At 46.7% G+C, this 72089-nt stretch overlaps 1 protein-coding gene across 1 annotated transcript; it reads left to right on the top strand.

The window, feature by feature from the left end:
- Positions 1–38962: 38962 nt before the first annotated feature.
- SLC1A4 (solute carrier family 1 member 4) lies at positions 38963–65060 on the top strand (the record flags this gene model as incomplete). Its single annotated transcript, XM_080919325.1, has 8 exons — positions 38963–39539; positions 50499–50541; positions 51956–52018; positions 56367–56533; positions 60705–60938; positions 61271–61465; positions 62728–62862; positions 64826–65060. The coding sequence occupies exons 1-8, from the start codon at positions 39013–39015 to the stop codon at positions 65058–65060; spliced, it is 1599 nt and encodes a 532-aa protein (XP_080775451.1). The 5' UTR covers positions 38963–39012.
- Positions 65061–72089: the final 7029 nt, after the last annotated feature.

The following is a 72089-nucleotide window of genomic DNA, read 5'->3' as shown; positions in this document are numbered from 1 at the left end:
AGGCTTGGGTCACTTCTGCTCTGCCCTTTGTAGCACACACCTTATCTTCTAGGCTCTAGCTACCTGTTCTCCACTGCCGCTGCTGTTCTTGGTGATCATCTTGTGGTACTGGTATCTCCAAAACACTTCTGTCACTCCTGGGGCACTAATTGCCACTGAGGATGCACCTTCATCAGTGGCCTTCCATGGCCTCTCACAGTGCCAAGTCTCAGCTGCTCTCCATGACCCCTTCATTCCTTCAAAACCAGTACCACCTGGGTGACTCTTACACATTACCAAGTCCAGCCACAGCATGAGGTACAACCTTGGCTATCTCTGGAACACAGTCTCTTTGTGCTCTCAGAAAACAGTTATCAGAAGATTTCACCTCAATGATGCTGGTCTCTTCTTAATCACCACTAATTTCTTAGCTCCAGCTGACCAGCATCAGTCCCAGTAATGCAAAGGTTTTGCTTTAGTAGTTCTGGTTTCTTGTTAATCACAGCTGATTCTTTAGCCCCAGCTAACCAAAACCACAGAATAGTCACAATTAAAATAGCAACAGCCCTGACTAGAGCCTTTACTCTTCCCTCTGAAATTTCACAAGCCAGGCCTCCATCTTCTGTACTGTTCTTAACATTATCTTCCAAGCTCCTACAGAACATCCCACAGAGCTCTTAATATGCCAATGGCTCTTCTACCTCCAAGTTCCAAAGTTCTCCCACTGTCCTCCTCAAAACATGGTCAGGTTGTCACAGGAATATCCCACTTCTGGTACCAATTTGGCTTAGTCAGGGTTTCTATTCCTGCACAAACATCATGACTAAGAAGCAAGTTGGGGAGGAAAGGGTTTATTCAGCTTACACTTCCACACTGCTGTTCATCACCAAAGGAAGTCAGGACTGGAACTCAAGCAAGTCAGGAAGCAGGAGCTGATGCAGAGGCTATGGAGGGATATTACTTACTGGCTTGCTTCCCCTGGCTTGCTCAGCCTGCTTTCTTATAGAATCCAGGTCTACCAGCCTAGAGATGGCACCACCCACAATGGGCTGGGCTCTCCCTCCTTGATCACTAGTTGAGAAAATTCCTTACAGCTGGATCTCATGGAGGCATTTTCTCAGCTGAGGCTCCTTTCTCTGTGATAACTCCAGCTTGTGTCAAGTTGACACAAAACCAGCCAGTACAAACTGTCTCATTGATGCTACCTCCTAAGAGTCTGTCTCCCAAGCTCACCTCTGCCTGAGGTCTTTTAGCTCCCAGCTGTCCTGCTTTGCTTCACTCCCAGAATCCACTGCTACGGGTAGGGAAGTGATACAGGACAGCAAAACATAGCCGCCAACAGTGTTGTTCGAACTATTCCACCTCTTGTGTCTGATTACACAATAAGCCCTGGTCCCCTGGAGTCCAGCAGTATACTCATCAGCCTAAACATCTAAAGCAGGGTCCTTTCCCAACACCAGGGCCCAAGGGAATGTCAGGCTGTGGTGCTGGTTGTTCTGGCCTTGTCCAGAACAGCATTCTGGTGTCCCGCTGCCCCAGGAGAAAGTCTGACTCTGGAGCAGGCCTGCAAGGACCCTTCATGATCAGGTTTCCATGTCTCTGTAGCTTCAACTCTTCCCACTGCCTTCCCTGCCCTCAGGACTCTCTGGACAGCCATGGAATCGTCTTCTTGGGAGGTGGAGGCAAGAGGATTGTGATTTCAAAGTGGACTGTCTTAAAAAGTCAAGTAAATCACTGGATGACGTGCACACCTTTAATCCCAGCTCTTGGGAGGCAGAGACAGGTGGATCTCTCTGAGTTTGAAGCCAGCCTGGTCTACAGAGTGAGTTCTAGGACAGTTTTGCACAGTGAAACCTTGTCTCAAAAAAGAAAGAAAGAAAAATAAATAAGCGTATATAAAGAAAACATGAACAAACAGATAAATAGATCAAGTCCATGAGCACCGAATCCTGGGAGCATCATGCTGAGCATGGGGGCTTCTCAGCAGAGGATGCCTGAGCAGTAGGCTGGAGGCCAGCCTGAACACGACCTTCCAGGCAAAGGGAGAGATTTCTAGGAAGCAAGTGGAGGCTGCAGGGCCTGCACTCTGCAAGTCTGCATAGGCGCCTTTGAACAGAGGCCACAGGCGGCTTACACAAATCAGTTCACGCTTCTGCATCTGTGCCTGCCAGTGCCGGGCGCCCGGGACAGGTGAGATTAAATGATGACAAGACTGTGAGAAGCATTAGGTCTCTCTGTTCCCACCATCTTGGACCCTATAGCACAGGTCCATCCCTGAGCCCTGCGCTGACACCCAGCCCTGCGTTAAGTGCTGAAGGCTGAGTGTGATTGTGAGGAGACGTCAGTGCACGGGATACTAGTGACGTGCCCAACTCAGTGCTGAAACTGCAACACGAGCCTTCTCGTCTAATATTCCCAAGAGCAACGTCAGCAGCATCCCCTCTGAGGCTGGGGCTCTGTGGCTCGCAGAGGACTGAGGCCTGCAGCTGAAAGGTGTGTGGACCTGTAGCTAAGTTACTCAGGCCAAGCCACACTCAGCTTCCTACCCTCTCTACGGGCTCTTGTCATATGTGAGTGGGAAGGACCTTAGACAATTCCAGCTATTCCCTGAACATGAGAGGCCAGAAGGGGGGGGCGGGGGGGTGATTTCAAGGTTGCTGAGCACTCATTCCTGCTTCTAGCTCGAGTTCAAACTTGACAAAAACTGGTCATAAATGCCATGTGGTCAGGGGCCTGGTATCACTCCCCCAAGAGAAGATGTTGCTGTAACAAGCCTCACAGAAAGAAATGTGGTTCACACCCAGCAGAAGCCCAGCCACAGTGATTTTCACATCCTACCCACACTGATGAAGCTTGTCTTTGGCTGCACTGCTGCTGTTTGGCTGGCTGTGGTGCCAGTTGGCTCCCACGTGCTAACCACTACCTGTCACTTTGGCAATTAATTCTTCCAAAGCTACTGCCAGTGTAGCAGTGTGCTGTGACTTAGGCTCTCCCCGCCCTGCAGCAATATCCACACAACAACAGAGACCTCATCCAGCCCGTCATTTTACAGAATGGAAGCCACAGCCCAGATGACTTTCTTCAGCCAGGGTCTCAACACTGGTCAGTGGCAGAGTCTAAGCAGGGATCTCCTTGCTGTCTTTCTCTTCCTCCTTGAGCCGCTGCCCCCAGTTCACTTCCCACTCTGGTGAGCCTCTGCGCTGCTTTTCTCTTGAACCTGACACTTGGATCCTCTGGCCTTGCCAAGGTCCCAGGGCTGGTTTTTCTAATACCATTGTGTCCGGTCACAGCCGCCGCGGCCTCCTCCCTCAGTCTCTGCTCCTGCCCTTACAAGCTGTTTGCCACCTGGAATCCAGAGTGTTCCCTTCAGAAAACAAAGGTACTTACAACGCTCTCCTACAAAAGCCCAAGCCCCTCCCAGCACGGCAGACTAGAGCCCTGCACTGGGGCTGGGTCCTCTCAGCTACAGCTGCAGGTCTGAACTCACAACTGGGCAGGATGCTAGGAACATTCAGCAGGGCACCGGCAACCCTGGCAGGAGCTAACCTGTCCTAACCACTCATCCCACCTGGAGGTACTGGGACTTGAACTGGCTGATGTGAAGGAGTCTGACTTCGGGCTTTGGTTATGATATATCCAGAAGGGAGCATTGATCAGTCCCAGAACTTCAGGGGCAGTCTCCATGACCTTCCTAGAAAAGACAGGCACCTGCCTACCTGTGCCAAGAGCTGTCGACAGTCAGTTCATTCAAGTTATCTGTTCATCTGTCTACCTGTCAATCAATCGGTTCATCCATCCATCCACCCATCCGTCCATCTGTCTGTCCTTCCGTCCATTCATCCACCCATCCATCCATCCATCCATCCATCCTCCCATCTGCCCATCCATCCATCCATCTGTCCAGAAGACATTATTTCTGAACAAGTCCCTTTGGGAAAATAAAGAAAACCAGAGACAAAGAAACCAGCTGTTCAAGCTTCCTTTGGTACTTTCTCTCCCTCCCTCTCTCCTCCCTAAGTCCCTCTTTCTATGTCTGTATGTATAAAGGGTTACTAGACGACATCTTACAAATCAGGAAAGTGAAATTCTTCCTCCCTTATTGTAGTTACGTAGCTTTATGTAAATTATGTATATGTATATGGTATAGATGTATATGATGCATGTGCATGCATATGTGTATATGTACATATGTGTAACTTCTAGGGAAGACTTCCAAGACAAGGAGAGGTATGTAGAGGACTACAGTCACTCAAGCACAGGTCACCAGCTCCAGTGAACTTTCACCTTTCATTATGTTGACTTTTGGTCTTCAGTTCTACCTTTTCTCTTCCTCCTTCATGAAACAAAATGTCACCATTTTGGTTGAGACTACCACCCATGATCTTACCCCTTACAACCTCACTGTCTCTTCCCAGTTGCTGTGCAGTCTTCTGAGGAAGTTGGGAGTCACTAGCTACAGTGGGTAGGGATGGTACAGCACTGTAGTGAGTTGCTGCATGAACCCCGTGGGAGGCTACAGGATGCTAATAACATTTTTGATTCCATGCGCATGACATCATATGCTTCTTCTTGCAACTTGCTTTTAAATTTTATTGGACTTTTAGAACTGTGAGTAAGCTATGCTGATTGAGGCATGCCAAGCAGAGTAGGCATGCATCAGGACAGAAGTAACTATCTTCCTGTGCCCAGCTCCATCCCACATAGACACCGTCAGCAGAGGATAGGCAGCTTTATGCACCTTCCCTTCTGATCACATAAATGCATACAGGGACTCATGTATGAGGGACTCAGGGCTGAGCGAAAAGCCAGGGAAAGCTCAGGGCAGACTGGAGTGCCCAGGCTGGCCACGTGCCCAGTCTTGGTCTCTCTTAAAGTACAGAAGGTGAAAGAAACAGGAGTAAGATCCTGTACTAACTTATAGCCTGATTAGCTTCCTTACTCACACCACATACACACCCCACTCATCATATCCCATTCACACTCTGCTCACACCTTATTCATACTGCATTCACACACCACTCACTCATAACACACACACACACACACACCCTCACTCATAACACCCCATTCACACTCTGTTCACACCTAATTCACACCCCATTCACATTCCACTCATACCACATACACCCCATTCATGCTCTACTCACACCCACTCACACAAGATACACACCCCATTCACACTCCACTAATACCTCATTCACACCACATTCACACTTCACTCACACCACATACAAACAACATTCACACTCTGTTCACACCTCACTCACACCCCATTCACACTCCACTTGCACCACATACACACCCTATCTGTACTCCACTCATATCTGGCCTTTTAATCCAGTGTCCATGGTACGTTGATGAGCAATAAATGTCCTTGGGCTAGACAGAGGAAGGGAGTAGGCCACTGGCCAGTTGGGTGACCAGAGCTAGCCAAATAGCCTCAATAGTAAAAGGGCACAGGACCTTTGAAGCCTGAGGCCAACCATTCTCCATAGAAATATTTTAGAAGACAGATGGTCTGCTTACAGGCTCGAGTATCTGCGACACCTCTGGTGCTCAAGTTGATATGGCCTGTCTACCATGGCCACATCTGTGGCTGAGAAAAGGTCCTGCAAACCAGGAGTGAGAATGTAGAATGCCAAGAAAGCTTCCCAGCATTGGTGTTGGGTTTACTTTCAAAAAGAATAGGCCGAGACATGTTTCAGTCCAAGCCAGATGGATGGTTTTCTTTTCCTTGAAAAAAACAATCCAATAATTAGAGCTTACTTATTTCCCTCCAAATTGGTTTCATGTCTCTGCAAAGTGGTAAAAGAAGCTGTATGTAAGACTTGGGTCTGGCTCCGACTTTCAACCCCTGGCACTTGAGAGATAGAGAACTTGTTGGGACGTGCACATCCAGATTGGAAAGGATCTCCCAGGGCCCTCCAGCTGTTAAACTCTGAGTCTGTTATGTTCAGGGTTTTCCTACCTTCTGTCTCATAGCTGGCCAAAAGAAATTCTCTAACCTGCCTTGGCTGACAATAGATCACAAGATCGCGCTCTTTTAGGAAGATTATGCTCTTTTATGCATACCCAGGCATGCAGAGAGTGGGCCAGGAAGCATGCCGGCAGATAGGCTCTGCTGGATGTGGCTGCACTTATGCATATCATGTATCTAGTGTTCAACTGCACTTCTGCAAGCCTTCCCCAAGCCGAGCAGAAAAACAGATATTTCCTCCTGGCCCTTGTGTCTTCCTTCTGGAGGCCCTCAGTGATGTAAAATCGTGCCTTTCTCTTGTTGATCTGTGCTTTGTTACTGGGTTGTCTGCTATGACCCTTTCTGGCAGCAGGAGAGGGACAGCCTGCCTTTCCTTCAGGATAATGGCATCCTTACAGCTGAAAAGGGTTTTCCTTGTCCTGTTTGTCTTTCTCCCTTTTCACTGTCATCCTGACAGTCACAGCCTGAAGCTCTCATATATGCTGCATATTGAGGAAGCCTCTCTCAGGCCCCAGCTGAAGTCCTGGTGGCCATTCAATGTCATCCATCAGTGCTATCCCGAAACAGAGGCAAAGTTCCCTTAAAGTGCCCATTGGGGTCTTTTCAGGGCACTTAGTAGCTTACCACTGCTCTGACCACCATCAACCCCAGCCCCAGGCTCCTGTGTTAATTCCAAAGATGGGAGGAGAAAGATCATCAATCCAAATCATCATGGCCCGATTGATTAAAGCAAACTTTTTTATTCCTGTACATGGGCTGCCGTCTGCTAAGAGGAGGGAGGTGGGTTGAGAGTTCAACAGTGGATTAGAGGAAAAGGTTTTTATAGGCCGGGGTAGGGGTAAAGCAAAATAGGCAGGGTGGCAGGAGCAGAACATAGTCATAACAGCCTCCTGAAACAAAGGCAGGATTGCAAAGCTGAAACAGTAGGTAGCCCAGACAACCCTTTTGAAACAAAGGTGGGTTGCAAGATGGTTATCACACTTTTGAAACGATGATGCCATTGTCATTCCTGGACAGACAGTACAGAGCCAATTGTAGTTAAGGTTACACGTGGGGAATAGGACAGTCCTTGAGAAACAGATTTAATCACAACCAGGAATGAGCCTTGTTTGAGTTTTCTATAAGATGTCTTTCAAGCCCAAGGTGGAGGCAACCTGGTTCTTTACTTGGTCAACCTTTCCTAGATACTTTGGTTACAAGACAAGGGCTTACCAATATTGTTGCCCGGTGCCTGAAGATTTAACAGGGAAATCTCTTTTAAATTTCATGCTCCCCAGTGCTGTCCATCCATTAGAAATTGTTCAGATCTTGCAAATGACCTCTGGGCCAGAGGGTGGGTCCCACGCTGATTTAGGCATTAGACTGCTTCCAACAAATTCCCCAGGTTGCACCAAACCAGCAGTGTTAGAGAAAGAATGAAGGGGGAGGGGCATATGGCCCATGGAGGTGCAGAGAGGCCTGGGGGCAAGGAAGATGCCTCTGAGGGGCCCATGTTGGGAATCCCTTCCCCCTGAGGGACCAGCCACACGACAGTATAGTATGTAATATCAGGTCATGGGGGAGTTAAGAGGGTAGTAGAGGCAGAGAGAAAGAGAGAGAGAGAGAGAGAGAGAGAGAGAGAGAGGAGTAGAGGAGTAGAGGCCGGCCATGAGCTCGTGGAGGGAGAGAGGGGAAAGGAAGGGGAAGAGGAAGAGGAGGGGTAGGGTGGAGAGCAAGGCCTCAAGAGAGCAAGAGAAAGAGAGAGGAGGGGTCAAGCAGCCCCTTTTATAGTGTCGGGTTACTGGGGCGGAGCATACCTGGTTACTGCTGGGGTAATTGAGGGGTGGAGTATATATATACCTGGCTGTTGCTAGGTAACTGAGAAGCGGGGGTTTAGAGAACCACAACAAGCGGTATAAGCATAATAGATTCTGAACTGATCAGCAATATTAGGACAGCTGTTAATTACATCAATTAAAACAAAAAATGTTATCTAAAAAAAGGAAGAGGGGGGGCTCGAGAGATGGCTCAGTGGGTAAGAGTATTGGTGGCTCTTGCAGAGGACCAGGACTCAGTACTTAGAACCCCCATAAAGGCTTGCAACTCTTTGTAACTCCAGTTCCAGGGGATCCAACTCTTTCTTCAGACCTCTACAGGCACCTGGCATACACATGGTGCACATACACACATACATACATACATACATACATACATACATGTGTGATAGCGAAATACCCACTCGTGTAGAATCAATGATAAAGGAAGAGAAGGTAGATGGGAAGAGCAAGTATTGTGGGCAGGGAAGGTGGAAGAGGAGATTCAGACCCATGATAGACCTACTGATTCTGGGATAGGATCCAGCAGCCTGGGTGTCAGCTTGACTTCCAGAAGGTTCTGATGCTTGCTAATGTCTAGGAAATACTGATATAAAGTAGTCATCAGTATCTATTTTTTTAAAGTTAGATTAATTTATGTGTGTGAACGCCATGACTTGTATGTCTGATGTTCATGGAGGTTGGAAGAGGCATCAGAGTCCCGGGAACTGAAGTGGCAGATGGTTGTGAACCATCACTTGGAACTGGAAATTGAACTCAGGTCCTCTACAAGAACAGCATGCACTTTATCCACATCTCCAGCACCACGGATCTAATTGTTTAATGTGTAGCAGACACATTAGTGGGAATTTTTGTGTATAAGTCACAGTAATATCATATTGGATACGAGAAATAAACAACCCTTTACTTTCTCATCACAAGAATACTATATAAAAACAATGTATTTGTTGAAGATTGTAATTTAACGTATAAAATGCACATAAATATTCGCATTTATGAGGTATGTGCATGTCTGCTTCATCCCTTGCATTTTGCCTCTAGTGCTGTATATTAGCAATCTTCAACTTTCTTACTTAAAGAAAAAAAAATCCTGTTACAGGATGTTTCGTCACAGCCTCAGGAGAAGGACATGGTCAAATAAGGGAAGAGACCTTGACGGCTTGCTCCAGGAATGTAATCTACAGGGTTTTAGCAAGGGAGAGGGAATGGAGAGAATGGTAAAGCCTGTTGGAGCCATGATAACCACGCTCACGATGGCCAGAGTCCCCTCAAGAACACCCTGCCAAGGGAACACCCTGCAGGGGTAGAGACTATCCACACTCCCTTCAGAGGCCCGGGAGCTTTGAGATCTGAGAGCAGGTTTCCTGTAAGCCTGGAAGTAGGTGAGGAGCAACTTCACTGCTGGTCATTCCCCTGGACCAAGTATTACGCTTAATACTTGGCACTGTATAAACTCCAGGACTTCCAGGTCCATGGAGAAAGGGGCTGGTTATAGTCATGGCTACCTTGGGTTCCCATCAGTGGGCATGAAGGTGCTCACAGCTGGATTTTTTTCCCCTAAAGAAATAGGATGTTTCTCATGCCTAAATGTTGTGACGTAGATTAATACTTGTTGGACTTGGCTGTGCAACCTTCCAGCAAGCCATAGGCTTGAAAAAAGCCACACAGCGAAGAGGTTGGTGGATGGTGAGAAAACAAACCCTAGAAAGATGTTCGAAGACACTCTTTGGCCAAAAACTAACAAGGATGAATCCAGGGCAAAGGCAAGTGGTAAGAACTCCCGTTAGCAAAGAGAATCTGTGAGGCCTTGTGTGGTCGGTGGGGTTCAGGGGATGTAGACAAAGCAGCTGGGGCTGAGTGGCCTCATGGATACTTGATAGTCAAACACAACCTCTCAGACTTGCAGTCTGCTCAACGGGGCTGGAAATGTGAAGAATCACTCAGTGCACTCACAGGCTCTCACACAGTGGACAATTTGGTCAGACTAGAGGAGACCCCGGCTCATCCTCAGAGTTCATCAATATCCCTGAAACTGAGTGTAAACTGAATGTACTCTGTGCTATGATCGCAAAAGAGAGCAGTCAATCTAGTACAGTGAGTAGTCTCAAAATTGAAGGCAGTCGTAGACAGATGCACTCAGCGACTCCCCACCTCAGAAGCAGCCATGTTTGTACCTCTTGCCGGAAAAAGCTCATCAGATGGAGGGAATCACAGAACTCTGGATGTGCCACTTGGCTTTCTTTTTTGGGGAATACCCTATTGGGACTTTCTGAGCTTTTCTAAACTGAGTTATTAACATTGTGGTGTACTCTGTAAACATGAGAACCAAGGAGAAGAGGATGAATACAGCAAGTGTCCGAAATCCTGTGGACCAGAACACGGAGACCAGGCTGCAGGCACGGAGACCGGGCTGCAGGCACAATGAGAAGGAAGTAGAATTGCAGAGACAGGCAGAGTCTGGGAATCATAAATGTGGCCTTCAAGTCCCTGGGGCTGGTCCTTTCTGAGACCTCTCATCGTTCTTGCTCTGGGGTTGTGGGGGACACACCGAAGAATCTTTAAATTTGTCTATGTTTGTTACAAGGAGCCCCCACTGGTAATTTGCAACCAGCAAGTGTTAATTACACACAAGTAATTGTACACTAGTAATAGCACACTCAGGACCAACAAAGCAAGTGACTCATCATACCTTTCTTCATGTGGTAAAGTGAGCACAACACAGATCTTACCATTTTCACCATGTTAAAGTGTGCAGCGTTGCAGCATTCAACATTCACGCTGCTGTGATCAAAACATCCCTCCATCCACAGAGCGTCTTGCCTGCCTTCTCTGGTCCTCCATGATGAACAGCAACGCTTGGTAACTTCAGCCTCGTTCAGTTTAGTTATAGTGCTAATTTGAGTTTAGTCTCGACAACTTGCTTCTTTCTCACAGTATTTGATTTAGGAACATATCATGGTCACGTGAAGGTTCCTGTTAAACCAGTGTTCAGTATGAAATATTGGTTCCCATTTTGCATTTTAAATGACTTTTCAAATTTGTTTACTATGTAAGGGTGTTTTGGCTGCACAAATGTCTGTCCACTACTTGCATGCAAAGTACAAATGAGTGTCCCACCCATTGGCCTTGGAACTTGCACTGCAGATTTTGACCCGCTAGCTCCCACACCCCACACCTCAGCCTGCTAGCTCCCACACCCCACACCTCAGCCTGCTAGCTCCCACACCCCACACCTCTAGCTCCCACCCCCACACCCCAGCCCTCTAGCTCCCACACCCCACATCCCAGCCCTCTAGCTCCCACACCCCACACCCCAGCCCACTAGCTCCCACACCCCACAGCCCAGCCTGCTACCTCCCACACCCCACAGCCCAGCCTGCTAGCTCCCACACCCCAGCAAGGCAGTTTCTTAAGCTAAACCTCAGCTTACACTACTGTACACAGCCATTGGTCTGTTTCTCTGGAGAGTCCTGAGGAGTACACCACCATGTTTGTGCCTTGCCTGCGTGCTTTTCTTTTCTTCACAAACACAAAAATCAGCTGTCATTTGAGACATCCAAGACAGACGACAGATGCACACACACACACACACACACACACACACACACACACACACTGATCCAGCATGCATGAGGACTCCAGGTCTACCTCAACTGCAGCAACTTTCTGACAGCTTTGCTGTCTAGTTCTCATGAAAGAAAACTCACGGCAATGCTCCTGCCTCAGCTTACAAGGGCTAGGATTACAAGAGTGCACTATCATGACTACATGTGTTATGGGACCAAAATGAACATTTTTTTTCCAGTTTAAGTGTTGGCAAAATGGCTCAGTGGGTAAAGGCACCTTTCACCAAACCCAACAGACTGAGTTCAGTCCCCAGGATCCATGAAAAGGAAGAGACCAAGTTCCACAAAAGTTGCCCTTTGACTTTGCATGTGCGTACACAAACACACACACGCACAAACATGCACACACACATATATGACAAGATAATAAATTGAAGTTTAAAGGTTTTCCTACAAATGTCATAAAATATGCCCGTGGTAAAAGGGACAATGCTGTAGCGCAGAGGTGGCTGGCAAGGACATTTGGGCAGCTCATTCTGGAGATGTTCAATTTGGGAAGTGGCACACTGACTCTAACATGCCAGTTTAGAACTTGCAAAAGAATGTGAATTGTTATTATCTACTTACATTATTATGAAAGGGTTCATTTGCCTTACAGGTTCTACTCCATCATCACAAGGCAAGGTGGGAACCTGGAGACAGGAACTGAAGCAGGAACCATGGAGGAATGTTTGCTCCTCCTGGCTTGTTCGGCCTGCTTTCCTTTACAATTCAACACCATCTGCCCAAGGATGGCAGCACCCACAGTCACCTGGGCTATTCCAATTCCACAGCAATCATTAATCAGTAGACATCCCACAGACTTGTCTACAGGCCAAGTTAATAGAGGCATATTCTCAATTGATGTATATTCTCAATTGAAGTTCTTTCTACCCACGTGATCCTAGCTTGTGTCAAGCTGACATAAAGCTAGCACGTTATTATCATATTTTCAGTCATAGAGATAAAAGCTGATACAGGCAAGCACTCTGCCCACGAGCTGCCTTCCTAGTCCTTTCTAGTTATTGAGACAGTGTCTTGCTATGTAGCTCAGGTTGGGTTTGACCTTGAACTCAGATTTAGCTTGGGTTTTGTTTCTGTTTCCTAATAATATTTTATTTTTATTATTTTATGTATATGGGTGTTTTGCCTGCATGTATGTCTGTACACTACATGCTTTCAGAAACCAAACAGGGGGTGCTGAGTCCTCTAGAACTGAGGCTAAAGCCAATTATGAGACTCAATGTAGGTGCTAGAAATTAAACCCATGGCCTTTGGAGCCAGTGCTTTTAACCATTGAGCCATCTTTCCAGTCCTACCTGGGTTTTTTAGAAGCCCAGTCATCACAATTGAAGACCATCTATGGCAGGTGAAAAGGAAGGCAGTAAGTATACAGAGAACTTTGAAGCTAGACTCAACAACTGTCTGAGAAAGTGCAGAGGGGATCCTGGGTGCCCAAAGCCCATGTCTGCTTTCAGAGTGTCAGAGAGAAGCTGGTCTGGGTCTAATAGGTAGAAAAAATATTTGAAGCATAGACAAGACTTCTGGAGCATTCTGAAAGCCAAAGGCAGAACATGCTCTTCCCCTCCCGAGTTTTAGATCAGCAAAAAAATCTAGAAACTAAAAACTAAAATCTTGACAGTTATCTTTAAAGCTGTACTAAAACAAGCCCGAGGCCTACAGTCAGGTGGGCTTCTCGAGTTCATCTTCTGACTTGGATGTTCCCTGGTTCAAGCCCTGCTGGGCAGATGATTTGTTTTACACAGTAGTGATGTCAGAGGCTCTCTGACTGGAATACAGGGCATTTCCAAAGGTGAGCTGAGGCTGAGGCCGGTGGTACCTGCTTGGCGTCTCAGACTAGCCTGCCAGAAGCCAGAAGAAGGCTGGGGGGTGGGGTGGGCAGGTGAGGCTTTCACATGAAACCTGAGGACAAGAACAACTGTGCCCTGTAACAGATCCCATCCCTTTGTTCTCCCATTGAATTAGCTTTCTCTACAAACTATGGAAGAGATGGCAAGCAGCCTAGAAGATGTGGCTCCTCCTTCTGCAAACAGAGTGCCCCTCTGGAACCACTGCCAGCCCAAGAAGTGAGACAGGTGACCCCAAGAACTAATAAATCCCATGACAACACTAAATCATTTTGTTCCCTCCTGGCCTTCCTTCCCTTCTTCCCTCAGCCTTGTCGTGAGGAGGGAGGGGCATAGCCTCGGCCTCACTCTCTATTTGGAGAAGCCTGTGGTCTGGGGCCTGTGATGTTGCTGCTGTACAGCCAACATCCAACCCAGGGATGCCAGAAAATAACAATCTATTATTATTTTTGCTCTCAGTCTGGGCTTGCCTGGGCTCAGCCTGAAGCTTGTCCGTGGCATCTCTTTACCTTGCTCTGGCACTGGCTAGGTAGACTCACATTTGGCAACTAAAGCAAGGCTCCCGGGGAAGCCTCCTCCAGCTGCCAGAGCTCAGGGGTCCCCAGGTGCACGCTGCAGTGAGGGCAGAGCCAGCCAGTCTGCAGCTTCCTGAGAAGCCAAAATTCACACCATCGTTCATTCTGTCCTCTATGGGGACAGAAACTTCAGCTTTCATGAGACAGTAGCAAGGCTTGGGAAGGGTATGGGACTGGGGATAGTGATGGGGGGCCACCCCCTGCCACCTTCTTACTATAGTATAACATTTTTAACATGAGCTGGGAGTGGTGGCACACACCTGCAGTCCCAGCACTTGAAATGCAAGAGGATTGCTCAGAGTTGAAGGCCAGCCTGCCCTGCATAGCAAGTGATACACAGAGAGACCTTGTCTCAAAACACAGTGTGGGGAGAGGGCTTAATGGATAAAGTTGCCTGCAATGCCAACTCAAGGACACCAGGGCGGGGCTGGAGAGATGGCTCAGTGGTTAAGAGCATTGGCTGCTCTTCCAGAGGTCCTGAGTTCAAATCTCAGCAACGACATGGTGGCTCACAACCATCCGTAATTCCAGTTTTAAGGGGACCTGGCATCTTCTTCTGGCCTCTGTGGACACTGCACAGACATGGTACAAAGACATCTGTGCAGTCAGAACATCCAAGCAATAAGATAAAAATAATAAATACTTTATAAAAATGGGAGAGCGTGAATAAAGAAAGACACCAACTGCTGACCTAAACACACAGGCACACTCACACACACATGCTTTTCAGAAACAAAAGTATCACACACACAAACACAAACTATAAACTTCAGAATTACCATTGAACCATTTTGTTTGCTTTTGAGATAGAGTCTTGTTTATCTCAGCCTTGTAAGTGTCAGGAATTGCAGACAGGCTCCACAGGGCACAACAAATCATAACTATGTTTAAGTGTACCCCTCAGTGGCATTCTGTATGACACGCTGCGTCACCAGCATCCGAAAGATTCTCTTCCCTATCAGCCTCTGCCCATTAAGCAGGAATTCCCTGTTCTCTTGTCAGCCTCGCAGCCCTACTCGACCTTCTGTCTGAGTCTGGCTACTTTACGTGTTCATAAACGAAATCACGCAGCAGCTGTCCCTTTGAGTCTGATTTACTTCCCTCTGGGGCTGATTTTATGAAACACAGTGGCCACATTTCAAGGTCAAGGTCAGACAAAACTTATTCTATTTCCCATCTAAAATCACATCCAGCTACATTCAAAGTACATTCCTTGCCTAACAAAGCCCATCACTTGTTTCTCCAAACAACTAGACAGCAAGACACTGCAACAATAAATTCTAACAGGGGGGGGGGGGCTCAGATGCTGATGTGAATGTCCCTTGTCATTTCAAATTCCCTGGTGGTAAATGCCTGAAAATTACTTCAGTTAACGTGTGTTGTGATGGGCGTGTGCGCATGAGAGTTTCTATGGAAACCAGACGATTTGGCTCCACCTGGAGCTGGAGTTACAGGAGGCTGTTTGCGAGCTGTCTGACGTGGATGCTGAACACCAAACTCAGGTCCTCTGTAAGAGCAATGTGAGCTCTTAACTGCTGAGCCATCTCTCCAGCCCAGGGGGAGTCCATATCTAAAGGAATTGAAATCCGAAATCAAGTTACTGGGCCAAGAGTTTGTTCTGCCTTGTAGAGCTGGAACCTGAGTCTGGGTCCTTGTACACGCTAGCTCAGCCCAATACCAAGCTGAACCCACAGCCTCTACTTTTGCTTTTTCTTTTAAGCCAGTCTCACTAAGTTGCCTAGAATCCATTCTGTAGCCTAGGCAGACCTCAGACTTTTGACCATGTGGTCTCAGCCTCATCGGCAGCTTCAGTTACAAGCCTGCACCATCAGGCCCGGCTTACCCTATGAGTTAATATTCAAACTGCTAAGTTGTGGCGTGATGATACATACTTGCAATCCCAGCACTGGGGAGGCAGAGGCAGGAGGATCAAGATTTCGAAGCTATTTCTCAGCTACATATTGAGTCAGAGGCAGTCGTCCAGAGAGTCCTCAGTGCCTGCAAAAGGCTGGGCTCCTTTCTTTAGTAGTTCAGGTTCAGGCAAGCCCTCTGGGACCTCAGAAATCAACCAGGTGCAGACGATAATTTTAGTACCACCTATGAACACTTTTAACTAGAAAAAAAAACCTGCTTTGAGAACACATAGTCTCCCTAGAACCCCAAATTTAGTAGAATGAGTTTGGACCCATTTGTCAGAGCCCACTGAGCCCAGTGGTGTTCTGAAAAAGGCGGATAACCAAGGAAAGCTTTTGGGGAGTTAGCCCTTTGAGGATCATAGCCTGTGCTGCTGTGGGGTATGATGTCTTTGAATTGAGCCTCAGAATCCTTTCACTAAGAAAAATCAAGTACAGCAGCTTACAGTTCGGGAACACTGAATGGCTCCAAAGGAGCCAGAATCTCCTGGGAATGCTTCTGGATTTTCTTGAGTAGGCTTTTTGTTGGATTAGGTTTACAGGCATGAATTTTTCAGAGATAAAGTAGGTTCTGACATTCCATGGCCTGCTAGGCAAGATACTTCTGAAATCCACAATAAACTCGTAATAAAGTGCTCTTAGCAGGCGAGGCACCAAAGTGTTTGGTGTTGTGAACCATCTTCATGAAAACATGGAGAATCTGCTTCTCTCTTGGTGGAGAACTGAGGGGAAGGGATGGAAAGCTTGGGGTTTTTAACTCAAAGTTCGTATTAGGTACTTGAAAGTTTGGAAGACAGCCCTCATAGCAGGCTCTGGGCCCATGCAGCCACAGGAAACAACATCCAAAGTCGGATCCGGGACGGACTATGGTATAAATCCAATTAGCCACAGTGGAGTGCATCTTTTGTTCAAGTTTGAGTTCTGGTCCAGGAGTGGAGCCCTGAGAATGGAATGAGGCAAGATTTCCATAAAGCGTGTGTGTGTGTGTGTGTGTGTGTGTGTGTGTGTGTGTGTGTAAACCCACAATTCTGGGGTACCCTGCCAGTAGAAGCTGCCCTCTAGCATCTCAGGTTAGTCCTCCGACTGTCTGGGGATCACATAATGATCTTCCAAAGCCCTCCCCTCCCCTCTCCTTCAGAGCTTGGTAACTCAGCCCCAGCCCCAAGAGGCACAATCACCCAAGATACTGTACACACCCATCGAGTTACAATTTGTCAAGTCATACCTGCCCATTTTTGCCAGGTCAGTGTAGACAGTCTTTGGCACTAGGGTTAATTAGCCTGGCAATGGGAGGGGCCTAAGGGTAGGGCCTTGTCAACATTATTTAGCTCCGGAAATATCCAGATTCCTGCCTCTCATACAACCTGGGCTATCGCCAAAGGTCGTTTCATTCCCTGGACTGGAGGAAACTTGCTGAGTCATCGACTCCTGGAGTGGGATTTTACATCTCAGGGCTCAATAACTGCCAACAGTCAAGTTTGCAGGGCATCTGTGCTGATCGGCAGGCGCCAGAGGACATCAGGGGGTGTGGCTACTGGTAACTGAGTACGGAGGACTGGGGGACGGGGATGCGATGCAAGCTGGCTGCCCGGTTCCGCGGGAGGATGGGAACAAGCTGTAGCCTACATAGCAGTTTACTGGCATTCGTGAACTAGCTCCAGGTTGGTGCAGATGCTGGCAGGCTGCTGTTTGTGTCTGCAGTCACACGGCTGCACAGTCTGATTGGGAGAAATTAGCAAACTTCTTCACAAAGTTTCTCTTTCACAAAACTGTTATTTTTTACACTGTATGTATGTATATATTGTTTGCATGTGTGATTATACTTGTTCACATGTGTGTGGGTACATGTATGAAGGCTAGAATTTGATACTGGTGTTTTCTATGATGGCTTCCTTCTGTATATCCTGAAGGAGAGTTCCTTCCTGAACCGGAGCCCACTGAATCAGCTAGTCCACCCAGATAGCTTGTCCGAGGGATCTTTCTGTCTCCACCTCCCACACCCTGGGATCACAGTGAAGCTGCTGTGAGAACTGGCTTTTATGTGGGCTCTGGGAATCTGGACTCCATCATGCTTCCACAGGACACAAACCCCCTGACACTGCAAAATTATCAGGTTTCCAATCTTGTTTTAGATTTATCTTTAATTATTTTTCATATATATATACATATATATATATAGGCATTTTGCCTGTGTGTATATCTCTATACCATATACAGTATCTGCAGAAGCCAGATAAAGTCATCAGATCCCCTAAACTTGAGTTATAGACAATTGTGAGCTGCCATGTGGGTACTGGGAATCGAACCAGGGTCCTCTGGAAGTCCCTTAAACCACTGAGGCATCTCTTCAGGCCCCAGCAAAAATATCTTAAAAGGTATATATTATGTAACATTTACGGGGAAGCTAAGTCATGCAGAAATTGCCTTCCACACTGTGAGTTCCTATGTAAAAACTAATCATGACTGGCTTTGACAAATGAGCCCAACTAGAAGTTTGGTTTGCTGTCCCAGGGGACTCTTTTTAAATGTCAACGGAAAATGATGGTCAGGTACGGAAATAACAGAGAAAACACGGATCAGCGGGTCCTTATTCAAACCCTCTCAACTCCAGTGGACAGTCATGGGGTAACAGTTGAAAAGGTTTAAGAGATGGTTTGGTAGAGAGAGGGCTGAGAATCAAAATATCAACAGTGAAGCACAGAAACTTAATGGAGAAAGATCCTGTTGGTGTAGAATGTAGTATCCCACTCTAAGCTCCGAGCAGACCTTGATACCAGCCCTGCCCAGGTTCCACCCACACACACACACACACACACACGCACACACACACACACACGCACACACACACACACACACACACACACATTTTGATATGTTTTAGCTCAATGACTGGGCTCTCCTAAGCCTTACTCAGCTAGCTCACCCTTCTCACTCCCAGCTCAACATCTCTAAATCTTACCTCAGCTCAGTTGCTCAGTTACCTATAGTCCTAGCTCAGCACCCTAAATCTGCCCTCAGAGCAGTCGTGTTTCTAATCTCCCACAAGCTAACCCAGGCCTAGTTAGGGAAGTGACCAATGGCCACTCCGCCCGAGATCTCACATGGCTGATGCTCTCTCTCACCAAAGCATGGTGACTCTCTTTCTCCTGTGTCTGTTAGCCTGCCTGCAGGAACCTGGAAGTTCTGCCTCTTCTGCCCAGCCATTGCCTGCTAGCATCTTTACTGATCAATCAAGAACCAATTGGGGAACAGGAACTTCAGAGTTTACACACAGATTCCTGATCAAAACATCAGAACCTCTTCCTACATATTGGCGATTACTAAGTAAAAATACAAGGTCTACTTAACCTCACTCTAGGAATTACACACAATCACCAAAGAAGTGTGTCATTATTACTACTATCACAGGGCCTCACTGCTGTAGAACAGGCTCTCATTAGGTGGCCCAAGTGGACTTTGAACTTGAAATATTCATGTCTTAGCCTCCTGGGTGCTGGAATTATAGGTATGTACCACTGTGCTAAGCATTATTGATATTAGTGGTAAATTTTATATCACAGCAAAAAAGTGAGATTTTTTTTCATATTTCATATTTTATAAGGAACCATGAGAGGAGTGCAAATACAATCCCATACAAATAAATTATCAGCATTTAGAGATTTTTTTAAAATTTCTGTAAAATGTCCCTATCACCACACAGGCCTCTGTCTGCCTGGGCCAGCAGCCAGTGTTTAGAAGAGTCTCCAGAGCACTGAGACTAAGACAAAGAGGGGACCAAACCTGGGCTCTGAGCCAGACTGAACCAGTTTAGTGAGGGTTCTCTAGAGGTATAGAACCAAGGGATAAATAGATACATATGTATTACATACATATATATGCATGTGTGAATGTGTGAATGTGTATGTGTGAGTGTGTGTGTGTATGTGTGTGTGTGTGGTGTGAAATTTAAAATACCAGAACAACAGAATCTAAGAACTGAAAACCTGGTAATTATTTGATCATTGAGGTTGTCCCACAATAGCCGTCTCTCACTGGGAAGAAATAATCTATGTTATTCAGTCTACAAGGTGGGATGTTTCAGTAGAAACAATCTGGGCCTGAGGCATGGGAGATTCGTGAAATGCTATTTGTATCTGGTACATGATGAAAATTTGGAAAGGCTGGTTCTGTTATCATCATCATCATCATCATCATCATCATCATCATCAAAATCGGTGGCAGTGGCAGTGTCAGCAGCATTAGGAGGAAGAGGAGGAGAATCAGGACAAATCAAGCAAGCAAAGGGAGAGATTGCCTTCTTTCTGCATATCCTTTGATATGTTAAGGACCCCCCCCCACACACACACAATTGGGGTGGGCCTTGCCACATCAATCAAAGAAATCAGGATAGTTCTTTAATTGGGACTCCCTACTCATGTGATTTAATTTGTGGCTGCTTGACATTAAAACCAACCATAGTAACTGCTGATATCCAGAACTACAAACCCCCAACACCACTTTTTGGCTGCCGTACTAAAACTTTCTGGGGGCTGGAGAGATGTCTCAGTGCTTAAAGGGACTGACTGTACTTCCAGAAGACCCAGGTTCAACTTCAGGCAACCACATGATGGCTCACAGCCATCTACAATTCCAGCTCCAAGATACCTATTGACATTTTCTTGTATCCCATACAAATTGCATGCATATATATATACATACATATATATATACATATACATACATACATACATACATGCATACATACATACATACATATATATACATATATAGTGTTTGAAGGCAAAACACCCTAACAGAGGAAATAAACATAAATTAAATCTGGGAGTGGAGGTGTGCAACTTTGATCCAAAGTGCTCAAGAGGCAGAAGCAGGTAAATCTCTGTGAGTTTATGGCCAGCCTTGTCTACAGAGCGAGTTCCAGGGCAGCCAGGGCTACACAGAGAAACCTTGTTTTGAATACCCAAACCAGCCAAGCAAACAAATAAATCCAAAACAAAAAATTTAAATTAAAAAAGCAGTTTTAAGGAAGGCAAGACCTTTGGCACCCTCTTTTTTTTTTTTTTTTTTTTTTTTTTTTTTTTTTTTTTTTTTTTTTTTGCCAACAGGAGGAAGAGACGGAGCCAATGTCCTCGAGAGCCACATCTTTAGGAATAAGAGCCCAGAGCAGGAGGTACAGGAGCCCATAGATGTGAACTGGAGAGCCGATGGCAGCTTTTAGCTAGAGAGAATGGTTCTTACGAATTGTCAGTGGGTGGAAAGCTCATCCCATAGAAAACTCTCAAGCGAGCAGTGGTGAGGCTGTCCTTGGAAAGAGAATGGGAGGAATCCTGGGTCTGATCTAGTTTATCATCACTGAAACACAAGACACATCCCAGGTCTCTACTCCTTATTCCTTCCTATGTCTCTCATTACAGACGTAGTCTCAGAACCACAGTCTCCTGGGCTCAACTTTCCAATAAAAGCTCTGCCAAATCATTTGAGTCCTGCGATATTTGCTTTCTATTTGGCAAAGTTTGATGTGTCAGGCTACCTGGGACTCCTAAATGCCATGTTTTGCTTGGGCTGAAATCACATTCTTTTCCTATTCTGTGGCTGTTACTGCAAATCATCGATAACTTGGTGGCTACAGCAATGGTTCTGGATGCCAGAAATCCAAAATGAGCCTCTCTGGTTAAAAATCAAAGAGTGGACAAGATTGTACTTCTCCTGGAGGCCATGGGAGAGAACAGTTTCCCACCTTTGGTGGCTTCCAACGGTGCTGGTTTCCAATGGCACTGTCATTTCTTGATGTGTGGACCTTTCCCAGCTATGAAGTCAGACGCAACCACTATGGCCTTTAAGTTTTAGAAAAGGGACCAAAGCCTCAGGGTCACAGGGATGTGCTGGACTGAAGACTCCATGATTACATGCAGGTTAAAACAAGCTAACCAGTGATCTGAATGTATCTCCAATCTTTAATCTACTTTGAATAGGACTCGGGAGTCAATCATATTTGGGGGATGATTATTTAGTCCACAATAGTTACACTTTAAGTTTAACTTCTGAGCATGTTTTTTTATTTGTTTGTTTGTTTGTTTTGGAGACAGGGTTTCTCTGTAGCCCTGGCTGCCCTGGACCAGGCTGTAGACCAGGCTGGCCTTGAACTCAGAGACCTGCCTGCCTCTGCCTCCTGAGATTGAAAGTGTGTGCTTCTACCTCCCGGCCATCTTTTAGTTTTAAGACACAGCCAGACATGATGATGTGTATCTGTGATTATAGCATTCAGGAAACTGAAGGAGGGGAATCAAGGGTTCAAAGTCCTGCCTGACTCTAGGAGAGCAGTTGAAAAGGAGATCACAGGCCTCTCATTCAGGAGGCTGAGGCAGTAGATTTCACGTCCCAAGCCAGCCTGGGATGCATAAAAGGCGTAGTGATACAAAGCAGAAGAACATGTCACTGAACTTCTCAGACCAGTGATTCACTTGTTCTTTTAGATGCACGGCTGGGATTCCCAGGAAGTGTGCTCACCTGCCATCTTTCAGAACGAACCTGAAAGAAGCAAGGTGCTGGTCAGCCATTTGAACACATTCTGGCTTTCTAGTTTTCTATCTAATTTTGTACTCCGATGTTAGGAAACCAGAGGAGTTACCTTGGAATTTCATCAAAACTTAGAATGACAAATATTTACACAGTGCTCACTAAGTGCCAGGCGTGGTTCCCAGCCCACTCCTCGTCACTCCAGCTCTTTCACGCACCCTGGCTGGAGGGTTGCGTGGCTTTGCTGAGAGTAACATAAAGAGGCACATTTGCTACTAGGCACTCAGGGCCACCGGAAGGAAATGATGAAATAGAAATTGCTACTTAATCAAGAGAAAGTGGACTTACTTATAGTTTGGCCGAAGTGCGGAGAGAAAACCTATTTTCCTCTTCCATGAGACTTTGGTGGTCTTACAGTTTACAGAAGGCTGAGATCAAGCAGACAATCTGCAGCTGGCTGGGAGATAGTTTGGAAAGTCCTCTCCCGGGCATGGGGCCTCGGGCTCCTTTGCCCCCCCCCCCCCCCCCCCCCCGCTCTCAGCACCAGTGTCTCTTTAGAGTATCTCCTCTGCCTTCCAATCACTGTGGGGTCTCCACTAGGTGTGCAGCCAAGACAGAAAGGTGCTGTGGACCAATACATCTATGGGGGAGGGGGTGTTACTTAGAAGTACATGAGTGATGGGCAGCTGTGTTATAAAATCTTACAAGCAAAGAGAAAAAAAAAAAAAAACGAGACGCTAGTGTTCATCAAAGTCTTCTTTTAAAACCAATGGAGAACAGGCTGGAGAGATGGCTCGGTGGCTAAGAGCATTGACTGCTCTTCCAGAGGACCCGGTTTCAGTTCTCAGCACCCACATGGTGACTGACAACCATCTGTAAAGGAATCTGATTCCCTCTTACGGTGTGCATGAAAACAGAGCAATCCTTTACATAAAATAAATAATCTTTTTTAAAATGGGAAACAATGTAACTGTCAGAAGGAATAGACTAGGTTAATTAAATGTTTAACAGAGAGGGTCTGTGAGGTGGCTCAGTGGGTGAAGACATTTGCTGCATATTACTGGTGAACTAACTTCACAAGCTGTCCTCTGCCTGCCCATGGGCACCGTGACACTCGCACCCACACTCACATACACCATGCCTACTTGTGTTGTGCAACGAAATGTCCGTGAACCCCAAAAGATCACCAAGGAGCTGATTCTGATGTAATCACATTGGGGTCTCTTTATTACAAGCTCGAGCTCGGACTCCCCACCAACCCTGACACAGCAGGAAGGTAGAGCCCTGAGCCTAGTTTTAAGCAGGCATTTATAGAGGCAAGAAGGGGGTGTTTAGCCTGGTACACATCTGATCGGGAGGCCACCATGGCCTTTAATATAATTGGCTGGTGCTGGGAGCCAAACCATAAACTTAACGTCTGCTTTTCTCCTGACTGGTGGGTATTAGGAAGTGAAGTGTCAGGGACCGGCTTGTAACCTGGGGTGCAGATTTGTTGGGGAATAACCTAGAAACTGGTGCTAGGTACCAGCCTGTTAGTTAACTTGAGTTCAACCTTAGGTCAGGTTCTCTATGCTGGAGTCTGAGCCCAAAAGATTTGGTCCCTCACTCCCATGCACACACATTAGTAAATGAACATTTTAAGTGTGCACTAGTGAGATGACTCACGCAAAGGAATCATTACTACAAATCAGCAAAATATAAGCCCTTACATATTAGTATGGGGAGACGTGAAAGCTGTATTAGGTGACAGGAATTGCAGCAGACCTGTGATGGGAAAGCCTGGGGGAAAGGTTTTCCTGGGAGAAACTCAGAGGCCAAGCCTTCCTCTGGTCTGAGTGCAAATGTCGACAGTGTGCAGTGAATGCCCACTGGAGCGCACTCCTCGCCCCTGGCCTTCTTGTTCAACTGTATGCAATAACCCCTCCTCCTTGTCCAGCTGTATGCAATAACCCCTCCTCCTTGTCCAGCTGTATGCAATAACCCCTCCTCCTTGTCCAGCTGTATGCAATAACCCCTCCTCCTTGTCCAGCTGTATGCAATAACCCCTCCTCCTTGTCCAGCTGTATGCAATAACCCCTCCTCCTTGTCCAGCTGTATGCAATAACCCCTCCTCCTTGTCCAGCTGTATGCAATAACCCCTCCTCCTTGTCCAGCTGTATGCAATAACCCCTCCTCTTTGTCCAGCTGTATGCAATAACCCCTCCTCCTTGTTCAGCTGTATGCAATAATCCTGCCTACTTGTCCAGCTGTATATAATAAACGTACTGAGCTTCTGGGGTGCTGTGCCTTCTCCCCCTGGTAGCCCAGATCACCCCAGTTATGTTGATCCTTGGAGCCTCCCCCATAACACATGGTGAGGGGTCACTGGGCCAGTTTATTTGTTCCTCTTCCCCATGAGGCTGCATTGATACATCTCCATCCTCTGTTTCTAGATATTATTTGCCTTTTTAGTTGGCAAATTGGTGTGGGTAGGTAAATCTAACATGCTAGAGAAGCTATAACCCTACACCCCAACCATTTTGGAATAGTCAGTTTTAGGAACTGGAAAACTCCATTCAAAAAGGAACAAAGCAACCAACCTAGAAAATGAGATCTAACTTTTCAAACACAATAGCCCCCCCCCCACACACACACACAGAGAGAGAGAGAGAGAGAGAGAGAGAGAGAGAGAGAGAGAGAGAGAGAGAGAGTGTGTGTGTCAAGATGTGCTCAGCTGCAGAACTAAGAAAACCACACTTATTGACATGAACAAATCATCTCCAACATCCTTAAAAGGAAGTCTGTGATCTACAAGTCAGCTGGTTTCTCATATGTCTTAGTTAGGGTTTTACTGATGATGTGAAGAGATTCCATGACTAAGGCAACTCTTATGAAGTCAAACATTTAATTGGGGTTGGCTAACAGGTTCAGAGGTTCCATCCATTATCATTATGGTGGGACATATGGCAGCATCCAGACAGACATGGCACTGGAGGCGCTGAGAGCTCTTCATCTTGCTTTGAAGGCTAACAGGAGAAAACGCTGTCTTCCAGGCAGCTAGGAGGAGAGTCTCAAAGCCCATTTCCTCAGTAACACACTTCCTACAAGACCACACTTCCTAATATGCTACTCTCTGGGCCAAGTGTAATCAAACCACCACAGCCAGCTATAGCGGAAGCATTCACAACCCTTCCTGCAGGACTGAGCCTGCCTACCTTTTCCAGTTTTGCCCCCACACAGTAGGGGCTCAGTGGGCCAGCTCTCAACTCTCACCTCCTTCCTGTTCCAGGAGACAACTACAATCAGCAGGCCAAGGAGCTTCACTGTCACTTTCTCCTGCAGAGAGCTCTGAAGCAGGCATTTCTTCTTTAGCTTGCGTTTGGGTTCATTGAACATTTGCCCAAACAACACAAAGAATTGTCATACACCCACAGCCACCTTCTCTGTCTTCAGCATAGCATGTCGGATGGTTTCCTTTTCACAAGTTAAGGAGCCAATAACAACTCTATCTCATACTTTATTTGCATATACTCAAGGCCCCTCCTGGCTTCAGGGTCCAGTTTGGGAACCACTCTATATTTAATTGCTATATCTCCTCAGGTCCCCTTTGGCTACAGCTGTTTGTCAGACTTTCCATGTTTTTGGTGTCTTTGAGCAGTGATTTTGCATTTTGTAAGATGCCTCTCCTTTGGGATATGTCTGCTGTTTGACTCATGATGACACTGGAGTCATGGGTTTTAAGAGGAAAGTATAGGAGGAAAGGCCATTCTTGGCATATTGAATTAAGGATGCACATTATCACCATGACTCCACACTACTGATGCTGATTTTCCGCTTGTTTGGATGTATTGCTCTTTACATACTGCCAAGTGAGTTCCCTGGGCTTTTCATGTCCACATAAGGATCTGGGGGCTGGTTGTGGCCCTGTGTTTGAGGTTCAACAAATCACACCACCCATCACCTTGTATACACGAATACATATATGCATGCATAAAAACAAGGATTTTGTTTCTGTTCATAATAGAATCTTACTCAGCGTGACTTTGGAAGTCTAAACATGACAGTGATTCAAACGAGAAACTTGTGACCTTCATGCCAGCTGTGGGCGTGGGAGGAGGATGTGGGGTAGAGAGAAATCAAGAGAACTTGCCTATTTCTGCCACATGCCAAACTCAGAAGGGTTGCTTGCCAAGGGCCAAGGTCAGCTGCCAATGGGGCTAAATGCCCAGTCCTCTTCTGATGAACAACAATGACCTTCACTGGTGCAGCTTGGAGTTTTGCACTCCTGTTTCCTGCAAGTGTCTGCCTGTGCTGGGTGACTCATACCTAGCATTCACCAAGGCATTGAGAGTTCAGGAAGGCTCAGGTAGAACACAAGGAATTAGACAAAGAAAACACACACGGATTAGACCTGAAAATTTCCCCACTACATAGTAAAGCTTGCTTGGATTCTTTCTTGCCTTGTTCAAATGTATTGTAAACCAGAATTCAAATTATCTTTCCTTGAGTAGAATCAGGATCTGACTCCCCCAACCCCTGATGCTGGCCTATCAGCCAATTTGAAGTAACTCAATAGATCTCTCTCTCTCTCTCTCTCTCTCTCTCTCTCTCTCTCTCTCTCACACACACACACACATACACACACACATACACACACACTAATAATAATAGTGATAATACTATATAATTGTTTATTGTTTATTAAGCATTTTACAGTGCTAAAGAGCATTGCCCGAGGCTATCCTGGACTAGGTAGCTACCCAGCCAGACCACAAGACCCTGGTTGATAAAAAGGAAAGTGTGGTAATAGTTTGTGTGCCTGCCTCAACAGTACCATGGGGGTGGTAGCCGTGTTTTGTAGAAGATAAAACAAAGCACCCAATGATTAAAGGAGATGAAGATCACAGAGCACAGCTGTGACACAAAAGGTTGTCACACATCTCCCTGCTCACTCAAGACGGCTGCACTGTTCAAAGCCAGCCCTGCCACAGCCCCCCCGCTCAGTAAACCACCACACCCTCTAGCTACACAAACTTCCATGGTCACCACACTATCCATATAGAGGGTGGAGTAGGAAGGCATTACACAATACTGCTACACTGCCCGGTCACCCCCATATCATATAGTAGTGTCAACAATGCTCCTAACAGCTTTGCTAAGTGCTAAGAACTGGAGGCTAGACAGCCCAGGGTCCCAGCAAAAGGACTCACTGTTGACTCACTTATTCCCAGAGGGCTGGGGATACAGAAGGTCTCACTTGAATGTGAACAGACAGAGGGCTACTGGGAGAGCACTGTTAAAAGGAGTCCTCCCTGACAAAGGTAATAATCACCTCAAATGAATGATGATTTGAAGCTAAAGGGCACAGCATGGAACATGACTATATTTTCAAAAAACAAGTAATAATCAAAATGTTTATTTAGTTAGTTCCATCTCAGTCCATCAGAAAAAGACCTCCCATCAGGATGACAGACAGGCCCGTCCGAACAGTGACTGACAACCGAGAGGTGCTGAAGAGCAGCTCAGAGTTAGTCCCAGAGGCAGAGTAGCAAGAGCCCAAGGTGCCCTGTATCGCCACAGGGTTGGCTAGCTGCTCTTATAAGGCCGTCGTGGTGGGGACAGCGGCACTGGGTGAGCTTCAGGATCCACGGACTGCTCCCCATGGAGTGCTCCCCATAGAAAAGAACACTGGACACTATTATTAGAGTTTTTAAAGCCTTTAAATTCGACTCACAGAGTTTATTTATTTATGGACCTAGTACTGTCTTGTACTAAAATAAAACATACTTGCACTTTATTTTTGGTTTATTCTCCATAAGCTTACATATTTGGTGGACTGTGTTCCTAAAACATTCAACACATTCATAAACTTGATTAAACTCCTTTAGCAATTTCAAAACCACAGGAACAATATAACATAACTGAAGTCTCTAAAAAACTTCAAACATCAAAAGCAGACGTGTAAGTCTAGTGAGTAAAACTTCGTGAATCTAGGAAAGCTGACTTATAAATTATATAAATAAATCTGGCTATCTTAATAACTTAAAGCGTTATTTTAAAACACTAGGAACTGGAAAACGGGTCAGTGGTTAAGAGCACTTGCTGAGAAACTGTGCAGTTTCCCACATAACAAAGGAGTACCGTCTTTCACAAACCTTTATCCCCAGAGCTGTGAAGAGCAGGCAGGAGAGCTGACAGGCTTGCCAGCTGCCAGCTTAGCAAATACCATGAGAAATCCCACCTTAAGAAAACAAGGTGGAGAGTCATAGAAGGTGCCCAATATCCCTTCTCTGGCTTCTGCACATACACACAGACACATGCTTGTACATACACGTGTGTGTATGTACCATAAAACAGAGCTCTATATGAGAACACAAAGACTAAAATACTTTGTCCATGTTTTTGGCTCATTAATTCATCCCAGAGTTATGATTATTTGTGTAACCAAAGGGATCAGACTGATTATTTTAAGCTTGTCATGTCAAATGATTGATAAACTCTATTTACTGAACTTCCTGGGGGCTCCATCTTTTTATTTCCTATTATCTCTACACTTCCTGATCATTTCGGTCAGTTAGGAAGCTTTAAGCTCTGAGTGCTGGTGATTCAGTACCATATGTCTCCATGCGCAGTGGGTGTTAGCGTTGTTCACCAGTATTTCTGGTCTTTCTTTCCCAAACACCTAGCAGGCTAACCCTTCCTCACCCTCTTGAAATGCAGCTTGACCACATGACTGACTTTGATTAAGAAATGTATTTTATTGCCAGTACGAGACTCTCGCCTCTTTTCTTCCTCTTGCTGTAGCAAAGTCCAGGTAACCGAGCCTATTAGTCCACATCCCAGAGAGGAATCACCACAGAGTAGGGCCTACTGTGAGAAATAGTCCAGTGAGACCCAGGTGTAGTTTTGCCTACATTGCTTTGTGTTCCCGGCTGGTCCCATGCACACACCCACCGAGGAGCTACCTCAGATCTGCAGATAAAAGACACACCACATTAGCTCATTTTAAAACTGGCGTGTTGGCTCTCTGGCCAGGCTCTTCTACGCTTTCCCAGACTAGCCTGCCCTTACCTTCACTCCTTGCTCAACACCTGTAACTCTGCCTTCTCTGAAGTGCATAGGCTGCTTTCCCTTTCCGCCTACATTTTGGAAGATCTCCCCTACAGGTCCAAGTCTGTTCTAAACCCCCCAACACACACACACACACACACACACACACACACACACACACACACACCTTGATTCTCTTCCTCTCTCCAGCCTGCGGGAACCTAGAAGTCCTGCATCTTTCTTTCTTCCGGCCCAGCCATTAGCCACTGGCATCTTTATTGATAGATCAAAATCAAATTGGGGTGAGGACCTTCAGAGTCAGTCAACACAGATTCCTGATTGAAGCATCAGAACCACCTCCCTATAACCCGATGAAGAATTTCTTCCTCCCTCAAGAAAGACTTCAAATGCTGGGTCACCATTTCCAGCAAGATGACTAGATAGACAGTAAAGATCTAATAAATTCATGCCTCAGTTTCTATTCTCCTCTCTTACCCTCCAAAAACCCCTACACCACCCAGCCTCCCTGCCTCAGCTAACTATTGAGCCCCTCTCTAAGGGCCTGTGCTCCCAATCCTTATTACTAGACGTTCACATCCAATAGGCATCCTTTTAGCAAGTCCTGGTGGCTCTGCCTCATAAGTACATTCAGAAGTGAATTGTGTGTCACTGTGTCCTATGCTCCACCCTGACCCCAGCCTCCTCTCTTTGATCACAGTGGCACCCGGCAGGTCTCCCTATTTCAACTCTCATGTCTCCTGTTGATCCTCTTCAAGATCCCCAAACTCCCAAGTAGCTCTATTTCACAGTAAAAAATTAAGAGTTCTTACAAGATTTCTGAAGTCTTTTCCATATGTGTCTGATCACAAAAATTTTCAAAATGCCCCCTAGAAGGCAGAACTCCCCATATGAAAAGTGGTTGCTGTAGCAGTGTTCTCTGATATTAAAGACTTCCCTCTCTTAAAGAGAAGTTTAAGGCACAGAACGTTAAGGGGGAAGTGATACATTCAATCCTTCCAGGAAACTCATTTAGCTGAAGAGGTAAATAACTCTGTGACTTCAGGAAGTCCCTGAAACTGACCAAATTCATTAGGCTCCTCCCTCCCAACCACATATAACAGTAAGGACTGTGGAGAGACATTTTCAGACAAGCTGAGCTGTGTAGAAGAGGCTCAGAACAAATGAGCCACCAGAAAAGAGCACTTTCTAACCTGTTGAGCTGCCTGCAGGCTGTTGAGTGTGTTTTAGGCTTCCAGGTTTCGTAAGTTTTCATCCATGCTGGGTCAGGGTGGGCTTTGGTGATGTAGCTGTCTTTGAGTCATTTCTGCTCCTATGAGTAAGCCCCACCCATATTCCTATAAGTAACCCCAATAGAACACGTTAAGTGTTAATGGTATAGATTCTTTGGTCTGTCATCAGCTCACTCTCTGGAGTGAATAGACATTTATGTTCTCCGAGGAACAATGTCATGTGATACCATGCAAGTGAAACCTTAACTCAGAAATGCTATCAACTATAACAACCTCAAAAAAGCCAGTTAAGCCGACCGAGTAATGTCTCTGAAGCCTATTGATATGTGTGTACTACAATCACGCTTCCTACAAGCTGCTCTTAACCAGTAGCTGAGCATGAAGGGGCTAAGTCTCACCTGTTCCTTTAGCTTCCTGGGCACTTGACACCGGTGTGAGGTTTCCCAACAGTTCCCTCCCTCACTGCATGACAGCATTCCTTCGCTTTTTCTTCCTGCTTCCCTTCACTTGGAGGCAGACTTGTGCTGCCTTTTGACAGCTCTGTTCGCCTACAGCACCCTCCTCATGTTCTGTCACAGAGGTATTTGCCCCAGTAAATTTTTATACATGTTCTGTGGTGGGTAACCTTCATGTTTGTGTGGAAGGGGTGGCGAGGGTGGGTGGGGAGAGCGTATATATTATGTGTGTACAGGTGACCCTAGAGGTCAGAGGAGGGCGTCAGATCTCTTAGAGCTAGAGTTGCAGGTAGATGTAAGCTGCCCAGTATGGATACTGAGAACCAAATAATCTGGCTCTCTGAAAGAGTAGCAAGCACTCCTAACTGCTGAGCCATCAGTCCAGCCCTGGGAAAGATCTTTCAGGTTTCACTCCATCACTTTGGGGAAGTACGATGAGGTAGCTCAGATCAGTTCTTGGCAAGTGTGGTGGAGTCTGTTCACATCTCGAGATGCAGGGAAGCAGAAAGCAAGAGCAAAACCAGAGAGAGGCAGGAAGAACCTTCTAAAGCCTGCTTCCACCCAAATGGTGGTCCATAGCCACGGGAGGCGGGAGGAGCAGGGCGGGTAGACAGTTTTGCTGATCTCAGACGTGCCTGCCCCCATATCTGGGGGTGGACTGACTGACATCTGACTTAGGGGAATCCATACTACAATGACTGGGGAAATCATGTGTTCCATGTGAGCAGGTGAGCCCAAGCCTGGTCTCATGGCATTGGCAAGGGCTCAGAGTGCAAGCCATGTTTAAATCTCTTGGGGACTTCTGCCTCTCTCAAATGAACTCATGGTCAGAAAAAAAAAAAAAAAAAAAAATCCCATGGCTGGGGCCATATTCAAAACTGGATTTAGGAAAAATCATGACCACATATTACTCTTCACGTTACCCCACCACCGAATCATGTTTTCATAGAGTCTGAAATTACCAAAAGACTCTGAATCACACACCATTTAAATCAGGAAGGCTTTCCATCCTATTAGCTCATGAGTTAAGACCAGTTTTTAACCTCTGGATAGTGACCCAGGACCCTGGCTGCCAAGGCAAAGATTAAATGTGTTACTAACAGCAAAGAACCTCCTATTTCATTGGTATATCAAAATTATGTCTCGACTTTTCAAACCCATCGCACACAAGATTTATTTTAAAAATAGATTCAGACAGATTCAGTCATCCCCCGATAATGTGACCTCTTTTTAGGCTAACAGTCTTTAGTAAGTGGAAGGTACATCAGCCGTGTTTCAGGTTGCTAGCCAGGAATTGTCCTGTCTGCACTCACCTGTGGCTGTGGGGGCTGTGGACCAGCCTAGCAGAGGGTTGGCCGAAAGGCAGTCAGAAGCAGCAGTGACCTCTCTGCGGTTGTAATTTGTGTCTCTCTAAGACTTCTTAGTGCTGCAGGGCCACATGATCAAGCCTGAAGCTGCTGCTGTATCTCTTGTTCTTGTTGTTGGTGGTGGTGGTGGGTTTAATTTTTGTTGTTCAAGACAGGCTTCTTTGTGCAGCCTTGACTGTCCTAGAAGTACCTCTGTAGACCAGGCTGGCCTTGAACTCACAGAGATCCGCTTGCCTCTGCCTCTTGAGTGCTGGGAAGCCACCGTAACCAGGCTCACTTGTTCTTTCTTATAAACATAAGTCTGAAAGTTTTTAATGTACAGACAAGTCTCCAAAATAAAGCAGTGGCCATCTGCACACTCATAAGTTAGTTTTACGAATTTTAACACTTTCTCTCCAACCCAGCTCTCTCCACGTACCACTGCTTGCTAAATATCTGGGACTGGTGTGCATGCGCCATGAACTTCACCCCCAATGACTTCTCCGGCTTCTCAAGAACAAGGGCACTTGTTCTGCTATCCAGAACACTGACAGCAAATCTGAGACCCTCACTTGAATTCCACTTCCGGTCCATGCCGTTTTCCAATCCTGACCTTGATGCTTGAGTTTTCCTTCAGTCTAGACGCCACTGCCGTTGGCTGTTATACCTCCTTCACCTATGAAGTTAATATGAGCATATAGATGCAGGTAATCGCAAGGCTATGCATTCATAACTGATAGCACAGGATCAAGTTGGCCCAAATCCTCAAGTAAATGGGATAGAAGATCTCTCGGCCCTGCCCTTATAGAGAAGCTATGGACAGTCGACAATTTGGGGGAAAGAATTATTCTTTGTAGGAAGTATGACCAATGATGGGATTCCCACATGTCAGCAGATGCTCTTACACCTTGTATACATGGGCAGTACTAAATAGATTTAATAATTATTTTTCTTAAAAAGGCGTGAGGTTCACCGTGGGACTTGTCTAGGGGGTATACAAAGGAAGTGGTAGGAAATGAGGAGTATATATAATCATATTTCATTGTAGACATGTATGAAATTCTCAAAAATAGAGAAAAAATCAAATTTACTTACTGACTTCATGTGTATGGATGTTCTGTGCACGTATGTGTGCAAGTATGATTGTTTATAAAGGATTGAAGATATTTCAGCCTGAAGGAGACCACCTTCCTAGACCGGCTCGTCTTCTGCCTGTCTTCCGACTGTGCTGTACAGAGTTAACACAATGGGACTCTAGACTGGGTCACAATCAGCGCAGCTCCATCACAGTGTGCACAGCCGTCCCAGCTCTTCTGCTTATTCTTGTTCTTCATTTCCTCCATGTCCCCAGTCAGGCCAAGTCTCAGCCACGCAGGACAAGGTCAGCAGCCAGTGCTCTAACCTGCCAAGTCCAGCCCCAAGCAGGGAAATACGAGAATATAAAGATGGTTGGCTTGAACCGTAGAATCATACAGATATCGCTAACATTTGTTTTCATGTCGTTTTAAAGAGGCTCTATATAGCCTAGGCTGGCCACCTTCGGCTTGCAGTGTAGCTAATGCTAGCCTTGAATTGCTGACTCTCCTGCCTCCATCTCCCATGTGCTGGGAATACAGGTGTGTAGTACCATACCTGCCTTTCTTCACTTGTAATCTGTCCCTTTCAAATCCTGCAGTCCAGCTGGGGCCACAGGTTGTCGCCATTCAAAAGCATCCATGTATCCCTCCCACTAGACTTTAATCTACTTCAGGGAACTACTGTGTCAAAATTCTAATAAGATCTTTGATTCTCTCGAATTGAAATTCTCTTCTTTTCTACTCTATCTTCCCAAGCCTCTCATTTTTTAGTCTTGTACATAAAAAGAAGGACTTGATTAACAGGCTTTGTTCAGCTAGTCCTAAATCTTATCTGGGCTCTGCCTTAATTCTAAGTTGTTAACTTATAACCCTTATACATACTTCTTAATTAAATAATGGAGTGTGGAGGGAGGAAAGGATCCTCTGTTGAGATTTAGACTCCTCAGCTGTTGTAGCCTCAGGAATATGCATGCTAGCCAACCCCTCAAACACTCTTCACCACCACTCCCTGTAGGTGGGAGGTCTAGGCAAGGTCTTCCCCCACAGGCCAGGCAAGCTTGGAATTCTCAATATCCAGGTTGCCCCCAAACCCTCCCTTTTCTTACCCTCCCAAGCCCTGGGCTCACAGATCTGAGCCATGTGTGTGTTAGCTTTGTTGTCTGGATTTTGGCTTGGCTTGTGGTTTTGAGACAGGGTCTCACTCTGTAGAGAAGGCTAGACCAGAAGTTATGTGTAAATCCAGTTGATATTGAACTTAGTATCTAGTTCAGCCTGCTCTTGAACATCCTCCTGCCTCAGACTCCTGAAAGTTGGCATTTCAGGCATGAGCCACTATGCTTGGCTTTTACTCTTTCTTTCTCCCTCCCTCCCTCCCTCCCTCCCTCTCTCCCTCCCTCCCTCCCTCCCTCCCTCCCTTCAACAACTCAGTGGGCCTTGCAGAGTGATTTGCTTTCAGCACCTCTATAAACAGCTGACATATCATTAAATGAAATCTCTAATTCAAAAATTTTCCCCACAAATTCCAGAAACCAGATTACTTACATTCCCATCAGCTAGCTCATGTCTCCAATATTTCGGCTTTACCAGTCTTCTCAAAGAGAAGGAGGATGAGGAGGAAGAGGAGGAAGAGGAGGAGGAGGAGGAGGAGGAGGAGGAGAAGGAGGAGGAGGAGGAGGAGGAGGAGGAGGAGGAGGAGGAGGAGGAGGAGGAGAGCTTTGGCTGACATACTTTAGCTGTTTCCTAAAACTAGGGGCAAATCTTCTGTTTCGGTCTCAAGCTGCCTCTTGCTCCATCCTGGCCAAATTCTTAGCCTCTGAATCATGCTTTTTAAAAAACAACCACATAAAAGTGAGATCACGCAATGTTTGTCTGTTTTTCTTATTTCATTTAACACAGCGCCCTTCAGAATCATGTAGATTTAGGTTCCATTAGACTTAGTTTTTGAAATGATCCCTTTTATCCATCCATCCACTGATGAACACCTAATTCGATTCTATCTTGTGGCTATTGTGACTAAGAGCACAGATGTCCAGGTGGTGACATGGTTGGCAAGTGAAGGCACTGGCCACTGGCAATCAAGATCCATCCCTGGCATCCTCATCATGGAAGGAGAGAACAGACTTTCACACGATTTGGTAACCACAGAAGTGTTATAACACTCCAGTGCCCACACACATAATCAATAAATGTTAAATATTCAATACGGATATCTTTTCCACATGCTGAGTTCACTTCCTTCGACTTACCTAGATAGAATTCCTGGATAAAACAAAAATGGCTTTTGATTTTTTTAAGGACCTACCATACTAATTTGCACTTTTGTAATGCTATACTAATCTGCATACCCACCAACAAAGGACAAGGTTCCCTTTTCCACACACCCTCCCCAGCACTTGCTTTTCAGCTCTTTCTTTCAGTAATAGACATCCCATTCTATCTCCTTATTCTAGACATTAGTCTAGGTTCCAGAGCAAGGGTCTCTCAGAAAGGGATGAGGGGGCTGGAGAGATGGGTCAGCAGTTCAAAGCAGCTGTATAATTATGGAGACTACATGCTTCTGGCTCCATGTCTAACAAACTGGAGGCCCGTGCTCTCCTAGAATTCCAGCTCTAATGGGGATAGAGGCAGGAGGATAAGCAGAAGCTTGCTGGCCCCAGGTTCAGGAGAAGCACACACAAAGCCCTGGGGTTCAGCCAAGTCTGGTGGTACACACACACACACACACACACACACACACACACACAAGTCCAGCATGTGTGTGGTAGTCAGGAGAATTTCTAATTCAAGGCCATCTGTAGTTGTATAGTGTTCAAGACCAACTCAAATTACATAAAACTCTGCAAGCCTAGATAAGGAGGTTAGCAAGATGATTCTGTGGGTAAGAGTTCTGATCCCAGCACTTACTCAAAAAGTGAGGTGTGCCCAAGCTCGTATAACCTGTATAACCCCAGTGCTGTGGTGCAGAATCAGGAGGGTCACCATGAGCTCCAGGTTCAGTGAGAGGCCATCTCTGAGGAGTAAGGCAGAGAATGACAGAGCCGAAAGTCCAGTGCCCTCCTCTAGTCGGACATAGACACCAGAAAACAAGACAGAGAAACTATAACTGTTTAATGTCTAGATTTACAAGTATGGAAATAAACAAGGTGTAGTGACAGATACCTGTAATCAGAAAGTAGAGGTGTCATGGTAAATAATATTAATTGGGGGTTTCCACCCTGCCTTGTTCAGTTCCCAGATTAGAAGACACACACCGTTATATTTCTAATAAGCCTTTAAAGCACTAGAGCTGGGCGGATGTCTACCCTCTAAGCTGTTTTGCCTACTTCCCTATCGATGACCCTGAGATGGAATCTGCCACGTTCACCTAGGCTGCTCTTACAACAGGACTGGCCAGCCCTCATGGCCATGTTTTCCTGACTCACCTACCCCAAGGCATCTTCTCCTCTCTCTACCTTCTCTCTTCTCTCCTGGACCTACCTGCCTTAGACCCTAAGCCCAGGAACTGAAACCTCACCTACCTCTCTTCTGCCCAGCCATAGGCTGTAGGACTCTTTATTGACCAATCAGGGATAACTTGGGGGAAGGGCAAGGTTCCATATGGTCATTTGGCACACAGAAGTATCTCCTAGTCCCTGAGGCAATCGGGCCAGTATTTACCATTACAATGCACAGCCACAAACCAAATCTCAGTGTGGAGGCAGGGAGATTCTGAGTTCAAGGCCTGCTTGGGCTACATAGGAACTGTCAAGCAGTAGTATGGAGTCGACGGTATAGCTAGTGGAATTAGAGGAGAGGAAGGACATTCCAAAAGGAGTCGTGGAACTTAACCACAGGTCAGACGAGAGCAGACTTAAACTAGAAGGTTCACAGAGGCAGATCGAGACAACGGTAACAGAAACCAGAGCGGGCTGGACGGAGACAGTCGAAAATCAGGTTCTGAATATTCGGAGCTGAGAAGCTGCAGGATGTCTGGGTGGAGCTGTGAAGTGGGCAGTTGGAAACCCATTTCTGGAGCATGACTTCAGTCTTTTGCAGCAGCCTAAGCAAAAGGAGGAAGAGCTACCTGGAAACGGGGAGAGCGGGCCTGTAGGAATCAGTCCTTCCTGCACAGAGAGATAAACCATGTTCTGGGAAACAAGGTAAAAATATATGCAGGTCCTCCTCTAATGCACACACCTCCCTACTACCAACAAGCTCCTACCTCAACAAGCTGTACGTGACGGCTAAACGGCTTCACATTAGGAACTCTTTGCTGTCCCAACAACTGGGCAATGTCTTACAGATCCTCAACAGGACATATTGATTAGTACAGGTTTCTGATACGGCATGCTTCAAAATTACTCTACTTCACTGTGTCTTCCTAGGCTATACTTAAGGCTTTCTCGGAGGTCCCGGGAGATAGTTCTTTTCAAAAGCAGACTGGGGAAAATTTAAAATTAAGCAGCTCAATAAATGACTGCCAAGGTTTCCCTTTTATCTGCTGTGGCCAAAGAAGACAGTAAAAATGGCATTAAAAAATCCATTGAATCATCTTTCAGACTGGCCAAACACTTGGCTGAACTGTTGCGGTGCCAAGTCTGGAACGCTGGAAAGGGGTGGTTAAAATCCCGCTTGTGTTTCTGCTGAGGTTACGTGGCAGACACGCCACCGAAAGTGGTGGCGTCAGAGCTCTGCTTCTCTGGGAGAGTTTTACGTCTTCAGCCCGCACACATCAGGCTGCTGCCCCGAGTCCATGGGACCCGCCCCAGAGCGCGCTAGTGCACCCAGTGGCGCACCCTTGGCACTGGACACAGTGTCACCCGGACTCCTCGGTCACCTAAGGGTAAAGCTCTGCTAGAGTCCAGTGCGTGCACGCAGTGAGACTTTCCCCATCCACCTACTCCTTTGTCTCTGCACCACGAAAGCCTACAGGGCCCGTAGAAGAAAGGATTTCCCGAAGGACGGAGGGTGGATTGTTTCGGGGCTCCTTAGTGGAGGACCCCTCTTCTCCACCAGCAGAGGTGAAGAATCGCAGGCGTTCCAGACGCTCTCCTCCCTCCCACCCCGAGACCCGGACAGTGTGCAGCACCGAGAGGCCCCCTCCGCCCCCGTGGGGAGCCGCTTCCGTTAGCTAGGACGGGAAGCTGCCAGGAGACACGATTGGCCGATGGCCTCACGCCCCGCGGCCTCGGGAGAGCCCGCCCGTCTCACTCCCTTTGCTGCGCCTCCAGGAGAGCGGGAGAAGGGCGGAGCCTGGAAAGTCGGGTAGGTGGAGAACAGATATTCAGGGCTCTAATTGGTCGTAATCTCGGAGGCGGGGCTATATGGGCGGGGCCCTCCTTCCTAGGCTGCAGCCTCCAGCGCGCCTCTTGCGTTGCATCATCTCCAGCCAGCAGCAGCAGCAGCTCTGAAGGCAGGCTGGGCGCGGCGCCGTCTGCTCTGCCTCGCCTCCAGCCTCCAGCCCACATCTCTCTTTATCTTTTTGGAAACTGTTCCTGTAGGAACCCGCAGAGCTCGGGAGCCAGAGCTGGCACAGGCCACTGTCTCCGTCTGATTCATTCATTGGAAACCGGTCTTTTCTCCGAGTCCAACTTCCTCGCGTGCTGCCGCTTAAAGCGGCGGGCAGCGACATGGAGAAGAGCGGCGAGACCAATGGCTACCTCGATGGCACCCAGGCTGAGCCTGGGGCCGGGCCCAGAACGCCCGAGACGGCGACGGGCAAAGCGCAGCGCTGTGCTAGCTTTTTTCGGCGCAACGCGCTGGTGCTGTTCACCGTGTCGGGGGTGTTGGTGGGCGCCGGTATGGGCGCGGCGCTGCGCGGGCTGCAGCTCACCCGCACGCAGATCATTTACCTGGCCTTCCCCGGCGAGATGCTGCTCCGCATGCTGCGCATGATCATCCTACCGCTGGTGGTTTGCAGCCTTGTGTCGGGCGCCGCCTCCCTGGACGCCAGCTCCCTCGGGCGTCTGGGTGGCATCGCTGTTGCTTACTTCGGCCTCACCACGCTGAGCGCCTCTGCGCTCGCCGTTGCTCTGGCGTTCATCATAAAGCCAGGGGCAGGCGCGCAGACCCTCCAGTCCAGCAGCCTGGGGCTGGAGAACTCAGGACCCCCTCCAGTCTCCAAAGAGACAGTGGACTCTTTCCTCGATTTACTCAGGTAATTCTCTCCACCCCGCCAAAGGCTAGTCGGGAGACGCCACGTGCACTCATATCACCTAGAGTTAATTCAGTTACTATTAGCCTTTAACACTAAATATCAAAATTACGTCTGGGCTACGTGCTGGCCACACCTTTAAAGATCGGAGGCCACGGCTTTGGGCTGGAAACGGCTTTTCATTAGGTGGGGATGTTAAGAATATGCCTCCTCATTTTCACACTGGGTGCTCTCAGTTTTGTTTGTTTGTTTGTTTGTTTGTTTTGAACTGTTTCCATGACTTGATAAAAAAATTTTCTTCCCCACATCACCCCAAAGCTTCTAGGGCATTGAGTGACTTTTGCCTGAGGAGCTATCCAGCTTGTAGTCTGAGGTTTTCTCTGATTCAGCCTTTGGGCTGTGAGGGAAGTTGGCAATTTTCTGCAGAATTGCGGATGTGTCCAAGAATAATAAACCTGGAGTTAGTTATGTGGAGCCTGTTACCCAGCTACGTGACTGCCTCTCAGGCTCGGGACAGTTCGTGGACGTTCTTGGTCAAGACCTCTGCCTAGAGTTGCTTCTTTACAGAAAGGCGTGAGATCCAGAGGGTGGAGAAACACACCTTTACTTCTCTTTGCTTGTTTTGTTGTTGTCTTTTTTTCCACTCGGGAGTTGTATTTCATCCCCTGAGATGGCAGAGAGCAGTTTTCAAAGCTTCACCCCCCCCCCCCATCTCTACACTAATCCAAAGTTCACAGATGGGGAAACAGCAGTCTGCAGGCGTTTACTAATCTAACCAGGTTTGTCTGAATGAGGAGTTCGGCTGGCTCGCCTTGCAGCTTTCTGAGCCTTAGTGGTATGTTTTGTCTTGAGTCACTGGGCAAAGCTCCTCATTACTGAGGTGGTGAAAACCAGAGAACTCTGGGAGAGTGACTTGTCTTTCTCCCGTCTTCATTTCATGTGGAAAATGTGACAGCTGTCTGCCACTTAAAGAGTTTGTTCATCTAAAGCAAAACTAGAAACCCTAGGCACAGTATTGGGGGCAAAAAAATCTGCTGAAAAAGACCAAAAGTTCCTGCAAGTGGAGGTAGCCTACGGGGACTTCGATGGGACTGTGGGCTTTGGTGCCTGCCAGGCAGCTTGGTAGTCCGAGAGTTTTAAGAATTGAGAAATAACTGTAGGTACGTTCGGAGAGGGAGAAGTTCACTGGATCCCAGAGCACGAGAGAAGACAAATGCGGGGCTTCAGTTTAGCTCCCTCAGGGAGAGAAGACAAATGCGGGGCTTCAGGATTCTTTTTGTGGGGCCATCTGTGGCCCAAATGGGATCTGTCTGTGCCTCTCTGTTGGTAACACGGGGCCTTAATGGTGTTCTTCCATCTCTGAAAAAGGAACTGACCGGTACTTAGGGGTGGGAGGAGTGAGAACCACTCGATGGCCTTCAGCACTGTTTAATGGCCATGTTTTTAGACCCAAGTCCCCTTAGCTCTGACCCAGTGCCTTGGCTCAAGGTTCGGTGTAAGTATGACTTCTCAGCGACTAGGGCAACCCTTGTCACATCTCCCTAGAGGAGCTTTCCCTGGCTGTTAGGGTGGAATAGTATTCTCTAACACTTCCACCAGCTAGCTGCACTTGACCTGGCAGTTCCTGACAAGTCAGGCCAGGGGATACAATTCTGCTTCCAACCCAGGACACTTAGGCAAAGAATAGGGATGAGGGCATTTCAGACACTCAGGAGGCAGAGCTAGAGAGCATCCCCTGTTTGAGACCAGCCTGAGCTACTGGTGAAATCTTAACCAAGGGCAGGGTTTATGTTTTAAGGGCAGAGGGCTTGTCTGGCACGCTTATGCCACTGTCTCAGAAATGTGTGCTGAGAGCCAAAAGAGGAACCAAGAAGAGGAACTAACTAAGCCAGGTCAGTGCCCACTCCTTCAGCCGGGCATTTGGGTGAAGCACTTAAGTGAAGGAAAGTATTTCTGTATCTGCTCCGAGTAGCTTCTGACAGGAAACAGGCCTAAGCCACCTGGAAATGCTCCCTGGGTCAAGGGAGTCTTTAGGTCAATTGTTTTCTTTTCTGCTTTTTGTTTTTCTTAAAAATGAGATTTCACATTCTGACCCTGGCTGTCCTAGAGCTAGCTCAGGTGGGCCTCACACACATACACAATGCCACAAACAGCCCCAGCCGTGCAAGCCTGCCACCCCTGTCCTTCCTCAGCTTCCATCCTTACAGGGGGTACCAAGATCTGAAAGGAAAAATCTTTGTTAACTAGCTCTGGAACAATAAACACCCGGTGGATAAATACTTAGCAGGTATACATACTATGCCTTATCCTGTTCTGGAGTCTTTGAAGTTCCTGCACACTTAGTTAAATAAAAAATGTTTGAACTTAAATAAAAGAGAATGCTTCTGAAGCAACAACAACAAACGAAGAGCAAACGTTCACTATTTTATATTCTTATATGGAACAGGGACCACTCCCCCCACGACAATAGATCAGAAGGACAAACAGCACCAGATGTGCACAAAAGAAAGTTTTTTTTTGAAGTTTTTCACACTGAGCTGTTGGGTCTGGGTCATTTGCCAGTCCAGATAAGCCTCACACCTGTTTGCCTATTTCCGTCCTGTATCCAAGAGATGAGTTTCTGCACTGAGAGGGCGTGTCCATTCACTCTCTCCACATTTAGCCTGAGGGACTGAATCTCTGGATTGAACAGCACATTCAGTACTTTTGTGTTTTCACTTTGGCCCATAGTAAGAGATACTTTTTATATTATAGCATCTGCACATATACACTCCTTGGGCCTGCGTTTGCAAATCTTAGCAAGTTACAACAACTCGTTTTAAATATGATACATGATCGCTTCTGAAATGCTGATAAAGCCAGTAAGTTGATTTGTGGCCAGCTCACGTGTGAAATGCTTTGGTCTAATGCAGATGGCGTTCTTTGATTCTGGTAAATTAGGATCAAACAACAGAAAGAAGAGATGGACGTAAAGCTGGATATGAGGAAGAGTTAGGTCCCAGGGTTAGAAACAACAGCTGGACATAATGGTGCACGCCTGTGACCCCAGCCCTTGGAAGGCAGAGGCAGGAAGACTGGCTGTGTGAAAAAACAAGAAACACCTTATGCAGAAGGACTGTCTGGTACTGCAGGTCTCAGAACAGTATGTGTGTACTTCGAAGCAGGGATATACACTGGTCATATGTAGTTATTTAAATGATGTTGGAGCCAGTTAGAGGGCTGCCTGGGATGCACAAAGTCCTGGGTTGACCCAGCACTGCATGAAGGAGATGCAGAAGCACTTGCCTGTGGTCCTTACACTTGGGAAGAGCAAAAGTTCTAGGCCATCATTAGCTACATAGTCAGAGGCTAGCCTGGGATATATGAGACCCTGTGTCAAAATAGAATAATAAGTTTACTTTAAAAGTATGTAAAACTTTTCCTTTCCTCAGTTGTACTTTAGCTGGTTGTAGTGTCCAGGTGTTTCTGGGTGATTGGCGATCATTTGAGGATCTAATATAAAGGCTTATACTGATCTTCAAAATGGCAAGGAAACTTTATTCAAGAGCTAAGAGTTAATAGCAGTCAGAAAGAAAATGTGCTGTCAGGAATGACGTTGCCACACGAATGAGGTTAAATATGTACTCTCCGTACAGCCAGGCCCCAGCTACTGTGTGAGGAATCCTTTGGTGGGATTCAAGAGAAAGAAGGGAATACTGAAAAGATAGCTCAGCAGTTCAGGGCACATGTTGAACTCTTGAAGAGTTCCTGAGTCTAGTTCCAGCATCTGGATGGTAAGCTCCAGCCGTCTGTAACCCCGGATCCAGAGGAGCCAACAACTTCTAGACTTTTTAGGCACTAGGCACACATATAGTGCACATACATGCACACACACATACAGACAAAAACTCATGCATGTAAAACAATAAATAAAAGGAGGAGTTTGAAGTATTCGCTTGGTAAGTTGCATATCGTGGGTGGTTCTGTTTTAACTGACAGTCTTTTGATTGACATTGATGGATGGTGTTGGGGGTTATGATGGATAATGGTATTTATACCTTTGTTCACTGTGCATATTCTTTTCTATAGTGTATCTAATTGTAATCATATGTATTCCCAATTAGATATAAAATGGGAAGCAGTTTTACCCTAAAAGTTCATGCAGAGGACACAGTTTGTCTTAATGCTAGTGCGCACAAGCTAGTTCTAGAAAGATTGAGCCTCTTACCCTCCTACAGGATATATTGAGAATATATTTGAATAGACCCTGTTTATGTTCATTGAAGGGAAGAGAAACTTAATCCATTGTTTATGGTGGAATGTGCTGTAGCCTGATGAAAGTGGAGAGGGACTTAGGTTGCTAACAGATTGCTGGGTGTGTCGTTCAGAGGAGTGTGTGTGCACAGGTTAAGCAGGTGAAGGGCCTAGGTTGTCAGGTGCATTGGTAGAAGATGGAAGTGTGCATAGCCCAAAGCGAGTGGAGTCCCAGATTGCAAAGCTATGCCTGCCTGCCTCTGAAAGTGCTCAGAAGCCACAGCCACCACTGTACAAATACTTCTCTTGGACAGGGCTTGTCTAGGTTACGCACAAAGAGGCTTCATGGATCTGGGCCTTGGGAAGGTGAAAAATCACCTCCAGAATCTCTTCCAGCTCGGTGTCCTTTGTGTTGAGAGCCAACTAAGGGGAAGTGCTTAGAGACAAAGATTTAAAGAAATAAAACTTCTTGCCTGGCAAGCAGCCCTTGCTGGAGTGCAGGAGTGTTCAGGCTAAGAGAAGCATCTGTGTTGGAAAATCTTTCCCCCTGCATCCTGGCCCTGGGAGCCAGCCAGGGGAGGCCCTCCAACCCCGGGTCTGCAGCACCTAGGGCGCAGAATGAAAGAAGTTTTAGGTGAGTCCTGTGATGGCTAATCTTGACTGTCAACTTAATCGGATTAAGAAAAACCTAGGAAATTAGTGAGGCGTGCTTCTAAGTGTGGCTGTGAGTGAGTCTCCATAGATGAGTTTCCAGACCGTGAGGTTTCTGACGTAAGCAATGGGACTCAAAATCTGAATGGGCTGTTAGGGCGCTGGGAGTGTGGACGCTGCAGACAGTGTTCTAAGGAGTTGTATCATGTCCCATCCTGGACCTCTTCCATGTTCCCCATCTGCGGCCACTCAAGTAGCTCACTGCGATGGTTCACTGAGCCTTAGAAACCTTGGAATCAGTAAATAACCCCTCCCTTCACGTTGACTCGAAGCGGCGAGGAAGCTAGCACACCTCCCGAGGGCTTGAGATCTGTGTTGTGAGCTCAGTTTGGTCATCCTGTTGCGTGTATGTGTTTTGAATCTGTTTGGCAGTTGTCACTGTACCTTTCTAAGTTTGCTTAAGGTGGGGCCCAATGTAGCCCAGGATGACTTTGAATTCCTGGTCCTCCTACACTTCCTTTCTTTTTTCTTCATCTTTTTTTTTTATTTGACTGCTGAAAGGTATGGTTTATATGCAATGAAAAGCACTCATGGTGAGCATACAGTTTATGAACTTTGAGACATGAGCTCTCGTAACTACTGCCAAAGTTGTCCTCACCACGTCTGTTCTCAGTGTTTCCCACCCTTCACTGGGGCCTTGGGAAGCTGGCTTTCTTTCTTTCTCTCTCTCTCTCTCTCTCTCTTCCTTCCTTCCTTCCTTCCTTCTTTCTTCCTTCCTTCCATCCTCCCTCCCCCCTCTTTCTTTCTTTCTTTTTGTTAAGCCACTGGTTTGGTTTGCTGGAGTGTCATCTTGCTGTGCTTATTCATTTATTTATTTAATTATTTATTTATTTATTTATTTATTTATTTTGCTGAGACAGTGCTACTGAGATGCTCTGTGCTGCTGTTGGTACCTTTATTGCCAACGGGTGCTGCACCGTGTTAGTCTACTTACTCATCTGCCATTGGCATGGTACCAGGAGCCTTTATGAATAGTGCTGTCATGCATACAGATCGTCCTGCAGATACATAGTTTTGTTTTTCTTGGGCAGACATCTGGGTGTAGAAGTGCTGAATCATGGTGAGTGGGTTTTAGCTTTATCTTGGATGGCCAAAGGACAGCATATTCTTTTGAACGTTACCTTTTTTTTTTGTTTTTGTTTTTTTGCCTGTGGTATTGTTTATACCCCTTTGTTTTATGTTGACTCTCACTGACAGTCTTAAAACGAAGTCTATTAGGATCCAGGATTAGGGCTCATGATTAAGAGATCAGGCAGGGCAGAAAAGGATTTCAACCAAGGGCTGTACTTGTAAGAGGGTCTATTTCTAAGCTGTGAGTGGAAGTCCTCATACCCACCCAGGATGCAGCTAACCCGGAAGCATTTGCAGGACAATTCATTTCCTGCAGGGAAGGTTTTCCTAATCAATCTTCTAGGGCTGGGATGAAGCACCTTTGGGAGGAGAGGGTTTATTTGGCTTATGCTTCAGATCACTGTTTATCTTTGAAGGAATTCAGGACAGGGACTCAAACAGTGTAGGAACCTAGGGGCAGAGGCCATGGAAGAGTTTCCTGGACCACCAGCCCAGGGTTAGCACCACCTACAGTGGTCTGGGCCCTCCCCCATCAAGCCCTAATTAAGAAAATACTCTACAGCTAGATTAATTGTGGTTCCTTCCTTTCAGATGCCTCTACCTAAGTGGTTTGCAACCCTCCTGATGCTGTGACCCTTCTTTTCATGTTGTGGTGACCCCCAACCACACAGTTAGGCTACTTCATAACTGTAGTTTTGTAACATTAATATCTGTGTTTTCCAGTGGTCTTAGGCAACCCCCACCCGTGAAAGTGTTATTCAATCCCCAAAGGTGTTTGGACCGAAATGTCAAGAACCGCGGTCTAGCTTGTGCCAAGTTGACATGAAACTAGTCAGACAGAAGGTGGAAGCTTTCTATCTTGGCAGTTCCCATAACTTCCCTGACCTTACAGGAGAACCCTCTGGCCAGCTGGGTCTGGGAACTGAGAATTGGCAAGTAGTAGGTAAAGCCAGGGAAGGTTGGCACAGGATCTCTTTCTGCTCCTGAGGAGACTAGCAAACAGGAGATGCCAGCCCTAGTCACACAGAGATGGGATAGGAAGTTGTTCTGTAATGGAAGGGAGGGAAATATATTGCTTTCACAGATAGATCAGCAGTTTATCTTTCAAAAGCTAAAAGTAAAATGGGATTTTTATGAAGCCCAGGCTAGTCCTAAATGTACTCTATAGCCAGAGATGACTTTCAACTTTCAGTCCTCTGCCCTCACCCCCTAGGGACTCGGCTATAGGTGTGAGCCCTGTTTAAATGGGGCTGGGGACCAAATCCAGTTCACACATGCTGTCAACTGAGCTTCAGCCCCAGTCCACGTAGAAAATATGCCTATGATCAGAACTCACGATTTTTAACAGTTAATCCTGCTAAGAATCTCATTTTCTGCTCCAGTGCAGGTGTATACTTGCTGGTTGCTCTTAAGGATGCCCAAACCAATTCAGGCTACATAAGCCTGTGGGGAGGCTGCGTATGCTGGCTGTCCCCTGGGAGCACAGAGAAAGTTCTAAACACTTATTTATACCATTGGCTTGTATATTAGCTGTCTAGCACCAAATGACTGCAATACAGCAGTTAAACTCCCCACGCAGGTATAATCCTGGAGATCTGTGAGGCGGGAATCTTGGCATTCAGTTTCTGTTAGAGGACAGCAGTCAAGGCCTTGGCTGCCTCTCATCTGAAAGCTCATCAAGTGGAGACTTACTTTGGAGGTCATGTGGCTATTGGCAGAATTTAGCTTGCTGAGGTTTTGACTTGGAGCCATGGTTCCTACTCCGCTGTTGACTGGTGGCCACCTCAGTCCCTCATCAAGTGGGGCTTTCCGGAATAGTTGTTTCCTTTATCTAAGTGTGTAAGCCCAGAAGGATTGACTGGAGAGTATGCTAACTAGACAGGAAAGCTACAATTTTAGGTGACCAAACCACGGAAGGAATAACCCATTCATCGCTTTTGGTGCATTGTACCAATTTCAAGCAAGTCAGAAGCCATCACCTCAAGGAGGGAGATTATGTGATAATGACCACCAGGAGGCTATTGTAGACTGTCCGCCACTGGGTCACCATACCTGCCTATTCCAGAACTCCAACACCATATATTCTGTGTGTGTGTGTGTGTGTGTGTGTGTGTAGGTTTGCTTGCTGGCTGAACAACCTGTCTTACCTTCTTTTCCTAATGGTGTAATAAAATACCCTAACAAAAAAGCAGCTTGCAGGAGAAAAGGTTTATTTTGGCTCACAGTTCAAGGTATAGTCAGTCCATCAAGGTGAGAGAATCTTGGAGCAGCTGGGCACATTGTAGCTGCATCAGAAAACAGAGCAGAGCCACAGAGGAGTTAAACTCACTTTCTTTTTCTAGTCACCCTAGAAACCCAAGCCCAGGGAATGATTCCACCCACTTTTAGGCTGTGTCTTTCCACCTCAGTTAGTCAAATCAAGTTAATCCCTGAAAGGAATGACCAGGGGCTCATCTCTCCTAGATCCTGCCCAGTTCATGATGAATTCAGCAGCTCAACTTGCCCACAGGAGCAGGAATTGGTGGAAAGTCCAGCACAGCGATCCATGTAGTGGAAGACCCTGGGCCTTTATTTCTTACATCTGCTGTTCCTGCTAGAAGTATATAGCTAGGGTGTATGATATTCTATAAATCAAGGACAGCATTATACACAGAGCCTTGCTCCAAAGAGGATATTCCCAGCACTTGGGAGAAAGAGGCAGGTGGATCTCTGTGAGTTCAAGATTAGCCTAATCTATATAGTGAGTTGTCTTGAAGAAGGAGGAGGAAAGGGAGGAGGAAGAGGAGAAGAAGAAAAAGAAGACATCAATAAAAATATTTGCATGAATGGATTTTAGACTCAGTTGGTTTTCTGAAAACTCATTTGTTTGTTTAATGTGTGTGTGTATGTGTGTGGGTGGGTGGGTGGGTGTGTGTGCTTGCCTGTGAAGTACATGAATCCCAGAGATCAAAGCTAGGCATCTTCCTCTTTAATCGTGTTTTGTGTTTTGTTCGTTTGGGTTTGTTTTGAGACAGGATCCCTCTGTGTAGCCTTGGCTATGCTGGAACTTACTATGTAGACTGGGATGGCCTTCAACTCACAGAGATCCACCTGCCTCTGCCTCCCAAGGGCTGAGCACTACTACTCCTGGCTCCTTCAGCCTCAGGATTCCCAGTACTGGTATCTCACACTCAAATTCCTGTAGGTCCCTGGGATTTATTTTAGGTCCTCATGCTTGAGCCAAAAGCACATTACTAACTGAGCCATTTTTCCAAACCCCTGTTGCCTTTTTAAAAATTAAAAAAAAAAAAAAATGCTTTTGTCCAAACATAAATCCATTCCGATACATATATTTCAAGACACCACAATGACTTTATTAATCTAAAAGATAAAAGGAACTATTTCAATAAAATGTGTTTATTTTATGTATATTGATGTGCAAATTACAGAAGTTTGTGAACTGCCATGTGGGGGCAGAGAATTAAATGTGGTCCTCTGGAAGAACAATCAGTGCTCTTAACTAAGAGCTAAGCCATCTCTCCAGCCTTCTAAAATGTGCTTTAATATTTAAATGCAGGGCTCTATCGATGGATAGAGTGGCTAAGTGACTGCTGCGTATCCAGAGGACCAAAGTTTGGTTCTCAGCACCCATGGAACAAAAGAGGCATTCTACATAAGCCTTTAACGCCAGCTCTGAGGAGAGATGGGATTGCTGGGATTTGCTTGCTCCTGAGACGGTGGGAAACTTTGTCCTACAAAAATAAGGTGGTGAGAGATTGAGGAGATCCCCTGACTTCCATCAACATCTGGCTTCATGCAAAACCACACAGTGTCCATTTGTACAAGCACTGGAGGGATCATGTACACACTCATATGTGTACACACGCATACATGTACACACACACAAGTAAATAAGTCTTTAAAATATGTAAATTCTCTAAAAGAGGTTGGATCCTTGTTTCTGGCTTAAAATTACTGCTGGTTAGACACGATGGTGCACAGGGAGGAGGAGGAAGGCAGAGCTATGGAATTGAGGGCAGAGTAAGTGTGAAAGGAAGGACTCCAAGCTTTTAATTTGCCTTTGGTGCTGCAATTTCTTATCAAGATGAGTGACCCTTGGAAACTTTCAAAACAAAACAGACTGTTATCCCTCAATTTACATAGTAGCTGTATTCCTGGAAGGTGCCTTCAAGGTGTGAAAAGACAAAACAAACTCTCTTGGTTGGAGTCCGTCCAGGCTCCAGCTGTGAATGAATGAGGCTATTGTCATACCGAGCAGGGACTCTATAGGCTTTGAGCAAGTTAGTTGTATAGATTTTGTTGAACTTGCCAGGACCCTGGTACCACCCCCTCCAAGATCTCCCAGTTCTATAAATGGATCTCAATTATTGTAAAAACATCCAGGTCCGCTGGTTAAGCAGGTGTACAATTATTAATGCCAGCACTTGGGAGCTGAAGGAGGAAGGTTTGAAGGCAGCTGGGGCTGCAGAGGAAGACCTTGTTTCAACATTAAGTGAAAAATCCCCGAGGCTGGAGAAATGGCTCCACAGTTGGGATGCTTATCACTCTCATAGAGGACTACCCTTCATTTCCCAGCACCCACGTCAGAGGATTCAACTGTAACTACAGCCCTACAGGATCCAGCACCCTTGTTTGACCTCTACTGGTGTGTCTGTACACATGTATGTGCACACACGCATGCACACATAAAGTAAATCTTAAAAACAAAAGCAAAACAGAGCTAGCGATGCATAGAAGGATCCACAGCTGAACGTCATCTCTGCTACACAGTGAGTTTCAAGGCTGTTTAATGTTTAAAGAGTGAGCTGGGGCCTATCTCAATGCTAGGACACTTGCCTACTATATGCAGAGCCCCAGGCTATAGAACCACAGTATTGAAAACACACATAAAACAACAACAGCAACAAACCTACAACCTGACAAGACGCTTGCTTTCTCTTTCCACAGAAACCTGTTTCCTTCCAATCTTGTGGTTGCCGCATTCACTACGGTAAGGTCTGATGCTTGTCAGTTATATGAAGCTTTGGTGGGGGGACTGTATGAACTCATGCACCAGAGTTCGGTAAAGTACAGGAAGGAGGCATCCTAGGGTAGGTCCTCCCCAAACGCTTCCTGAATGAGGCCTATTGGAAGAAATGGCCGTGAAATCATGATCAGGCCTCAAAGGGGGTTGGGAGAGCAGAAAATGGTCAGTATGGGCTAGGGTCGAGTGATGGGGCCATGGAGGGAAGGAGACGCTTCCCTTTGACACCCGAGAGGAACTTCATTAATAATGAGAGTAAGAGGGTGGGGGAGGGGAGGTCCTCCATGAAGAAGATAGAGGGAGAAGCCAGAGGAGCGTTTCCGTAGACATGTCAGACCAATCCAGAGGGATCTTGTTATAAACAAAACTTAGTAACATTAGTGTCAGTTTTTATAGAAGCATAGTTGAAAAAACAAAGGAAAAAAAAAAAACCCTCTAAGATGTAGAAAGGGGGCACCAAGATCCTTTTACATCATTTAGAAATTTCCTTCAAGCCATTATTTAGAGACTGTCTGAAACATTATAGAACTTTCAGAAATAATACTTTTATTCTGACTATGAAGGTACTATGTATATTCTACCAAAAGTGGGGAGAGGTGTCTTATATATACAATGTGAAGTAGAGAAAAAGAAAACATAGACCTTTGGGTACTTGTCACAGAAGGGATGAGCAGGGTTGGTTTCCTGACACCGCAATCGCAGGACAGCTGACTACAACTGCCTCTCTGAAACTCTGAAGAGAAACCAAAGCTCTTGAAACATGGGCTCAAGCAGGTGCTCAGGTCTCTACTTCTCTGTGGCTGTCTGACGGTTCTGTAGCCACACGGGCTCCGTAGCAGGGAGAGAGATGCGGTGTACACCATGCAAAGGTGTGTGGCTACTCAGCTACCAGTAGGACCAAGGCCTGGGAGACTTGGCCTGAAGACAGTGACTTGCCTCATGTCCCTTTTTAAGCCAGATTAGAGCAGCCACACTTGGGTCATTCTGGAACACAGTGGAGCATCATAGGCAAATGAAAAAATGTCACGAACTTTGTCTTTCTGGAATTTGTGCCAGACTTCTTAAACAATATGAAACATGAGCTGTTGGAGGATCAGACTGTCAGCAGGAAATAGTTTGCATCTTCTTTACCCTATTGCCCAAGGAACAGATGGAAATTCTCAGTTCCCTCAGTCCCTAAATAACCCAAAAGCCTATAAAGAGCTCGCTGCCTGAGTGTTAATGTAACTTCTGCAGGACTCAGAGGTCAGCATCAGGCCAGCCAAGTGACGCTTGCCCAGGATGCTCACTGAATAGTAGCAGTATCCTTGCTATGCCCTTAGTGCCTTTGGTGGCTCTTTATTCCTGCTCACTAATGATGGGTTTTCTTCCTCTTTATTAGTCTGCAACCGATTACACAGTGGTGACCTATAACACCAGCTCGGGGAACGTGACCAAAGAGAAGGTAAGGTTCTTCAGGAGGTCGCTTATGGAAGTGTGTGAAAAGCAAACCAGCTTCCTGAATGAAGGGCAGCCACAACGTGCCTGCTACTTACTAGGGCTGGAAATGGAAGGGTCTGGATGGAATACTTACAACCTCCAGGGTAGGTTTGCTCCATACCACAGCCGAACAGCAGAGCACAGGAATTTCTACAGTCCTTTAAGCTGCTCGCCATAACACCCCTTCTAGCTAAAATGCAGTGGAAATGTGTCTCAGCATAACCCACACATGGAACTTTAGAAAACTAACATGATATATGGAAGAAATAAAAAAATAACATCATAAGCCCAAACATATTTCACCATGCAAGTAGGCAGTTACAGAACACATAACAAAGGTTTTGGATATTTGCATATACTTGGAATTAACAAATTTGAACTTAAAAACAATGAGGCCCGGTGTTGACAGAGCACAGCTGAGGCTGAGGCAAGAGAATCATTGTGAGTCCTAGGGTAGCCCAGGCTATACAAGAAGATTCTCTCTCAAAAATAAAATTAAGTCATGAAATAAAGCCACAGTGGGCTGAGCATGGCGGTATGTGCCGTAGTTCTAGCTACTTGAGCTGAGGCCAGAGGATGGCTCGAACCCAGGGATGCAGGCCAGCCAGGGCAACACAGGATAATCCCAAGACTGTAAATGTAACAAAGGTGTGCGTGCTGTCGAGTCCTATAACCTCAGCAGTCGGGAAGCTGAGGCCTGAGTTTCAAGTCAGCTTGAAAGTAGGGCTACAGAGCTGAAGTGCCTGTTTCAGAATAACAACAGGGTAAGACAGGGTTAGCCTAATAGTGTTAGTACGTTTTCTGCACACTGTGGGGGTGGAGTGCTAGGTAAATACTTTCACATCTGTGTAATAACCCAGGATGCTGCAGCTGCATCTTCAGGTTGCTGTGTTGTACCAAAGATTTGAATCTCAGTACTTTGTCTTGTCATATATATATATATATATATATATATATATATATATATATATATATATATATATATGTACACTGTAGCTGTCTTCCGACACACCAGAAGAGGGCATCAGATCTCATTATAGATGGTTGTGAGCCAGCTGGGATTTGAACTCGGGACCTCAGTGTTCTTTACCACTGAGCCATCTCTCCAGCCCCCAAAGTATTATATGAATGCATGTCTTATCTGCTTATGTGTCTGTGTGCTACATGCATGCAGTTGCCTATGGAGGCCAAGAGAGGGCATTGGGTTTCCTGGAACTAGAATTTTGGGCAATTGGTAGCTGTCATGTGGGTGCTAGGGCTTGAACCCAGGCCCTCTGGAAGAATAGCCAATGCTCTTGACACTGAGCCATCTCTCTAGCCCAACACGCTTTTCTAAAACGGTAAATGACACTTGGTAAAGTTAGGACAGAATGGTGTTTTCCTAGACTTTACAGCAAACTTTGGAAAGTTTGAGTTCTTTAAGTATATAAAACAGAGTCAAACCGGACATAATGGCACATGCCTCTAATCCCAGCACTTGGGAGGCGTGAGAAGGTGGACCTCTGTGAGTTTCAGGCCAGCCTGATCTACAGAGTAGTAAGTTCCAGGACAGTTAGTGAAGCAGTGAAATCTTGTCTCAAAACAATTAAACAGAGTCGTTCCATTTGAACCTCGGGACAGTCTGGTCCCCACTGCAAACGGCTTGAAGTGGTGTGCTGAGGGTCACCTGGGACTGTCTGAAGCCTCACATAATGCAAGCATCCTAGAATCTACCTGTCTCTGTAATACCTTCAAGTTTTGTCTAACTTGGCATCTGACTGTTCTGATTTTCCCAATGGAAGTGCTAGTGACCCACGGGTCTCCCCCAGCTGATGTCCCCTGCTCTCCCAGATAAATTCAAAAATGTTAGCTCTTCGACAGAGGAACTGTATGGCCTTGCCAAGTCTAGGCTTCTTTTTTAAAGACACTAGAATTAACCTTGGTCCCCAAGGATGGAATGCTCCTAGCAGAATTAACCAGGAGAACCCAGTCTAACGACACACTAGAGGCTACAGCCCTCACCCGTGACTCGCCTCCATTCCTGCTTTGATCTCCTGTGATCATTTGCCATGGGTACAAACCTAGCCTTTTATCGAATCACTAATTCAGTAAACAGTGACATTTAGCAGCCACTGGGTGCCACACTCAGGTGATGCTCGCCCTAGACAGAGCCCTGTCTCTGGTCTGCTCTGTGCTCCCTACCTAGGTGAGCTTAAAATATCTGCAACTGTAAACTAAGATAAATCTCTCCTCCAAAAAACAAAACAAACAACAGAACGCCTGGGGATGTTAATCCACTGGTAGAACTGCCTTCCATGCAGAAGCCCCGGTTCATCCCAAGACTCAATAAAACCAAGCGTGCCTGTAACTCTGACACCCAGGATGTAGAATCAGCTGAATCAGTGAAAGTCATCTTAAGCTTCTTAAGTTCAAGACTCGCCTGGGCTACAAGAGACCCTATTTTCCCAAAACAACAACAACACTAAAGCACAGATTGAGTCACTAAAGTCACTCAGGCCCCGAAGCTGGGCTTCCTTACCTGTGTCACTACTGGAACTGTTCCCGGTAAGTTTATTAGAGTCAACAAAGCAGACGTTACAGTGAGTGTCTCCCTGTACCTCCACATTCCCGTTAGATCTGAGATGTTTCTTACTGATGAATCAGAAGAAAATGGCACCACTACCCACCGGTCTTTACATGTTTGCTTCACGGGAGTCAAACCTTTCACTCGGATGTGAACAGTTAACCTGGAAATTAGTGAATTCTATTGAGAGTATATTTGTGGTAAATTTAAGGGTCTGTTTATAAGATACTGGGCCATGACCTGGCTTTTATGACAGAGCTGGAAGGGATGAAGAACCTGGGAACAATCCAACCCAATAATTCCTTACTGCCCTGGGCTCAGAGGAAAGAGTGGCTCTGACCTCTACCCGGCCTACACGCCTTGTCATACAAAGGCTGAAGGGCTCAAAACTCCACCAGCCTTTTTTTTTTTTTTTTTAACAGAAAACATTATATTAAACATTAGTTGAGGATCTGGGGACTTGACTAGCAGGTTCTGATGACCCAAGTTTGATCCGTGGGGTCCACGGTGAAGGAGAGCTGACTCCTGCACTTTGTCCTCTCTGACTTCAAGTGTGTGTCCATTGACACATGGGTGCAGTGCCACGTGTGCACACACACTTGCATATAGTAGGTAAATGAGCGGAAATTTTTAAAAGCATCAGTTGAAAGCAGAGGTTCAGAGAAGGCAGCTAATCCCAGAACTGGAGCTGCTATCTGGAGTTCTTACTGTGTTGCAAGTTTCCTATACATCACGTTGTGAAGGTTTGTTCTTTCGCTGTGTAGAATTATTTTATTTATTTACTCTGATTATTTACTCTAAATATATGTATGTGTCTGTGTGTGGGTCCTATGCCTAAGTACAGCCATCTGAGGAAACTAGAAGAGGGTATTAGATCCTCCAGAGGTTGGGGTCGCCTATGGTTGTGAGCTGTCTCTTGTAGATACTGAGAACTGAGTTCCAATCCTCAGTAAATGTGCATTAAGAGCACCGGGCCATCTCCCCAGCCAGTGTGTGTTTGTTGTTTGTGAGATGGAGTCTCAGTGGCCTTGAACTAGAATCCTGCTGCCTAGGCCTCCTAAGGACTGAATCCCACCACCAGACCATGGCCGGCCGGATGAGATGCTTGTTTACTCTGTGCCCGCAGCCGTGGAATTCAGCATTGCTGGGGAAACAAAGGCTATGTTATGTCTACACCTCTCCTTCTCCCCGCCCCTTCGTTTGGCTTTTAGTTTTTCAAGGCAGACTTTCACTGTGTCCCTGGCTTTCCAGGACTGTTCTGTAGACCAGGCTGGCCTCAAAGCCACAGAGAAGGGCCTGCCTCTGCCTTCCTTAGTCTTCCCAGCTATGTCTACCCATCTTCATGGGTGATTCACTGAAGACCCTTGGAGAGAGCCCACAGGACTCCTGAAATCTCGTGACTTGTCAGCTGGGAGGTCAGTACAAGATCCAAATGGTGAAAGACAAAGGATGCACTGACTTGGGAAATGGCAGTTATGGTCCTTGGGTCTCCGAGGGAACGTTCTAACGGCCAGCTTTCCTGGCTTGGTTTCGTTCTCTTGAGACAATGCCTTACTTTACAGCCCAGGCTAGCCTCAGTCAGTGCTCCTCTCTCCGAGCCTCTGAGTGGTATGACTGCAGGTGTGAGCAGACATTCCTGGCTAATAACACATTAGACTGTTCTGCAGTGTTTCAGACACTGCGCAGATCCACTCCAACGCCATGTTACCTGTTGTTGAACTTGACCCCATCTATCTCTTGTGCTCTCCAGATCCCCGTTGTCACTGATGTGGAAGGGATGAACATTTTAGGACTGGTCCTTTTCGCCCTGGTGTTAGGGGTGGCTCTAAAGAAGCTAGGCCCCGAGGGGGAAGAGCTCATCCGGTTCTTCAATTCCTTCAATGAGGCAACGATGGTGCTGGTGTCATGGATTATGTGGTGAGTGTCACTCTTCCATCTCTTCTTCTAACTGGCCCCTGGTGTCGAGGTTACCCTGTGGGACGCCGGGCCCTGTGCCCAGTGTGTGCTGATGAAGCACAGCCTATCTTGGTACCAAAAGCATTGGCTGGACCAGGGTGATGGCTCAGTGGACAGCAAACCTGACAACCTGAGTTTGATCTCTGGACCCCACGGTGGGAGGAGAAAACAGATGCTCAAATGTTGTCTTACAACCTTCCCATGTACCCACATATCTCTCTCTCACACACACACAATGATGATGTTTTAAATCTTTGAGAATGATACAGTAGCTTCTCTTCTTGTCTGGGTCTCCCAGAGATCCAGGAGCACATTGTTACTGTTTGGTGTCCACACTGACCTCTGACCTCCCATCACCATGACCCATGTAGGGATTCGCATGTCAGCTCATATATTTGCCATGTCCAGTTTGCTGTCTGCTGCATAAAATACGGTTCTTTTATCTTAAAATGATAAACTTTAGGCTTCAAGGAGATCGTTGATGTGACTTTTTGCAACAAAGGAAAAACATAGCTCCCCCTGCTTAGGTAAAAATGGTCTTTTATGAAAGCTTCTAAGTTTTTCTTTGTGTCATATCAATGAAAGAACAGTTGCTCAGTAGAAATCATTAGCTTGAGTCCTGACTAAAAAAATAACCATTTGGCCATCTCCTTCAGAGGAACTTCCTCTGAGAGATCAGACTTGTTCCAGCCCTCCGATTTTAAAAGCTTTTCCTGGCGTTTCACCTGACTTGGTCAGGGTGGTAAAAGAACAGGGGGGAACAAGGGGTTATTTTAGCTTAAAGTCTCACATCACATTCGGTCAGGGCAGGAACTCAGGCAGGGTAGGACCAGGAGCCAGGAGCTGATGAAGAGGTCAAAAGTCATGGAGGGGTACTGCTTATTGGCTTGTCCTTGTGGCCTGCTCAGTCTGCATAATTTCTTATAGCACCCAGGACCACCTGCCTCAGGGTGGTGCTAGCCAAGTCAGCTGGGCCTTCCCATATCAATCATCAATCAAGAAAATACACTACCTCGCAGGTCAATCAGATGGGGGCATTTTCTCAATAACAGTCTCTCTTCCCAAGGACTGAGCTAGCCTGGGACAAATCAACATAAGAACTAGCTAACCCATCACCTAGGCAGACCCCTGGATTTTAGTTGTTATCCAAACTAGTGATATCCAATAGTCGTTAAAGGTGAGTTTATGAAGCTGGGCATGGCGGTGCATGCCTTTAATCCCAGGCAGAAGCAGGTGGGGTTCAAGGTCTGAGTTCTGCTCTACAAAGAGAGTTCTAGCACAGCCAGGGCTACACAGACAGTCCCTGTCTCGAGAAACCAACCAACCAACCAGACAGTCAGACACACTAGTTTATTCCTTCACATACAAAGTATTGTCAACCTCTAATGATCCCGGCACTTTCCTCTCTCCGATGACTTAGGTACCAACTGGACTGGTTTTAGGAGAAATTTGAAATGGATAAGCCAAATCCAGACCCTGTCGGTGGTGTTTCTCTTGCTCAGTGTAAAAACATCACATGAACCAGCTCTCATTGCATCTGTGCCTCTCTACTAGGGGAGAGCTGATGTTTGGCTTGGCTTGGTTCTGTGAGGCAGCATCTCATGTGGCCCAGGCTGGCCTTGAACTTGCTCTGCAGCCAAGGATGATCTAGAACTCCTTATCCCCTGTCTGAATCTCCCAAGCACTAGCAGACCAGCTTTCCCACCTCCCACTTTGGTGTCCTGGTGACTGAAAACAGCGTGTTTGCACTGTTAGTGTGTGGGCTGGTGTGCAAGCGGGCAGTTCCCGGAAGGGAAAGCTGCCCCAGCAGTACCCAGCCTAAGGGATGCCTCCCACAGTGGATAATCGAGTAGTGGCGAGTTGGTTGTTCCGTCGATGGGAGTGAGACCAGGATTCATATCCCTGGCACTTTTGGCCTCTAGGACTGGCCTTCAAAGTTGTGACAGTGAAACTGTCTTCCTGACATCTCCAAAAGTCTCCCCTGAGCAGGAGCAGGGTTGGTGGCTTCCCTCTAGACTATTGGTGGGAACAGGAGTCGGCGAAGCCACTTCAGAGAACATTTCAGCACCGTTCCCTAATGTCCAAACTGCGCACACCTTCACATCAGCAGGCTTGATTCCTAATTTGGAGAACACAGGCATGTGTTTCTAAAGATGAGAACTTAGTACCCCAGGTACTTCCACTGAGCAAGTACTAACCACAAGGTTGTGAAGCTACACAAACTTGTAATTCTACCCCCATCCCCACCCTCTGGGAGGTAGAGGCCAGAGGATCAGGAGGTCAAGAACAGCCTTGGCTACTTTTGACCCTGTCTCAAACCCAACAATAACAAGACCACAATAGTGTGACGAGGGTATGTAGAAAATGGAGTGTTACTCATGATATTCTGACATGTACCACAACATGGCATAACCACATATAGCTACAACATAAAGACATTAGGATGCTAAAACAAGCCACAGAAAGACAGGGATGTGTGTTCTGCTTTTGTGTGGTTACAACAGTAGTTTCCCGAGGCTGTCTCGGGGAGCGGGCAGGTGGGGTGGGAACTGCTGTATACGAGAGCCGAGCTTTACTCTGGAGTGATGGGGACACTTCTGGGCTAGGTGGTGGGAATGGCTGCCCAACAATTCAAATGCACTTGATGGAGATCAACTCTACATATAATGAATCTTTTGATGCTAAATCTTATGTGTGTCCTAGCATCATTTTGTTAAAAGGTAAATTACACCAAATATCGATACAAAAAGATCTCAGAGGCATGATGTGGAATGAGACTCAGATTTAAATGCATTCCTGTATCTCTAGGTGCCCAGGAATATCTAGGTACTGGGGGTGCTTGTCTGAGGGCATCATGGCTTGGGAATGGTGGCCGGAAAGTAGTGTTCTAATCCTCAGGAGGGGATGCATTCTCATCTGAAGATGAGACTTAAAATTCCTAATACTGCTGAGAATGTCTCCAAAAAGAAAACTCAAGAAGCCAGTCACACTGGGCACCTCCACCGGGATGCTCAGGGGCTGATGCTCCAGGCTTCACGCTCCTCACACTTCTGCTCCCTGTAAAATATGGACTAGAAGGTATTATTAACTATAAATTAAAAATTATAAGTTAAAACGCCGATTGTAGAATCGTCACTAGATTGATATGAAATTTACAGCAACTGACTTTTTTGTTCTTTGTAGTTTCTATAAGTTATTCCTTTTCTCCCTTTATGTCTTCCTCTTCTGGCAGTTTTCCCAGAATATCATTGTTAATGACTTTTTCCCACGGGATCATGTCTTCCAAGCCACAAAGAATGTAAAAACTTCACGGGGCCCCGGGCCTTGCTCACTTCGTATCACGGCAGTTCTGTGGGATTCTTGTATTTCTGAGTTCTCAGGACCAGCCTGAGCAAAGCTAAAAGTCAGGCTCATAGTCGTACATGCACAGCCTTTCACTTTCAGTCCCTTGCCCTTTGCCATGAGTTGGTGGCAGTCCATCAGTTAGGAACAAAGCAGAGCCAGGTATAATGGCACTCAGTCCAGCACTCAGGAAGCTGAAAAGCTAAAAGAAAGGCATGTGTATACCAGAGGGAGGACGTCTAAGTGTGTGGGAGCACTCACCTGGAGGATGATTATCTCCATTTTTTCTCAGTCACACAAACTGTTGATTAAAAACAAACCCTCACCCCTGTCTTAGTTACGGTTTTATTGTTGTGAACAGACACCGTGACCAAGGCAAGTCTTATAAATAAAAACATTTAATTGAGGCTGGCTTACAGGTTCAGAGGTTCAGTCCAGTATCAAGGCAGAAGCATGGCCTTCTAGGCAGGTATGGTGGATGAGGAGCTGAGAGTTATACATCTTCATCCAGAGGAAACCAGGAACAGCTGAGCATCCTCAGGCAGCTAGGAGTGTCTCCAAGCCCATCCCCAGAGTGACACACTTCCTCCAACAAGGCCACACCTTCTACTAGTGCCACTCCCTGGGCCAGGCATATGCAAACCATCACAACCCCCAACCCCATCTTTTTTGTGTGTGTGTGTTTAGAGTTACTCAACATAGGGACAAAAATGACCACGTTGAAAGTCCCTGGGAGGCTCAGTGCCTCCCAGTCTCCTCACCTCCCTGATGAGCGTCTTTTTATTCCTAGGTATGTACCCATAGGCATCATGTTCCTGATCGGAAGCAAGATAGTGGAAATGAAGGATATCTTCATGCTCGTGACCAGCCTGGGGAAATACATCTTTGCATCTATACTGGGTCACGTTATCCATGGAGGACTTGTTCTGCCTCTTGTCTATTTTGCCTTGACGAGGAAAAACCCATTCAGATTCCTCCTGGGCCTGCTCACCCCGTTTGCAACGGCTTTTGCGACCTGTTCTAGGTGAGTGGGCTCGGGGACCAACTGAATGGGTGTGGAGCCAGGTGAGGCCAGTGGTTGTCTTGGGAACACTGAGTACCGAGGCAAGCTGTGGTCCTGCGGGGAATCTGCGTGAACAATGTAACAGGTGAATCCTTGGGAGTCATGTTTGAATCGTGCGACTTGACAGTTACACGGGAAACTTTGAGAGAGGTCTTGGCTGGCCTTCTTCATTTTGAGGGAAGGCGGCCAGACACTGGCTGGGACGCCGTACCCGTGCGTTCCCGGGTCCAAGCTGAGTGGCGTTCACCTGGCTGGGGACTGTATCCATGCTTGGTTGTTTTGTCCATCTCTAGCTCAGCAACCCTTCCGTCTATGATGAAGTGCGTCGAGGAAAACAATGGCGTGGACAAGAGGATCAGCAGGTTCATCCTTCCCATTGGGGCCACAGTCAACATGGATGGGGCCGCCATCTTCCAGTGTGTGGCGGCCGTGTTCATCGCTCAGCTCAACAACGTGGACCTGAACGCAGGACAGATTTTCACCATCCTGTGAGACCGTTACTCCTCCGCGCATTGTTAGGCCTGGCTTAAAACTTTGATGCGTGTGTTCGAGATCGCCTTGGCAGGGGCGGGGGTAGGGGGTGGGGGTGGACAATCACAGCATCGCTCGGTGTCTCGTTTGTAAAGGTGGGATAGTGAGAATTCCTCATAGTCATCTCTCAGCACCCTGAGGCTGTCTTTGTTTTATTGCTGCTGGGACAGAATACGTGACAGAAAACAATTTAAGAGAGGAAGGATGCGTGCTGGCTTACACTCCGAGAGGATACAGTCTGTTGTTGTGGGAAAGGCGTGGGGGTGGGCGGCTGTTTGTCTGTATCTGGGCCGATCCAGGCCAATCCAGGCACAGAAAGATGAGGACTGGCACTCCGTTGGCTTAGTCCTTTTTCTGTTTTTATGCAGTCTAGACCTTCAGCTGTAGGATGGTGCTCCCTACATTTAGGCTGGGTCTTCCCCACAAACACACCCAAAGGCGTGCCTCTAGGACTTGCCCAATTCAATCAAACCGACAATCTGAGTTTCTGCCACAGGGGCTTTGGTTCCAGGACCATTTTCCCCAACGGATAATAGGGAATTGGAATAGTTGGTTTTTGCATTGCTAGAACAAAGTATTTGGCAGAAACAGCCTGAAAGATGAAAGGTTTCTAGGGGCTCATAGTTTAGAGGAATTTTGGTCTATCAAGAAGGATGATGTTTTGTTTATGTGGTGATAGGCAGGAAGCTGAGGATGCAGGTCAGGACAGGGCACAGGTATAATCTCAAGCCCAACCCTAGTGAGCCACGGCCAAGCTCCACCTCCCAAAGACTCCACAGCCTTCAAAGTACAGCTGCCAGCTCGGAACCAAGTGTTGAAAACAGCTCGAAGGGGACATTTCGGGTTCAAACCCTATCAGTAGTGCCTTGTATATAGTTTGCACATATTTTCCTCAATACTTTAAGCCGTTTCTAGATTACCTATGTGCTTAATATGATATAACCTGGGAGTTAATGCACTGCGCCATTAAGGCAATAAGAAAAAATGATCTATAGATGTTCAGTCATTACAGTTTGGTTTCGGTATTTTGGGTCAGTGGCTGGTTTATTGTGAGCACAGACCTGGAGGGTGTGAGGTCCGAGTGTACTTGTGAAGGGGTATCATCTGTCAAGCTCCTGGAGTGTGTGTTATTTATCAGTCCTGGCTGCAGTGCTGTGTAATTCCCTGTACCCACTCCATGCTCTGTGTTCAAGGCTGCCTTTGCTTTGCTCTGCCCCAGAGTGACTGCCACGGCATCCAGTGTCGGAGCAGCAGGCGTGCCGGCTGGAGGGGTCCTCACCATCGCCATCATCCTGGAGGCCATTGGGTTGCCCACGCACGACCTCTCTCTGATCCTGGCTGTGGACTGGATTGTGTAAGTAGCTGATACCAAAGACCCTAGAATAAAGAGAGTCTGTGATGCCCCTGAGAACTCGATGCTCCACTAGACCTGGTGCATGCAGAGACACCTAAAGCCATCTTTACCTTGGGTGGCATCTGTAGCTAAGCTGGCAAAGTCAGATTTCTAACTGTGAGCGGTGAGCAATATGGCAGACGGGAGGCCATGAACATTCACACATGGTACGAGAGCCTACTATCCAGGACTTGCCTGTGGTGTGCAGTAGGTTCAAGGGGCCGTGCAGAGTGGAATGTCAGTAGTTGGAGCAGTGGTTGATCTGGCCTGCAAATCTCTGCGGAATGGTTGCTATGGAATGGTTGCTATGCACGGAGAGCATGCACACACCCTGTGCTTGCACTCAGGAGAAGTTAGGCGAGGAGGTGCCGGGGCAGTTCCTCACAGACACGGTAGTGTCTGGAGATTGGTCGCTGGAGCCTTCTGATTCCTCATGCAGGTATAAACAGTGCTGTTCTGTAGGAAAGTTGACCGAGGCGGTAATATGGCTAACACAGAAAACGAGCCTTTCGCCAGGCTCTTCTGTGTATCTGCGTGTCTTGCTGTTATAGTAGAAGTCTTACCAGTCATGAACAATAAAGAGAGCAGGGGGCCCGTGGGACAGCAGTCAGCAAACATTGGTGAGGAGACAGTCCTGCAGGGCTGGTCACGGACAGGCAGAGAGACACTGGCTTTGGGTGCCTGAAATGGGGAAAAATGTCTGATAGAGACTCCTAAACTTCAGACACCTCATCAGAGGGAGCGCCATCCCCGCACTAGACAGGACCAGATCCGGTCAGGGAGCATCTGTCTCCTCCTTCCAGCTGCCTCCTGTGCCCTGAGAATGTATCTCAGAGGAGCTCATCCTGTGAGGAAATAGCACCCCTCCTGGCTGCCCAGTAGAGGCCTGTGGACACACAAGCCACTCCAGTGGGCTTCGGCCCTCCAGTGCCCTTGGGGAAGGTCACACCATTTTCCCTGTCTTCAAAATGACAACAGGACCTTCTCTGAGTTTCCATGACTGGGGTGGATGCTGAGCTAACCTGTGCTAAGTAGGCTGCGAGAAAGGCAGGGCTGTTTTCTACAACATACTTGTCCACAGCCATGGAATGCACGTGCTGTTGGTGCCCAGGACTGGAGCAGGGTTGTGCTGTAACCCGAGGAGAAGAACAAAAGCATGTCTTCTTGCTTCTCCCTAATGCACACGCAGTGCTCTTTATAGTGGGGCCACTGCGTGTCACAGAGGTCTGTGGAAAGATGGCTGGCAGGAACAACCTTGCATATCAGGTCCCAGAAGTGTTGGATATGATTGGGTGACTTGCTTGCTACCTTCAGCTGCTCTCTTTTCTGACATTTTCTACAATGAGCATCTATTACTTTCCAGAGAAAATGAATGTAGCGCAGACCAGTTGGAGGTATGCCCTCCAGTGTCACAGCCACAGCCAGCGGGGCTCCTGACCGCGGTGGAGATGAGGAACAGGGCAGACACTAAAGAAAAGACAAGCATATGGGCACAGGGAGGCCGGAGTCTGACAGAGAAGCCACAGTCCCAGGAAGTTCAGGGAGGCAGGGTTATCGCATACGGCAGAATCAGGGATGCAGCCCTTAGGGTATAGAGCTAATTATGGAGGCACGTTCAGCTCACCTCAGATGGAACAGTCTCTGTAAGACAGTCTTCAGGCCATAAATGTGTCACACTGTCAACATCCTTAAACAGAGTAAGGGAAGGAAGGTTTGCCATCCTTTCTTAACCTTGCTCACCTGACTTTCCCACCCCCATGGGTCTGAGGTTTTGGGGTCCTTAACATGGTCATTCCCATGTCAGACAATACCTATTTACTCAGAACTACAAGTCAACCTCCCTTGTGGCCGCCAGCTGTTTTGTGACAGCGCCCTCCACTGATGACTCTGGGTATAGCACCAGGCCTTTTTCTGTCTCCACCAGGGACCGGACCACCACTGTGGTAAATGTGGAAGGAGATGCCCTGGGAGCCGGGATCCTCAACCACCTGAACCAGAAAGCGGGGAAGAAAGCTGAGCAGGAGCTGCAAGAAGTGAAGGTGGAAGCCATTCCCAATTCCAAGTCTGAGGAGGAGACATCACCCCTGGTAACACACCAGAACCTGGCAGGCCCTGTGGCCATTGCTCCTGAACTTGAATCCAAGGAGTCGGTGCTGTGATTGGGCTGGGTCTTGGGCCAGCCTGCTAGTACCAGCAACCCACCCTGGTAGCCTGCCCCACTGACATGGGCATGGCCCTCACAGACTTTTTGTCTCCCAAGGAGCGCTTTGGCCCAATCACCAGTCTGAAAGTGACCTCTCAGCCCAGGCAGGGAGCTCCCAGGCCAGGCCTGCTTACTGAGGACTAGAACATTCTGACATTTGCCTTGATCCATGTCTTAATGGAGCTGTGGATACACCTTGACTCTGTTTGGGAACCCCCTTGAGCTGCCAGACCTGAGAGATTCCAGGTTCATGGAGGCCTGGAGATAAAGGTCGGGGGAATGCAGATGGATTCTTCACTGTCCCCCAGGAGCTCTGCATCCGGTGCTTTCTGGGCAAGCCAGAAGGGTTTTATAGTTGTCTGCCACACGCAGCAGCAGATGCTGAAGAACTTCGCAGAGACTTAGACTGAGCTGGCACTTTTGTTAAAGGAGTGTGCTCCACTGGTGTGGGTGGCTTCTGGGGGATACTCCATATGATGGTTAGCACATCTGGGGTCTCAGCTTGAGTAAACCACAAACTCTGAGATCGGGGGCAGCCTGGGGAGCGTCCTAAAGAGGACGAGACAGTGTTGTTCCCATTGTAGACTAAGGCACTTCTCTGCTTCTGCCAACACACCCCCTTCGTTTCCATTCGGATTGAACAACAAACATGGGACTCCTCCCCTGGGAGGAGTGATGTGGTCACAGCACTGCGGACTCATATTGGTTGGTCAGTCTATATTGCCACAGTTTGACTAGGTCCTTCCTAAAATGTTGCTGAGCTACAAAAATCATATACACCCCCAATAAACCCACACACTAAACACTCTGTTCCCAGGCACCTGTCTGGTTTCCACAGTAAACTACCTGGCTTGTGTGCAGCCTATGGTTAGTCCTGGGTCTGATGTATCCTGACTCTTACCTGCTTCACTGGGATCTGATAAAGCCAAGGATAGATCTGTGGGGGTTATTGTTTTGTCAAGCTCTAACGCCTGTAAGTACCCAGTGTACCTGAGAGACAGCTCTCTCTCCACGAAGGTCGCCTGTTGGCATGAGCAGCTCTCCTGAATTGTTATCCCCATCCTTTAGAACTCAAGTTCTGAAGAGTTTCCCACCTCCTACCACATCTCTGGGTACCCAGCTCTGTTCTTACTCTCAACCCAGTTTCTGCCAACCCCACCCTAAGTCACTGGCTTCACTCTCTCGCTTCCTCTGCTAGGTTATCACTGGACCCACACATACTTGGGGCAGAGGCCATTTTGAGCGAAGGGGTGGGCAAGGAGCAGAGCCCACACAGTCAGGGTGAAAGCCCAGTTCTTTAAACCAGCTGAGCTACTCCACTCTCCTGTGGGGCCAGGAGTGACCAGGAACCGAGCAGGGGGTGGCAAACCTTGTTGCCAACACTGTTTTTAAAGGGGAACCAATCACAATGTTTGATTATGAGTGACTGTTTGCTTTTTTCTTTTTTAACTTTCAGTGTATCTTTTCCTCTGTTTTTACATATACTTTATGTAGTGTGTGTGTGTGTGTGTGTGTGTGAGTGTGTGTGTGTGAGCGCGCACACACCTGAATGCTTTTAGCTCCGAGCAAGTCTGAGTTTGGATAAAGAGGAACTAAGCTACAAACTATGTCTTTTGAATCTGCTCCTAAAGCATCTGATTAAGTAGGGGTCAGAGCTGAACAGTGAAGCCCACTGGCTGGACACTCATGCCTCAGCCTGGACCACAGTGAGGACTGATGCTGTGGAGGGACAAAGGTGCTTCTGTGTCACATGCTTGGGATCTCCCTCTTAGAGGCCTCACGAGGCTGGCCCATGCCTCCCTGAGTTTTGGCTCTCAGAGAAGTTGATGGAGTTTTGTAACAAGGAAGACACTGCCACAACCGTCTGAAATGTCGCCTGGCTATTTTTCTAATATGTTCATCTCTTGATGTTTTGTGTATGTGTGACATTTGCCTTAAACCGTAGCACAGCCATCAAAAATGAGTACCGTATTTTTACTGTCACCGGCCTGAGTCTTGTTTTGTATTTCATGTAGTTTTCTCTCTTCTAGGGAATGACCTAGGGCACTTGTATACAGTCTTCCTTTTCCTTTTCAGCCAGCCTGAGACCCTGGGGTAAGAAGGATGGTTCCTCAGAAGGGACATGTCTTTGATAACTGGTGTCGCTGTTCTGCCTGCGGTAGCCTGCCTCTAGCTCATGACCATTAAGCTGTGTGTTGGTTTCTCACTCTATGATTAGGGCTCTGACATCCTGCCATCTGGCAAAAAGTTAGGGTTTGCCACAAACCTCCAACATCGAATGTTGTCTGAACAACTAGATTGACAGGACTTAATTAAGCATCCATGTTCAGCCAAGCACCGGTGCAAGAACAGGCCCCATCCAGTCACTGGGCAAGCCCCTATTACAAAAGTCCCTACAGGCAAGCGGTTGTCCATGCCTGTACTTGGACCACTACCACACCCAACTTACTCTCTTACATAATCCTGTCTTCACTTTTTGAAAAAGATGGTTTTGGAGACAGGGTATTACTATGTAGCCTAAATTGTCCTAGAGCTGGTAAAATGCCTGCCTTCAGCCTCCAGAGCACTGGGGTGACAGGCATACAGCATCTTATATCTCCCTGTTTTCAATGACATCACATTTCTGCACAACAGGGAACTCTGGAAGCTCACACAGGAAGCTGTGGTTTCCAGATCCTGGGGCTCTAGGGAAACGGATTTCCGCTCTGACTTGTATATTGCCAGCTCTCCATATAGCGAAGAAATTGGCTTTAATTCCTGGGAGGAGAAAAATGGATGGAAGGGTTTGCCTAGATCTAAGGTCCAATGGCAGCTGTGACAAACAAATTAGACCCCTCCTTGGAGCTTTGTGAGGTGTTCCAAGGTTGGGATTAGTACCTGGTGATTCAGCTTTCCACGGTAATCAAAGCAAGAGCCCCATCCACTAGCTCAAGCCACCTCTGTCCTAGTGTCTGGGTCTGTTAGAACTCATCTGCTGAAAGGAAATTCCTGTAACCTCAATGAATGATCCAAACGGCATAGCCAGGAGGATCGTGAACTGTCAGTTTTTGATTCTGCTGTTTGCTTCTCTGTGACCAGAACACAGTCCCCTCCCATTCCCGGGGCTCCTCTGATGGAAAGGCAGAGCATAGCTGTAGCAGTAAGAGGCCATTGTGAAGAGCAGGTGACCTTCCTGAGTGTTAGTCTTCAGGAAGGTGACTGGCACATTGAATGTACTGATTCTTCACATCAGACAGTAGCTGGGACTGTTCCTCATTGGTCAGTGTCTCTTTTGGTCTAGGTCCAAGTTTTGCAAACTTTTTTGTGAGGAGGCCAACACCTATTTATTCAAACAGGGCACCAACAACACACCAAAGAGTCCACTTGAGTCTAGTTTGGGAGACAACGGGTTTAGTTGGGGTTACATAAAGAATCGTGGGTATCTTATGGACAACTGCATCACTGAAGTGAAATACCTCTTCTCCCACAAGTCTTAACTGCCTGTAAATCTTGAGCTGGATCTTGGCTCATGAGTGCCCACACACACACAACCCCTGGGGAAATTAATGGGCCCAACCTTGTGCGGGTTTCCTTCGGACGATCATAGCTGCTGAAGCAGTGATCAAGTCATGCCTGGGAGACTGTTTCACCCCCTTGTCCAGCTTATATTCTCTCAGTTGCTTGTTCCCTGATGTCCCATATACGGCTCGGCACTCAACCGTCTCTTCCTCTCAGTACTCCGATGACTTATGAGTCTCTTCAGTAACTGCTACTCTTCTAAAAAGAAGCTTCTCTGACTAGAGATGAAAGCATCGTAGTCCATGGACATAAGCAAAAGTATTTAGAAGGCACCTTGACAGATATATCATATCCAGTTAGCAAAACAACAGCAGAAAAACCAGTGCTTCCTGGCCAGAGCATACGACCTCAACCCCAGGCTTCTGACCAGATGTGAAATCCTTTGTGCACAACGGGCCTCGAATCCAATCAGAAAGCAGCTGGGACCATTCATATAACAGTCCATCTCGATTGAACCCAGCTTGCCTGCAATTTTGGTAGTATATATAGCACACAGACTCCACAGCTGAGTGGGGCTGTTGACAGTTCTTCCCCAGGTGCCTACATAAGTGCCTTTAAGCACTGTGGAAGTTAGCTAGTAGGGAGGAGGCTTATGGCCCAGTCCCAGCTTGATTGTCCTATGTCCTACACAAAGCATGGAGTGACCGTGGGGCTTTACCTTGGTGAGCTTGCAAAAGCTGTAAGGGAAGCCTGTGTTGTTCAGGAGGTCCTGGAACTCCTTGACCAACAACTAGGGAGTCAGGCTACTCCCAGCATTGGGACTTTTATCTAATAACCTTCAGGTTCCTAGAGGCATCTTTTTTAATGTCACAGGGCACTTCCATCCAAACTTTGTAACTATAATCCTAATGTTTGCAGAAATCAGCTGTTAAAGGGTGTGTCATTCATGCAATAACCGTACCCAACTATAAAGTTCCCAAGAAGTTCACAGGTTCCCTGGAGCCCGTGTGACATGATTCCTGTCCCTTGCTCCTTTAGGTTTCATACATGACTTCCAAATGTTCTTCTAATTGTGTTTTTTAAAAAAGCTCAGAGGTTAACTGCCTGTCATCTACGAAGTAACACAATGTTGCAAAGGGTATGCAGGGTTACTGAAGACCCACTACTCACTGTGCCAAACAAAAGCTCTCTCAGAAGTGAGCAGCTAAGCAGGTACCAAAGAGAAGTGCCAGCAGGGTCCAACAGCATGAGAAGTTTACATCATTAGTAGCTACTGTTTCTTTAAGAGGCCAATGCTGGTACAGGCTGTGGTTGAGAGGCACTACTTTGGCCCTCCACAATCCTGCCATCCTCCATGAGCTGTCCTGACACTTCATCATTGTATTAGAATGCGGCGTATCTCCCAGCCTTCAGCACGCTCTTTGGAACCAGGGATGGTTCTTGTTGTTCTTACTGGCTTAGGTAGTGACATTAGTGCGTGCGCGCGTGCACACAAACACACACACACACACACACACACACACACACACACATTCACATACACACAATGCCCCAACAGGCTCCTTCAGTTTGTCTCTGAACTACACTTTAGGTCACTGCTGCCTCTCTATTGGCCTGGCCTGTTTACCATTTCTGTATTCTTTTTTTTTTTAATTTATTTTATTTTATTTATATAAGTACACTGTAGCTGTCTTCCGATACACCAAAAGAGTGCATAAGATTCCATTATAGATGGTTGTAGGCCACCATGGGGTTGCTGTGAATTGAATTCAGGACCTCTGGAAGAACAGTCAGTGCTCCTAACCGCTGAGCCATCTCTCCAGCCCCCATTTCTGTATTCTCTTGAAGAGAAACACACACAACTTACTCTAGAGGGAATAACTGCTCTATCCTGGGACAAGCTCAGCCTTTTTAACCTGAACTGCTGTATCTTTTATGTCACCAATTCTTTCTCAGTCTTTAAAGCCTTCCAGAGGCTCATAAGCACTGAATTTGGCTTTCTGTCACTCTTTTTTCTTAAAAATTCTGATTCAACATAAATCTTGATGAATTCATCTTTGGTCCTGTTGAACTCCATGTTCAAGGATTGTCCTATTTACATTGCTACTGTGATAAACACCATGACCAAAAGCAACCTGGGGAGAAAAGGATCTATTGGAAAAGACATTGGGGCAGGAACATTCTGCAGGAACCTGGAGGCAGGAACTGAAGCAGAAGTCGTAGAGGAGCGCTGCTTACTGGCTTGCTCAGCCTGCTTTCTTACACCACTCAGAACCACCTCCCCAAGGGTGGCACTGTCACCAGTGGACTAGAAACTCTTCCAGATGTCATTAATCAAGATGCTCTATAGACTTGTCAACAGGCCAGCTTATGAAAGCATTTTCCCAGTTGAGGATTCCAGATAACTCTAGCTTGTCTCAACTTGACAGGAAAACAAAAATATCCACCAGGACAGGTACCAAGTTTCATGTGAAGTTTTCCTAAGGAATTGAATAAATGCTTACTCACCTCAGATAAGCATCAACAACAGACCAAATCAATAATTTTATTCAAGTCTAGTTTGGTGAAACAATATCTTTCATTAGGGTTATTTATACAGGCATAGCAACATAAAGGAATCTATAGCAATTAAGAAAAACAGGTCAGGACTGGTGAGATGGCTCATAGGTTAGGAATACTGACTGCTCCTCCAGAGGTCCTGAGTTCAATTCCCAGCAACCACATGGTGGTTCACAGCCATCTTTAATGGGATCTGATGCCCTCTTCTGGTGTGTCTGAATACAACTACAGTGTACTTATATAAAATAAATAATTTGTTTTAAAAAAAAGAAAGAAAAACAGGTCAGAGGTGAGGGTGCACACCTTTAATCTCAGCACTCAGAAGGCAGAGCAGCTAATTTCTATGAGTATATGAGTTTATGGCCAGCCTCATCTAATTAGTAAATTCCAGGCCAGCCAGAAATACATAGTGAGACACTAACTCATAAAATTTGGAGTGGTGGCACATGACTTTGACCCCAGTACATGGAAGACACAGGCAGGAAAATCTCTGAGTTCAAGACCACCCTAGTCTATAGAGCTAGGTCCAGGACAGCCAGGGTTACACAGAGAAATCCTGTTCTGAAAAAATATGAGACAAAAGACAGAAACAGAAAAAGTAAAAGAAAAACCTTTCTCTCTCTTAACCCATTACGAGGGACAGCAAGATGGACTGTCATGTCCTGTCCTGGTGCCCCAATCTCAAGGCCTTTGGCTTGGGTTCTCAGTATGTGCAGGAGAATGCAAAAAAGGAAGATCTCAGGAATCTCCTAGTATTTCTCAAGTCAGAGTCTCAAACTTGAAGCAGCTGTCTTAGGTACTTCCAGTCTTTTCTGTTGTTAGTAACACAGCACCTCAGACTAGGGGCGTTAAAAAGAAAATGGTTCATGTGTCTGGATGTCCAAGGTTAAAGTCTCGAATCTTGGGATGACCTCACTGTCTAGAGTGG

Source organism: Micromys minutus (assembly GCF_963924665.1).
Source record: "Micromys minutus genome assembly, chromosome: 1".
Taxonomy (NCBI): domain Eukaryota; kingdom Metazoa; phylum Chordata; class Mammalia; order Rodentia; family Muridae; genus Micromys; species Micromys minutus.
The sequence above is the reverse complement of the archived record's forward strand: the minus strand, read 5'-3'. Positions and strand labels throughout refer to the sequence as shown.